Source organism: Dermacentor silvarum, chromosome 3, assembly GCF_013339745.2.
Source record: "Dermacentor silvarum isolate Dsil-2018 chromosome 3, BIME_Dsil_1.4, whole genome shotgun sequence".
NCBI lineage: Eukaryota > Metazoa > Arthropoda > Arachnida > Ixodida > Ixodidae > Dermacentor > Dermacentor silvarum.
This window is the reverse complement of record NC_051156.1, coordinates 92,558,641-92,630,729: the sequence shown is the minus strand read 5'-3', so window position 1 is coordinate 92,630,729 and position 72,089 is coordinate 92,558,641. Positions and strand designations below refer to the sequence as shown.

The 72,089-nt window shown below is 47.0% G+C and overlaps 1 pseudogene; it reads right to left on the bottom strand.

The window, feature by feature from the left end:
• Positions 1–18,151: 18,151 nt before the first annotated feature.
• On the bottom strand, positions 18,152–41,173 carry LOC119444561 (NEDD8 ultimate buster 1-like; annotated as a pseudogene).
• Positions 41,174–72,089: the final 30,916 nt, after the last annotated feature.

Below are 72,089 nucleotides of genomic sequence, written 5' to 3'. Positions count from 1 at the left end.
CTCAAGAGAACCGGCAAACTTGAAGTGGTGGCTGAAAGCCATACAATGGCCGTGTCGCTTAAAGCTGATAGTGTGTGTGTTCGCATCAATGGTTTTTGGTGCCACGAGACCGCCACATCAGGTTTTGGTGTCGTATCGCTAGACCCACATGTATGCTTCCAAAGTATGTGATCTTCACCAGTTCAATGGGCGCGATATTTTACGCGCACGCGTTTTGAACTGGTCGCATTAAGGGGTGATCTTATAATTATTTTTGATGTCGAGTAAGTGAGGCTCAATAGTACAAATACTGGGGTCGACAGCTATCGAATATATATATATATATATATATATATATATATATATATATATATATATATATATATATATATATATATAATTTCCTTCAACCTAATTTTCCTGTTTAGAGTCCCTTTAAGTTTAATGGCGCCAAACAAACAAGCGGCAAGAAGAAAGAGGAATAAAACATGCCATAGAATAATCCACCCATTTCTTGGCCAATCGCCGTCCGTGGGTAGGAGCCACAGGCGTGATAGGCTACAACAACAACAAACTGCGATTTGGGCTACTTGGTAACTCTTTATGGGAGTTTGTGCGCGAGGCCGGCTTCACCGGTCGGTTATGAATGTGTAGTTTGTGTGTGTGTGTGTGTGTGTGTGTGTGTGTGTGTGTGTGTGTGTGTGTGTGTGTGTGTGTGTGTGTGTGTGTGTTTCATTGTAAACCCCGTCATTGACCCTTACCCCTGCTTAGGTCACTGAGCCATCATTTTCATTAAAGTTCACTCTCTCTCTCTCACTTTGATATAAACCATTGCACAAAAACCAGGACGGATAGCAAGACCGAAACACACTACGAGCGTGAGTTATCACTGTGGGTGCGTCGTTCTTTTTATCCGTCTTGATCTTTGTATGCTGTACGCTGATTTATATCAAAGTGAAACACCGTACACGTTTTCCTCGCCCTCTGTCCTGTTTGTTTAAAGTGTAATGCTCAATATCCTTGACCAACTGGACTCAGATGTTTCTTCTTTTTCGGCGCTTTCATTCTGTAGAATATTTAATCTAGCTAGATATGTGTCACACTTCTCTGTTCTTTCACCTTCACTAGTCATCACCACTCTTCCCTCGTCAAGTTTTAGACATTCACCCTCGTGACATGACTACGTAGCCGTCTCACACTATGTATTCGCCTAATTTGGTGTTTGTGTTCCAGTACAGCTTGTCTCTGGTCCTTGCGCCAATACACACAACAATCATCATCATCAGTACAGCTTGTGAACGGTGTAGTGCATAAATATAGAATTGTCCCCTCTGCGGTGAGTAAACTAAACATTGCATGACCTTGCGCGCTGCAAAGGATGAAAGTAAACACATTGTAAGCATTGCACTTTAGCGCTTCACTAAAGCTACGGTTCACATTGATTACAACATGCAAGTTCGATCAGCATAACGATTCTTTTAAAACCAAAGTTTTACTAACCTAGTCGATCCGAGTTTCGCCGTCGCCAGCAATTTGACCTTCATTTGACCGCAGCTGCGCCATTGCCTTGGCGACACAACACGTGACTCGCCGCGTAGAGCTCCGCCGCCGGCTTGGCGCATGCGCTCTCCGCAGCTGGGTTGCCGCCTGATCACGTGACTCACCGCGCACCTGGCTGAGAGGAGCGCCGCGCTCGCCTAATCATTGCGTGCTTGGCCATGGATGAGAGCTAGGACGGGCTGTCTTCCCTCAGAGTTGCGCGGGAGGCTTTTAGCCGTCGTCGGCAAGCGGCGTCTGACCACCCCGCGGAGATCGCCCGGCGGAGATCGCCCGGCGAGCTGCTTCACTACAGAGCGTTCAGAATTTCAAACGCGCAACGCTAGCGTCGGAGACTAAGGAAGAGCAAGCCGTTCAGCTCGCAAAACACTTGGACTTGTCGGCTTATAATTTATACCTAGCTTAACGATCGGTATATACCTAATTATAATAACTGCAGCTAAATCAACGGTTAACCAAGTGAAGCCAAGACTTCACCAGGCTAAACCGAGCTTTCGCTTTGCATATCCAGGGTTAGCAGAGCTAAGCCGCAGCCATTTTTTTTTCTATCGCGTCTTAGCTGCCGCTTCCACGCGATGTTCCTCCGTGAGCACGGCGCAGCTTTCTGGCGTAAACAAAAACAGCACAGAAAACATAGACAAATAGGAAGACTGCACATGCGCACATTTTTTTTATTTTTCCCTTGCCACTAAGCTCTTGCGTCGCCGTCTCGTTCACGCATGTGCACTGTGCGCAGACGATCGTTGCGGCATGGGGCAGTGATGGACGGTTTCGAACTTCGGCGGCCGCGGCGATTATCAGCATTGCAAGCAGAAAGTAGGGCCTCATCACCGTGTAAGTGTCTCTCTTTGCCTCACGTGATTCACCACACTCACCCGCGTGTTTGTGAGTGCGCTTTCCTTTTTCTTCTTCCTTCCACTTTCTGGCACCGCCGTAGCGCTGCAGGCGTTGCACTGCTAAAGTCCCTATATAAGAAAAGTACCGCCATCTACTCTTTCCTCCGCCGCCTCCTCTCCAAAAGCGCTTGCTTTTTTCTTTACTTTTTGCTTGCGAAAGCCAAGTCGACGGTGGCGCACCTAGAAAGTCCAAGTTGAAGCTTTTAGGCCGGGCGCGCGCCGCGCCGGCGACTGCGGCTGCGCAGAGGACTTTCAACATGGCTCTGAGGCGGAAAAAAAGAAACAATAAAGAAGTGAAAAGCGCGCGCTATCATCGTCCAATCGCAGATACGGGAGAGAGAGAAGCGGCGTTTATCAAATGATGGCGGTACTTTTCTTATATAGGGACTTTATGCACTGCAGCCGCTGGAAAGGAGCAGTGGGAACGACACGAGCAGGAGAGTTGGTGCTGCCGCGCTTGCAGCCTGCATCTCGGTCGCGTCGGATCGTGTCTGTGTGAATGCAGTCTGTGATCGCCGAAGGGGACGCAGTGCGCGTTTTTGTGATGAATGCTCCGCTGCCAGAACCAACGCCGTAGTTGTCGAGGCCCGTACCGGAGCTCCGTTGTCAGAGCGCAGCAACTTGGCCAAGCGTCACCGTTCAGCGAAGTCGCCGCTGCCCTCCAAATCTCGTGAGTAGACGCCAACGCGCATTGTTGCGAATTCTAGGGGCGTTCTTCGGAATCGTTTACCTGCGGAAAAAAGTAGTACTGAACCGAAATCTGAGCTCCGGTGCGTTTCTGCTTTAGTGCTTTGCTTACTGTTCAAATGCATAGCTAATTTTGCAGCGTTATGGTTTTCTACGTGTTTTCTGTGAGACACGGTCGACTTTTCGCGTTAAGTGAAACAACGTGGCGTGTGAGGTAGTTGAATGACACGGAGGTGCTGTAAGCCAACGCAGGGTGATTGCATTTGTACAAACCCAGCGAGAATGGCCGCAACGCGTTACTCCTTTGCGATGCTAATTCGTTGGTCGGCCCCGGTTGTCGCACAGAGTTTACAGAAGCGGAAACGCCCCTTTTCCCTCCGGTCGGCGACAACGTGCTCACCATATGCAACGAAATCTATAAACGCACGCGTAATCTTGGCCGGTATTTTGTAGCGATGCCTTTCCGGTAATAATGCCTTTTCGCGCTTATCGCGCTTTTGCAGTGGTCAGAGCGACGGTCCGCTCGCGTTATCAACGGGATCAGCCGGCCGTGAGCGGTGAATATGATTAGTACAGAATAGTGATTTAGCTGGGCGCTTGCTGTCCGGCATATGCTAGCAAATGCCACACAACCGCTTAGCGGGAACGCTATTGCGCTTGCGCACAACCCTCATACTGGCAGCGGAATGAAGACCGCATCCCTCGCTCCACTACAAAGCCGACTCAGCGGAGCGTGGCAGAGTGTCTACTTGGCCTCTTCGCCGTTTTGCAGCCGAGTTGATAGCGCGTCACTCGCGTCTCGGCAAGACGCGCTTATCAAATATGAAATGTACGCATTTCCCTGCAGTATCTCGGAGCGTGAAATCTGAGCGGAGCGTAAGCGGCGCTCTGCTAAAACCGTCTAATAAGTCATAACGCATCGCTACAAAATCGTGGCCCTTGTGGCGTATTATAGTTGGAATCCGCATTCATTCTAAGGGTCATGCTTTCTGGATAGCTTGCGTGGATGGAATCTGAGTATTCATAACTGAGTGGTGACCACTGAGTTCACAATGCTCTACTTTTAATTATACCTAAAGTCTTGCATATCTGAGTCAATTGTTTCGCCTAAAGAAACTATGAATTCATAGCTTCTTTCATGTGGGCGAGCGCCACGGCTCGTCTATAATAGCACTGTGGCGCACTTTTCAACCGGGTTATCGTGATGTGCTCTGCAGTATTGTAGTACTTGTGCGATTATATTCCAAGCCGCATTTACTACTTGGGAATAAGGTCAGAACTGACTGTAACACGACGGCTCATTTAACAAGGATGGCTGCGTGCAGTAAGTTTTCAAAATAACATCAGATGGCGTACTCCAACAAGCCAAATTCATGCACAGGAATTAATTTTATGCATGCGGTACTATACTGAAGCTCTCTTAAATGCTTCGCAGTCACAATGAACATAGCATAGTGCTCTATTTATTTACGAAATCTGGCCGCTTCGCTGCTGTTTTAGTAGTGAGTACGCTAACATTTGATCGCGTGTCTGCATGGTTGGCGCAAACATTCAATTTTTCGTTGTATGTGGTGATCCGTTGCTAATCAAGGGGATGTTCAGCTATGTGAGTTCAATGCGTATGAAAAAAAAAATACGTTCGGTGGGGTCCCATATCGATTGATAAGGCGACTTTGACAGCGAAAGCTTGAATGCGTTGACGTCATTTCATTTGCGATTGTTTGCTTATGTTGGTGAATTAATTAAATAACTTGATAAGAGAATTAACAGAAAGCGACTGGCGAAAAACCAACGCAGCTCCAAGGCAACAGCGGTCTCGGCGCCAACAGCTCGTGATCTGAGTTCGCGTTCTACATCGGTAATAACGCCCCTATACTGCTTGCTTTCTGTTCTTCATTACAATAACCCTGGTGGCGAAGGGGAGCCACCCTGCCGACTCAAGGCGATGAAACGATGAGGGTCGGAGAAGCTCTTGTGTGACGTTGGACATAAACACACGGCCTCTGTCGCTAAGCAGTTCCGTGGTGCTCCATGGCGGAGTATGAAATGGCGCAAAATGAAGGAAGCGATGTCACGACCACAAGCCGCAGGGAGTGGAGCTGTTTCTGCGTATCGCGTGAGATGGTCGACCGCAACAATTATCCAGCGATTACCAGCAACACAGCACGGAAGCGGTCCATAAAGGTCGATCTCAATGCGTTCAAAAGGGCGGGCAGGACATGGTAAAGGCTGCAGCTGACCAGGCGTATGGTGAAACGTCTTCCGTTGTTGGCATACGGGACAGGGCTGACCATATTTACGGACAAATGTGTACAGTCAACCACAAAAGTTTGCGGACCACGCGAGCACGTGGCCAAGCGCCTCTTCGCGACACTTCCGCTACGTCACCAGCGATCGACAGCAGCGCTACGTTGAAGACGCATCCCTCCTTAAATCTATGGCCTGTCTATTTTCGCACTGTGCGCAAATATTTTCTACCTATCTCTTTCAACGTGACGCGCTCTTTGTTAGCCAGGGCTACTTGCTTATATTTTGAGAGCAGAATATCAGTACAAGTAATCAGACAGCGTATTATTCGGCTGTTATCAGTTCTATTTTCGCGTAGCCACGCTGTTTTTTTTTGTTTTTTTTTTTCGTGAGTGAGCGGTGAGGCAGCCATGGGACACAGATGCTTAGTCAGTAGGCAGAATTTTTCCGTTCCTCCCCCATCGCTAAGTGACAGTAGCGGCCGGGATTTGATCGCCTGCGCCCAGGTTTTGCTGCGCAAAGCCCGAACCACCGCGCTGCTATAGTGGTTACATTTAGAAAAATAAGAAATAATCGGGTGCGATGACTCTTTTTATAACCCTTTGCGACACGGCGTCCTCGTTTGGGGACTCGAACTTCGGAGGTGCGTCCCACGCCACGTGTTTCTTCAAATGACCTAAAACTCAGTGTGCACATTCGTGTCCGCTTCCTGATGGGACAACTAGCGGTCAGTTAACTTCATTGTCCTGCGTATTGCTGCAGATGATCACTTTGCTGGAGACACTACCATGTTAGACAATCGTTCGACGTGCCGCGTTCCAAGACCAACGTCAAGAGTATTTTTTTTTCTCCGGTCGACACGAATACAACCGAAAAAGCAAGTGTGCATGCGTTTCGGGCCTAATAGTTGATTCTCTCTATGCAAGCATTGAAGCTGACAGGATTTCAGAATAATTAGATAATGAGTTATACGCTAATTTTTTTTTACTGAAACTCGCACAAAACAGCACATTGCTTCGTCTTCTTTCTTGGAATGTAATAGTGAGCGTCTTGAAATGATGCCATGCGCATTTGACGCATTTGCAGACAGTGCATCATAATTCGTGTCTGAAGGGGATGAATTTATTCACAAGACATTTACAGAAGTGTCATGAAACATAGGTCTCTCAATGATCTAGTAGGAAGTGAAATGTCCGCCGTTTTCTAGCACCTTATTGATGCGTGTGGGCATCGACTCGTACAAAGATTCAGTAATCTCCGGTCGACCGCGCAGGCTTTCCCATTCTTGTGCGATCGCTTGCCACAGCGTATCGGCCGTGCGGCCGCGGTTGGCTCGTGTGGACAGCCGTTTCTTCAACATGCCCCAGACATTTTCTATGGGATTCAAGTCGGCGCCACATGGAGGCCACTCAAGCTGGCAAACAGCATGTTCTTCTAGCAATGACTGGACGATACGTGCTGAACGTGACGATCGTGTTGAAAAAAATTGCAGCCGTCGCTTAAGGGACCGTCCAGCGCATACGGAACGAGGTGTCTAGTGATGACGTCGCAGTACCGTGACGCAGTGAAGGGTCCTTCCAGACGCACAAGGGGACCAAGGCCATCTTTGCTGATTGCTCCCCACACGCTCACGGAACACCGTCCACTGGATAGAACACTCTGTGTGTAATTAGGCAGATATCTGCAAGAAATAGCATACAATTGGGTTCCAGCGGCGCGTCTAAAAATGTTGTGATTACTCTTGCGTATGAACTTTATAATGCTGTTATAGAGTTGCAATAGAAAACGTGCAAACATCATTAGATAGTACTGAAAGACCCACTGGCAGCTTTTAATTAGCTTCAGAGTAAGTAGTACTATGAAACAATCGTTAATGTTTTCAACATAATACCACTACAGAAAAATCTCGTAATGTCCAAAAGCTCATTTTACGTGAAACATGTTGTGATGCAGAATTAGCTTCGTGAATTAACTGCCAATACACTGTAAACACACCTTCAGTTTAGTGGACGCCAAACCCGCTTCCGTTGGTCCCAGCGCGTGGAAAAAGTTAACTCGTCGCTAAAGATGACATCGCCCCATTTCTCTGTCCAATCTTTCATTGCTGTAGCGAACATGAGTCGTTCTTGTAGCTGGCTGTCTGAGAGGCAGGGCTTCTGTGCTGCTACGAAAGACTGCAGGCCAAGCTCACTCAGCCTTCTTCTTACAGTCTCAGACGATACCGTGAGCGAGAGCGCTTCTCGGATATCCTCTGCACTTTGAAAAGGATCAGCCACGATGGCGGCCGTAATCAGGCGGTCCTCTTCCTCAGTCGTGGCCCTTGGACGCCCACTGCGCTCCATATCTGTGAATCTGTCATCGTCGCGGAAAGCTTGAATAATCCTATTCACGGCAGTCCGGCTCCTGTTGGTTCGGCGGCAGATTTCGCGCTGAGGTATTCCCTCTATAAATAAACGCACAATGTGCCTTCTTTCGTCAAGTGGAACACGCAGCGGCATCTTTCCAAATAGGCAATCACCACGTGGCCTGAAGCAATTCTACTACGTTTTCAGCGACTGATGCGAAGATGCGCCTATGTGTGAAAGAAAATTTTCTATGCATCCGCTTTTTCTTTATTTTTGATGACAGTGAAACACCTCCCTACCCTTTCTCTCAAGACGCAAAAGCAGCAACACTCATTGGACCAAGATGCTGCCAACCAAAGTGCGCCAGTAAACGTCGCGTAAAAAAATCGTCGCAGCGCTTCGTGTAACTTATCTACCCACTGGCACACCAGTCGACAAAGGTTGCAGTGATTGCTCCGATACTGCTATCAAGCCAGATATGTGGCGGTCTTATCGCAGACAGCGCTCTGCGTCAACACAACGAACTAACAATGTCATGCACGGGAATAAAAAATTAACAGGCAGGCGAGTACCAAGAGGGCTCATATCCGGGAGAGCGCCCCTGTCGCCGCTAGGTGGCGTACCGCTAGGTGGCGCGGATAGGCAGTCTGGCACGCGCTCGCGTGGTCCGCAAACTTTTGTGGTTGACAGTACATCCCACGCCAATAGTAGCGTTGGTGAAGCCGCTGATAAGTTTTCAGCCCGCCAGCATGGGCATGTTGCGGATCAGCATGGAAGTATGCACAAACATCGGTTCGCAAGTGCTTGGGTATGACTAGCAGCCATTTACGTCCGTCCGCCTGGTAGTTGCGGCGGTATAAGAGTGCATCGTGTATGGCGAAATGCATGGGTTGGCGACGAAGGGCACGGTTGGCTAGCGGCTGAAGAGGCAAAGATAACTTTCTAGAGAGATGCGATCCACGTGTCCTTGCGCTGTTCCGAAGGTATGTCTGTGATGGTGAGAGCATCCAGGGAAAAGGCGGCCGCTGAAGTTGGGCCTTCGTCGGATTGCACAGGTGATCGAGAGAGCGCATCCGTGTCAGAATGCTTGCGCCCGGATCGGTAAACAACGCGAATGTCGAATTCTTGTATGCGAAGAGCCCAACGACCGAGGCGAGCAGAGGGATCTTTGAGGGAAGCCAACCAGCAGAGTGCATGATGGTGGGTTACAACGTCGAATGGCCTGCCGTACAAATAGGGGCGAAATTTTTCTAACGCCCATACAATCGCGAGACACTTTTTCGGTGACGGAATAATGTGATTGCGCCTTGGTGAGGGCGCGGCTTGCATATGCCACGACATACTCAGGGAAGCCGGGCTTGCGCTGCGCGAGGACTGCACCAAGACCGATACCACTGGCGTCTGTATGTATTTCGGTTGGCGCAGCAGGGTCGTAATGGTGTAGCACGGGTGGCGAAGTAAGTAGGGGGCGCAGTGTCGCAAAGGCGACGTCGCAGGCCAGTGTCCACTGAGAAAGGTCGCTGGGGCCGGCGAGGAGCTTCATAAGCGGTGCTATAATTCAGGTGAAATTGCGGACGAAGCGACGAAAATGGGAGACCAAGCCCACCAAGCTTCGAAGCTCTTTGAAGTAGACTGCTTCGGAAACTCAGCAACAGCACGTAGTTTTTCCGGCTGAAGGAGAATTCCATCTTTGGAAACGACGTGGCCGAGGATGGTTAGACGGCGAGCCCCAAAGTGACATTTCTTCAGGTTGAGTTGAGGTCGTGCGTTTGTAAGGCAGCGGAGAATTGTGCGTAACCGAGCGAGATGTGAGGCGAAATCTGGGAAGAACACAACGACGTCATCGAGATAGCAAAGGCATATCTTCCATTTCAGACCACGTAAAAGTTCGTCCATCATCCGCTCGAATGTTGCGAGCGCATTGCCAAGCCCGAAAGGCATCACTGTAAATCCATACAGGCCATCCGGTGTGACGAACGCAGTCTTTGGACGATCACACTCCGCCATAGGGACTTGCCAATATCCCGATCGCAAGTAGAGGGAAAAGAATTCGGCACCTTGAAGGCAATCGAGGGCGTCGTCTATTTGAGGGAGAGGATAAACGTCTTTGCGAGTAATCTTGTTGAGGCGCCGGTAGTCCACACAGAATCTGATAGAGCCATCTTTCTTCTTGACAAGTACAACAGGAGAGGACCAGGGGCTGCAAGAAGGCGTGATGACTCCGCGCTGAATCATGTCGTTTAACTTCTGTAATGACACGACGCTCCGCAGGTGACACACGGTAGGGGCGCTGTCGCAAAGGAGCGTGAGTCCGTGTCAATCGTGTGAACCACTGCATCAGTTCGGCCTAGTGACGCTTGCGATAAATCAAACGAAGTTCGGAACTCGTGCAGAAGGGCAAGAAGCTGCGTCCGTTCAGCCGGAGCGAGGTCGCTGTCGATGGAACGGCGAAAAGTATCTGAGTGCACGGCGTCGGACGCAAGGTTAGGTGTCAAGGCGTTCAGCTGATGGTTTGTCTCAGGCTCGGAGGGATCGAGGGGCACGGTAACATAAGCGTCAACAGGCTGGACGTGGCCAAGCGTTTCATTACAGTACAAAGTCAAAGGGCCTGAGTTGCGGTTGCAAACAAGTATTCCGGGATTATCCTGTGGAAGCGCGAGGATGGCAAATGGCAGTGACGTATTGTGGCGGCGACGAAATATGTGACATGGCGTGAACAGAACGGTGGCATCGGGAAGGGCGGCACAGGAAACGGGAACAATGACGGCACTGTGAGGTGGCAGGTCAGCATCGGCGGTGACAAGCTTGCTATCACCAGGAGCGGGCACATGGGCGGAGGGCGTCTCGCAAAATACAGAGCTCTACCTGAGCACGAGCGCAATCGATAACGGCGTGATTACGCGACAAAAAATCCCACCCAAGGATCAGATCATAAGAACACGAAGCCAGCACAAGAAACTCAGCGCTGTAGATTGCGTCCTGTATGAGCATCCTGGCCGCACATGCTGCAACGGGTTGAATATGTTGTGCGCTCGCCGTACGGAGAGAAAACCCTGAAGGTGGCGTCGTGACTTTACGGATGGAGCGGCAAAACTTATGGCTCATTACGGAAATAGCGGCACCAGTGTCCACAAGCGCGAAAGTTCGTGCACCATCAACAAACACGTCAGTAACGTTGGCCGGGGACAAGCGTGGACGACGGCGCAGCTCGTGCCTCAGCAGCTGCGGCAGTCAGTTTTCTGCCTCAAGAGCACTTGACCGGCGACGCATAGGCGAAAGAGAACGGCGTCGTGGGGAGGGTTTCCGACGAGAAACGAAAGGTTGGACATCGGAAGTCGGCTGACGATCGCGGGCGTACGCTTCAGGTTCTCGTTCTGGCTGCGTGCGATGAGGGTGTCGGGAGGAGTAAGCCGAATATCTCGGTGCACTCGGGGTCGCCGCGAAACGCCGGCGACAAAAGCGGGCAACCTGACCCGGAACTCCGCAAGCGTAGCAGATCGGTTTTACGCAAGGATTTGCGTACTGCGGCTGTACCCCGAAAAGCGGCGTCAGTGGCGGTTCAACTGGTGGTTGAGTGGTCGATACCGACAGAGGACGTGGCTTCATGACGGCATCCGCATACGTCAGTGGCGCGGCGACAGGAGTCCGTTGGCAGGCAGACGGCAACGCCTCGGTGACCTGCTCCTGTATCGCCTGTCGAATGGTAGGGGTCAGTTAGTGCGTAGGCGCTGGCGTGGCCGGGAAGAACGAAAGCTGTCCAGCAACTTCCTCGCGCACAAGCTCCTTGATCTGGGCCAGGAGCGCTGTGTGGTCGCCGCCGATGATCAACGTCGCGAGGGAATCGTCTGCTGAAGTCTGCCGCCGAGCTAAGACGCGTTGCTTGTATAGTTCGTCGAAGCTCTGGCACAGGCTAACTAGTTCAGACACGGTGCGCGGGTCCTTAGGCAGCAACATCTGAAAGGCGTCGTCTATCATGCAGTGTTGCCAGGTTTGGCTATATTATAACCAAATTGGGCTACAGAAAAAAATTTTCGGCGTCGACTTGGACGAGTTGGCTATGTGGCTATACTTGGGCAACTGAAAATCTGCGACTTGGCTTTGTTTGGGCTATAAGTGTCGCCCTAATCCACGCTCGAGAGAGAGAGAGAGAAATATGGACGTTTATTAAACAAAAAATTTACATGTATTAAAATGCAACCCTAATGGTTTTTCCGGTGAGGTGCCTAGGTTATGTTAATTGTTTCGCTCCTCATAAGGTAGATAATCCAGGCTCCACAAGTGGGTCTGATCATCATCCGCCTATATGTCCACTGCAGGACGTAGGCCTCTCCCTGCGATCTCCAATTACCTCAGTCTTGCGCTAGCGTATTCCAACTTGCGCTCCCTCATGGGTTAGACCTCCCTCATGGGTCTGATCATGTAGAAACAAATCTCGAAGGCTGAGCCGGCCGCGTGGCTGTGGGTGTGTGCGTGCGCGAAATGACTCCCATTCCCTCTCTGCGCCGTTGTCTGAGCCGGTGGCTTTGATCTTTGATGCACTTAAACTTACACCTCGCTTGACCATTATGTACCCGATCCCCGGGCATCGGCATGAACCTGGGAGTAGTGGGTTTTTCACAGTACATGGCTATGCTCAGGAAGGGCGAGCAATAACATAGGGTCGGGGCCGCCGGGCGATCGTGGCGCCGACATGAAAGAAGGAAAGTACGGGTGTATGACACGTTCCAGTGTGTTCATGGCCATGGCGTCTGGGTGAAGTATCGCGCCGGGCACAGCTTTCGACCTACTCCACGTTTTTCGCGCGAAGCTTTACTGGCATTTTGCTTCTCCTGCTAGATGAATTTTTGTTCGTGCTTACGTTCGAGATTCATTTCGATAGGTTGGACATACGATAGGATCCTCCTCAGAGAGGAGAATCCAAGGATGGAGAAGTCGGCCAAGTATGCGAGAATGTAGAAAAAAGAATGGGAGCAAGACTCCTAGCCAAATGTGGGGTCTAGTGCGTTTACTTCTATATGGTTTGCCCCTAACGTCACGGATGCAGATACTCATTCTGCTAATATCGAAACATGTTTGCCACGATGATATCGGTGCACCACGTCACATGAACTTCACCCACCCTGTTATAGCTTAGCTTGTGAGGTGTCGCGCTGCTGGCTCGAGGACGCGGGATTGATTCCCCGCCAGGGCGGCCGCATTTCGATGAAGGCGAAATGTGGGAACACCCGTGTACTTAGATTTAGGTCTACGTTAAAGAACCCGAGGTAGCCAAAATTAATCCGGAGTCCCCCACTGCGTCATGCCTCCCAATCATATCGTGGTTTTGGCACCCGAACAATTATTAGTTTGAGAACAGGGGCCTCAACCGTTTTGGGGCCCCAAACAAAGTGTGTCGAAGCCAGTGCGCATGCGCAAGACGCAAACTATGTTTGGGTTTTGCGTCGGGCACGCTATTTCATCGATTTAGTGGGGGCCCCAAACACTTTCGTCAACAAACATGGCGGCACTCATCAAAGCGACAGTTCTAACCTAGCACCAAACTGGGCTCGATTCGTGTTAACGTGTGAAGTTCGTAAGCTAGAAGTGACTGCGGTTATCGCTTTCTCTCAACTAACATGTGTAATGAATATTGATTCATTAGACGCCGCTGATTCCGAATTCAATGGTCGATTTCATGGCTCATAGGCCTAACACGGATTGACCTGGCTGGGTGAAGATACGTAAAGTTGGTTACTCAATACTAAGCACAAGTTGCTTGCTGCTAATAGAATAAGTTCTAGGTTGTAATTAAACGCGAAAACACGGAAATATAAAAACTCTTCTTATTATGAAATGGTACATTTTATTTTAATATTTATAGCACCTTTTCTTTGACGCAGTAGTGACGCTGCAAGCGCAACGCACTATCCACAAACGCAAGACGCCTATTCTAAAACTCTTCACACCTGCATGCCCCAACGCTAACACCCCCAGAGCTCTTTGGCGCCCCAAATTTTGGGGGCCCCTATCCTAAAACTTTATTAGCACATCAACATGGTTTGCTTTTTGACAGTAGCGGTTTTCACAGCGTAACCACTTGTTGTTTACCTTACATTTTTTACATTTTTATCTTACATTTGTTTACCTCTTTGTGCATCGTCGCGGCTTTTACCATTTCGAGCCAGTTACGTTCGGGACGTACTCGTCGCCGAAAACGACTGCGCGCTTTTTACACTGGTGCGCCGTTTTGCGCAGTAATCTTTTAAAGCTTCGCTTACACCGATTCAGACAGCGAGTGGCATCTGTTATCTGTCACTTTATTTTAACGTATGTTCTTGCCATGCTAGAGACCTAAGATGGTGGCCAGGTTGATGTAGATGGACAGTATATAGAGCATGTACCAGCTAACCTGGGTCAAGCTAATGGGAAAAAATCGAGAGAACAAGATAGGACGATGAGACAAATAATACGAGATATCATACGCCAGAGCTAGATATCATATGTCCAGGGCCGACCGTCACGGCAGCACGGAAATTTTTTTACGACAGGTTGTGCAAAAAAGGATTGCCGTAGTCGAATGTGAAAATGTATACACAAATAAAACTTAAAATAAAAATGGCTCTATTTGGCTACGAATATTTTTTTTTAGTTTTTGTGTTTGGCTACACTTGGGCTACAACTTCTCTAGCTTTTGGCTACGCCGCCTCGTCGGACCTGGCAACAGTGCTTAAACGTGTTGAGAGCATGCTAAATGCACTGATTGAACTCAGGAGCCGACATCGCAGTGGTGCGCAAGTCGGCCTGCCCGAGATACGAAAGCACTGGTTCAATGATAAAATCGAAAGGCACTTTTGGCGAGCAAGTTCATGCTAAATTAGCATGTGTCCCACTGGAGACCCCTGAGGGTGCACCATTTATCTTCTGTGATGGCGTACAACCGGCCTTACTGTGCGCCTTGACGGACAAGCAATTGGAGAGGTTGGACGCGCTCATTACACGTCACGATTACGAAGGTCTCTGTAGAGAAAGTGCTTCTTCTTTCTTCTTCTTTCTGGGGTTTTACGTGCCAAAACCAGTTCTGATTATGAGGCACGCCGTAGTCGAGGGCTCCGGATTAATTTTGACCACAGCTCTATCGGTGAGATTGTTGTAGGGAAAGGCAAGCAAGGATTTCCATGCAAAAATGATCCATGTGGAGGAAAAGCAGATCTTGCGGCAACATGCTGTGTAGTCGCAGGAAGGGAAACTGATGTGGAACCCCGCAGGTATTCAGGGAGGCGCAACGAGCAGACGCCTCACTGGAAGAGGCTTGGCAGCGGGCTAGAGCTGGAGCACATGGCATGAATATTTAAGACGAACTGATCTATCATCAGGAGGTGGCGATATTGGGCCCCTTAGTTCTAGGTTGTTTGGACGCATAGAGCGAGCGCAGCTGTCGTGAATTAGAGGTGCACTGCCCTAGTCACCGTGCTCGTAAAACGCATAATGTACGATTTCACTTGAACATCTTTCATGCTGCTCGATGGACCATTTCTTTTGCCTGCGTCCTCTACATTGGGCCGTTCTACCACAGCTGACTTGACTTCACATGGTTTCCTGTCTCCCCCGAGTCATGAGGTCAGCCGGATTCATTTTTCCAGGGCAGTGCCGCCATGCCATGGTGGCGGTGTTTTGTTGAATTTCTGTAAAGCGGTTCCGCGCAAATTCCTTCCATCTCGATGCATCCCCTCGGATCCAGCTTAGTGTAATGATAGAATTGGTACACAGGTAGACATTCTGTTTCCAAACTCAGATTCGACTGCACAAATTAGTAGTCGGGAATCTATCAACGCTGCCATCCACTCCAGTCTAGCAAGTGTGATCGTTTTCAACTGCGCCATACGACATTTGGCCAGGAATAGCGTCGAGCGGTGTACGTCTGTTTCGGTCTCTGTGCAGAGATACACCACAACGCCGTAAGCTGTGGCGTTGGCATCAGAAAAAAAGTATGTAGCGTTCGACGCGCCAATTTCGCTTCAGCGCCAGCGTCGATTTTCCTAGTGACCATGATTTCACGAAGACAAGTTAGCTTTTCACATCATTTGAGCAGAAGCTGGTACCATGACAGATTTTCTTTCCATATTTCTTGGAAAAGAGCCCTTGCTCTCACCGTATATGGGGAAAGGAGTTCCGGAGGGTAATACAGACACCCAGTTGTCTGTAGAACAAAACATTTCGTGTTCGTTTGCGCCTTGGCGAAGTCGATCAGTGTAAGAAAAATAAGTCGCAGCTTCGCCCGCAAGGCGAAGCATCGATTGTCATAGCCAACTAGTAGAGCTATACGAAGCAAGGATAGTAGTTTAATTGGCCGTATACAGTTGTAAACATTCGCTTACTAACTAAATAGACAAGCACGGTGTCACGCGCGCACAGGTAAACATGAACACATATGCAGCTGCTGCTGGAGAAAAATGCCGGCCCCCCTCCCTCCCATCCTCCTACGGCCTCCCGCGAGACAGAAGACAGCGTCCTTCCTCTCAGCTCTCCTTGCCTAGGGCGCGCTTGATTGAGCGGCGACCGTCGGCTCCCTACACGCGCTTTCACTCGCACATACAGCATGCGGTGACTTCATACAGAACATAACGGCGATACCGACGGCAAAATGCCCCTGAAGTGTCCATATAATTGCTATCGCAATAAAATGATGCGACGATTGGTCGTTGTACTGCTCTTATACAGTACTGGCTGACGAGGAATGTAATAAATGTGCTGGCAGTGATTATGGGTACTGCCAAGTACAGCTACGCACTCAATCGCCTCATTTCGTTGTCGTACTCATGCAGTAGGCTCGGGGCTCTCAACAGCCGCTTGGTCAGTTGGCGGAACCATTTCCTCAACAATGCTGTTGTCTGCAAGTTGGACTTGTTTTTTCCACGGTAGTCGGACCTGATAGCACCCGTTTGCACTTTTGATGCTGTCAGAAACTTCCTCGACTGAGCGCACATCTGAACTGATTTCCAACGAGTGGGACACAATATTTTCAAGCTCCCAGAGCGACTTCAATATCGGCGCCGTTTCTCGATCTGCAACATCCGTCCTCAAAACAACTGCATGGCTGCAGTTCTTAGACCTCTGGTTGAGCCTCTTCCTTCAACTCAGTCCTTCAAGCAGTCTAATGATGTCAAAGCACTGCTGAGCCTCTTTACTTACCCTGTATATGAAAATACCAAAAATGGTCCTATCCAACTAGCACGTCCATACTGGGATTCTCACCCTGCGGGGAATCATTGCCGAGAGGTAGCGTAAGATCGAGAAGGGTTGTCTTAATTTCTTCAGTAATAAGGGTATGACCTGCTTACATATTGAAGGTGTTTCTGGCGCCTCGATCTTGTATAATTTGTCACTGTCCGCACAGAGAAGGCACACTTCAACCTTGCGGAACGTCCGTTGGCTGTACGTTCTGCGAAGAGCTCCGACTGACAGTGTTTCTGTGCCGAGTAAGTTGCATCCGAGTGTTCCGCAGCATGATTCAATTATCAACGTGCGTTGGCTACCGCTGTGGAACAGTATTATTCAAACTGTCCATTTATTGGTTCCGTTGGTCACTGCTGACGGTTGGCATCAGAACTGTTCGAGTCGGGGGATTTTCTCCTGTTGCCAATTTCTGAGGCATTCAAGCAGACCTTGTCTGCGTTTCAAAATAACTTCTTGGGCGAGTTCCTGTTTACTGAACATGATACTAGTGCGAAAACTCTAACATAACAGTGAGAGGCAAGAGGAAAGCGATCGTCTTTCCTTTCCTCTCGCCTCTCACATATCTTTTATTTCGAGTTTTTGCGTTACTAAGAATCATGCTCTGCGTTCTTTTCGATAGCTACAAGTGCCAGGGCGACACTGTTGAAAGCAGTATTGCACATCGTAGTTGCTTGTCTCCATTGACATCTCTTGCAAATAACTTTGATTCTACAAGTCTTTGAAAGATGTCCATGCTTAATGCGGCGAAAACAACTTCCCATAGCCGTAAGGATGGTTCTTTTCTGTTTTAAGTCTAATTTAGCGTCGCACTTTTGACATTTAGCGTCGCACTTTTTGGCATGCAATGCTGCTGCGGACGAGGCGCGGGCATTCATTCCCTCTTTGCGGCGTCATTGTGTTATAATTGGGATGTGCCTTATGGGGACCGAGGTTAGGTCCACTATAACATTGCGTGAGTCGGCGAGCGAAAGAACACCCGTTCAGGCCGATGGCAGGAGCAGAAGCTATAGAACCTCGCAGCACGAGGAACGACACATGCACCTGAGCGCGGTATAAATAACAGGCCGCCGATGAAGCGATGGCCGCTAGAGGGCTCCCATCCCCCCCTTTTAGGATAAGCGCAGCGATGCACGGGCGCCCAAGAAACGACCTTTTGTGTCGGGCGGTCGGGTAAATCCGTTTCCGCGGTGGTAAAGTGGTCGAAAGCTCATACTGCTGGCGAGATCATCAGGTAGGTGGGTTTGACTCTGTTGTTAGCCACGACTTCAGCACGGCCGTAGAGCTCGATGGTGGCAGTTTTTCTGTCCGGCTGAGCACCTTGAAAGGGCCGTCGTAGGGAGGCGGAAGGGATGGAGGAATGCCTTCACGCTGGACAAACGCGGCTCGCTGTAGTCATGTCCTTGCTGACAAAAACGCCAGTCGACGAAGCATCCCGGCTAGGGAAAGGACGCAGGCGTTGAAAAAGGAAGCGGAGCTGTCGAACGTAACTGTCCGGATCGGGCGTGGCTACAGTTGCTGGCGCGAAAAATTCATCAGGCATATGCAACGTTGTGCAGCCGAGGTCCTCCTTGAAAAACGAGCGCATGCCAAGCAGGACGACAGCAAGATCTTCAGCCCAAGAAGCGCGAACCTGGCGAGCCATCAACGCGGTTTTAAGTTGACGATGAAAGCGGCAATAACCACATGCTGCGGCAGGTGCTAAAGGAACGGTTCTCGCAGCAGCGGGATGTTTGCGTCCAACCTACTGTCACTGAGAAGCCGCCGCTTGCGACGTGGTAGATTCGCCGGTTGCCGAGCTCCTCTTCGTTGAGAAGCTGTTGAAGACGCCTGCGCACATCTACAAACGTGCGGTGCAGCACCGTCGTTTTAGTCATAGGGATTGGTTTCGTGGGGCGCGTCCACAACGTCGAACTCCGCAGCCACCTCCGTTGAGAGTGCGAAGACAGCGTGGTAGATCGTCGCTTGTTGCGAAGTAATGCGCCGAAAGGTCAAGATCCACGAAAGGTACACGTGTGTAAACCAGGCTGCAGGATTCTGTGACCAAAGCGATGGCAGGTGAATCTGCACCGTGGCGATGCCCTCTGCGCCGGTGGCCAGTCTGTCGTTCGTGGTCCCTTCCATGATGTGGCGCTCGCCTTGCGATCAGGTCCGGGTCACCACGTTATAGGAACCGACGTTAGGGCCACTGTAACAATGCGTGAGTCGGCTACCGAAAGAACAACGGACCGGTGAGGCCGATGGCAGGAGCAGAAGACTTTTTTTTTCTTCTATTTTTCTAACCTCGCAGTACAAGGAACGAGACGCAAGCACATGCACCTCAGCGCGCCACAAACAAAAGACGGCCGATGAAGAGGTCGATGGCTGCTAGAGTGCTAGAGGTTTACCGCTGGTGTCGTTCTGCCGGTTCTCCAGAATTCGTTCTCGACTCTCCTGTTCCAACTCGAAGAACCAGGTAGATGACGAAGCGGCACTCACCGGGATGATATTGAGGAAGCGTCATCCTCGGTCGAGGTATCGCGCTGTTCGTTTTTTCTCTGCCCATGATCGATGGTGGTTTAACACTAATTCCCCGTGGGAGTGCGCGGAGTAGCACAGGCTACACCATCGCTTCGTAGGATTCCTCTCCAATGCCCAGAGCTTGCAGACCTGTCATGTGCACTTTATTGCAATCGAACATGTGCCGCAGATCACGCACATTTTTTGCAGAAGTGACTGGTTTTAGGCGTTGCATGTGGCCCTGATCCAACCGTAAGGGTCCCCGCAGGAGTTCGATGACATCAGCATAGCGCTCTGAAGTCGCCTGCATTCCGGCAATCACCGCGGCAGCTGCTCCAGTGAGCAGCGATTTTAAGTAGTTGAATCGGTCGATATTACTCGGCTCCGGATTCTTATGAATAGTGACCACAACCTGCTCCCTGATATATTGCCAGTTTTCTTCCGTCGAACTTTAGTACCTCCAGCTACGGTAGTATCGTTCTTCTGAATTCGCGTGGCTAGAGGCTCTTGAATCGTGGGTTCGTTTTGGCTGGCACTTTTCGTTTCCGTCTGTTGGGACCCAAAACTTCATTGTATATTCCAGTCTGCCCATGTAAGTTCTGATGTTCACTGTATTCTAAAATGGTTTCGAATTCACTTTCTGCGTCGTCTTCTCGGAGACGAAGCTCTATCGCTGCGTCTACATCTTTTAATTGCTGCTCGTCAAGCTGTAGAGGTTTTATAAGAGCACTCACCTCTTTCAGGCTGATGGCAGAAGTGGCGCCCAGAGGTTCGCCCGCTTTCGCTCAACTCGTGACTTGAGCTCGGATGGCCCTATGTTTGTTCTTCTAAGTATACATCCTCCTTGTTCAGTGAATCGTTGTCGGGTCCGGTTGGTGGTTCCCTGTGGCCTTGTTTAATCCTTTCTCGGGTTTCGCCACCAAGTTGCGTTAATTATTCGTCGTTGTAGTTGATGGTCGTTCAGGAGGACATTGTTGTTTCATTTATGTACTGTCATTTATTCGTCCAGCTACAGTTATACAAATAAGAGCACTTCCTTTAACATGTGCAGATCTCGCCAGAGAGGCCGTTATATTGTGTTTGCACACCAGCTCCTCTGAGTACTTCCACTTTGATATGCTCTCCCAGCTTCCCCGCATCCCTCTCCCCCCCCCCCCCCAAGACGTTCCCCCGGCGAGCCCAACCAGTGTCGTAAACTTGAGGAGTGTGTCAGGGTACGCCGAAGCCGTCGGCAGAGGGAAGCGCCGTTCTGTTTGTACAGCAGAGCATCTGGAGTATCTCAATTCACGATACAAGGAAAAGAGCCAGGCAAACACAGCAAAATAACACCAGTGCGCACAAATGTCTCAACAGTAACTGTGATGCAATCCACAAACACACCTGCCCAGTGAGGCGATCTGGGTACCGGAGCACGCGGGAATGGAGGGCAATGAAGGGGCTAACCTGCTCGCCCGAGATGCACTGCTCCGGGCCCCCTCCATCCCCCTGCTCAGGTCCGTCCTCTCACAGTACCTCTGCAATACGCACACTAGCACCACACTGAGAAGACAATGTCCAAGGTCCAGTCATTACCACACCAGATGAAAGCGCACTCATTCGCCAAGCAGTTCCCCCCAGTTTCGCCCAAGCACTTTCCAATCCTGTTTAAGTCATTTTGTAATTTAACAGAGTCAGCCTTATATTTTAACGGCCGATACAAAACGCAGTCGTCGCCATATAACCGAATTTCCGAGTCTATACCCTGATGAATATCATTTATCTAAATTAAATAGAGTGGGCCCGAAAACGGAACCTTGAGGCAGACCGGACTGAACAGGTTGAAAATGGACATTAATAACTACGGCTTGTCGACTGTTACTTAAATATTTTTAACCCTGTTTATTACTTTTTCGTCCACTTTAACCAGCTTCATTTTATATATCAGGCGGTTATGAGCCACACGATCAAAGGATTTAGCAAAATCGATAAATATGGCATCAATTTGTATAAGTTCGTGAATGTTGAGGTGAATGTCTGTAGTTCAAGAAGCTGGGATTCACATGACCGGCCTCGCTGAAAACCATGCTGGTTTGCAAATACCGATTATTCAGCTTAGTCACTCATCTATAGCCTACGGATAGCCAATCAATAGGTAATCGATCAAGAATCAAATTCCGGAAAATGCTGGGGATGACTTGGTAGTGCTTAGCCTAGCCCAAATACATGGCCAATACCTTGTGATAGCCACTCGATAGCAAATCAATACCTAATCAATAATCGACAAACAATCAATAAATTCCGGGAAATTCTGGGGTTGACTTGGTAGTGCTTAGCCTAGCCCAAAAACCAGGACTATCTAGGTGCCCATTAGACCCGCTCTCACTTTAGCATTGCGGCTCCGATGGAAGCTACGCAATTTTTTTTTACTTAAGTAGAAGTAAATGCATCTGCAATCAATGCAAGTGATGTAGTACTGCTGCACTAAATATTAACTGTTACATGTGGGAATCAGGCAGTTTGGCGAGCTGACATAGAAAGAGAAAGGTAGCCATAAATCAGTCGCAGTGAGGACATTCATAACTTAGGACGACCAGAGCTAACTGTGACTGCCAATAAATGCGATGGCATCACTTAAGCAGTGCACACTCTTTTAAAGGCGAACTTGAAGTCTTTCAATCATTTTTTTTTATTAGAATGATCTTGCATTTAACAAAAGTGAAGTGATCCGCACTAGACCTAGCTACGCGGGCTGCTCGGCTATAGAATATCCATCTTAATAGTGTCCTACAAAGAGTCTATTGCATTGTTTTATTGATTACTTATGATCAAGAGCTGGGGGATATTTTAAACCTGCTAACATCAAACAGATACAGCAGATCAATTAGATTTTGCTGGGCACCAAGCCATGTTGGAATACTAGATAATGAAGCAACTTATCGATGTGCATCAATGTCAGCATACAAAGACATAACAGACACAACACTCCCATATAAAGCTAGTATGCGCGCGATTCGGAAGGCCTGGAGGGAAAAATGGCAACACGAATGGGACCATTGTACAAGTTACATCTCGCTAAACCCGTACTTGGCGAGTGGAAGTTGTGTAGTCATCAGGAACGGTTCATTGAAGTAGTTTCATGTCGAATACGGATTGGGCACACACACCTCGCACGCAATTTTTTACATAAAAAAAAGACACACCAATATGCGACAATTACCAAGAACCGCTCACAGTGATTCATATTTTACTGACATGTAAACATATCGAAACAGAGACGAAAACATTTACAGAACTTGTATAAGTTACACATACCGTTACACCCTGCCTTAGTTTTAGTAGAGGATGCACTAGTGCCATTACTGGACCTTTTTAAATTTCTAGACTATACCGGTTATCTGAACAAGCTATACAGCAACACAGCTTTTGCTGTTTTCTAAATTTTTATTCATAACACCTTGCGTTTGGCGCAGCATAGCCTTAGTTGCTTTAGCGCTACTAAACCCCAATTAACTATGATCAAGAGCAAATGCTCCATATTGAATATCATAGACAAGCTTTATCTTCTGGCTAGTTCACTGAAGAGAAAGACAAATCATATGCGAAAGCCAGGCAGGTTTACCGGAAGAGAGATATACTTTGGTTACCTGAATCGGGGAAGGGGTAAGGAGAGACGGAAATTAAATCCACATGGTGCATTACAAATGAAGGCTATGAATAGTTTTAGAGGAACGTTCCACACTTGCACTAGACTTAAATGTACAACGTGCAAGTGTTTCTATTTTGCTCAGAGAGCTTGAACTATGGCAAGCAGGTAACTAGAAAGCGCTTTGCTTGAAGCAAATGGCAACTCCTCCAAACAACAAACCCTTAGAGATGGGACACATGCGTAAACTGTTACAAATTCAAAAGTTATCAGACATGCCGTAGCGGAGGGTTCCTGATTATTTTGACCAACTGGCATTCTTTAACGTACACAATATATGCACATGCGAGTTTCTGCACTTTGCCTCTACCAATGAAGCAAACGCCACAGCCAGGCGTTGTGGCAAGTGGAACACTTTTTTTTATCAAGCAGCCCAAAAGCTATATATTTGTTATTGTCCAATGCTGAATATAGTCGCGAGGTTAAAAGCATTCAAACGTTTAGCAAAAAGGTAAAATAAAGACTCAGTAGCTGCTCCATTAAGAAGGCTTTCTTAATAAAGGAAAAGCAAGGTTTTGTGCAATGTCTTCTACCAAATGAGAAGTTTTGATAATATAAAATAATCGACGAGAGCAGACAGCTAATATATGCTGTACCTGACTGTGGGGAAAAAAGAAATTGGTTGACATTTAAGATTTTGCCTATATCGTAACTTCAACAGGTCAATTTTTCAACAAGATTTTTCCTTTTCCTATAAATTTCGTTTTATTAAACATCGGAGCGCATGCACGTTTTTTACAATGTTCAGCTAATGGATATGGTAGGATCAGTGGCGTAGCCAGAAATTTTGTTCGGGGGGGGGGGGGGGGGCTCAGGTTGCAGCGCGGCCTCCTCCTTATAGAATTTGTCGAGGGATCAAATGCATGAATAATAACTGCATTGTCAATTCCGTTGTATATTAGATGCTGCAAACGAATTATTGAACGCTATGCACTGTCCATTAAAATATGTATGATGTCATAAAAGAATAAATTCATATGCCCCAAAAATTGTGGCAGAAATATCTGATATCAATGCTTCCGCGTTTTTTTTGTCTAATTAATAAGTAAAGAAAACATCACATGAACTTTAGAACTATTGACCCTTTTCGGGGAGCAGTGTGTTTTAGAGAAACGAGATGGCGCTCACGGCGGCGCGCCATACCTCTCCTCAGCGACCGCGCACGAATACGAAACCATTACCGCTTCTACCTTGCTTCTATGCGATCAGCTGTCGAAAATGCAACTGAGTTTTCGCTAACACACTGTGCTCCAATCATGCTAGATTGAATAATGTGGATTGAGGACGTGTGCAGTAGTTGGCTGCAAAAATAGTGACTGGCATGTTAAGGAATAGAATGAATCTGTGTGGCGAAGTTCGCGGACCGCTGCTGCAACTGTCCAAACGTGTTACCGGCACTTCGTGATGTACGGCTTTCCTCGAGGATACAGAAATTTGCTCATCCGCCAGCCTTGTATCGCTAACCTTCAAAGAAAGGGCTTCATCCCCATAACGTCGGCAAGAATGAGTACCACTCGTTAAACAATGACAAAGGGAGTAGCACCGCTTCCTGTCATATTAAGTTTCGCGCACGTTATCTATACACATCTGTCCAAATGGCAGGAAAACTTACGCCCACTTTATCGCCGACGTATCAAGAATAAGTGAATACTCACACTTGAATATATGTGCGCTGTATACACGCAATAAATGACGGACTACACCTATAGCGCACTAATGGTCGAAGGTGAATGTTTCGTGGTGGTCCACAAGAGTAAACAAGTTACTAGCTGTAATATATATTTGCTACAAGGTATTACAATGTACAAAACCGCTACGTTTGAAGCCTTGTGCGCAGAAAGAACAAATCTATCGGATCCGGAACTGAGCACACCCGCGAGTGATTAGGCAGAAAATAATCAGATAGGAACTTCACTGAGTCAGAAACTGACAAGCCACTGCTTCAAAATATTTGCCTAATAAAGAACAAAGAGCAAAACACACTAATCCTGACTGAATATATAATCGGACAGCTTGGAATTCATATTTAGCCCCGCTTTTAGAACAAGCACCATATACGCTGATTATGCCATTATGTTGTCATATAAGCATCATGTTGCCTAACCTAATCAGCTCCGAAAGCGCTCTTGCATGTTCTCTGAAGCTGTGATCAAAGCTTCGTGTCGTCCATCTAGTCACCGTCCATGATATCTCCGAAAACAGAGGTTTTCTAAGCCACGCCGGCGTCATACACTTCCATTGTAAACAAGGAGGCAATGGAGGCAGTTCAGGCAAGCAATGGACGCGTCACCACGTGATCAAATATGGCAGCACCCACGGGATTGCCGCGAAAAGGGTCAATATCAGTTCGAAACCAGCAAAGCAGTGCATGCAGCTTATATGAAAAACGTAAAGGTCATGAAATGAATAAGTTGAGGACAAACATTTTGATGAATCTTTGTCATTCAATAACCTTGTTTACATTTTTCTACATGTGCAACGGCCAGGAAGAAACCTCAATGACGCTATCCCTCGTTGCAATCGATAGCTCACTAGCAGCTGTAATTCGTCGTGTATTGTAATTACACCGAGATAATACTCGCAGCAGTGAGTACAAATAAGAAGTGGGAGTTCTGCAAAATATATATTAGAAATTGTGAAGATAGAATGGAATATTCAAATGCGAAGATACAACTCGCTAAAGGGCAAAAAAGAGTCGCTGGAAACAAAGTTCACTGCTTGTATACACAAAACCAATAAGATATTTAAAAATACGTATGAGTCTCCAATAAATCTACGTATTTAAGCAAACGTTAGTGTATATAATTCGTCAAATAAGACAAATAAATGTTGCGCAGTCATAGATAGTAAACTTTGCGCACAGAAAGACAGATGATCTAGGCAAGAAAATAACTATGATCGCAGAAATCGTGATATGTACTTGGGCCATGCAGCGGTCGCGACAGCGCCATGTGGGTAGAATAATAGAGGAATAATGCATAAATCAGTACGCAAATGTTTAATTTAACTGTCTGCACAACGCCAACAATTATTCTGCACCCAAAATTAAAGGAGGGTATTCCTTCGTTTCAAAAAAAAAATAAAAGCAGGTAGCTGAAAATGAAAGAAAAGGACAAGCGAAGGCCACAGATGATGCGGCAAGTTGAACTACCCAATATCCGAGTGTGTTTTTGGCGAACGCCGCGTGGGCCGGGCTTTCAATGAGCAAGGTCGGTCATAATTGGTTATTGGTATTCTCGCGAATTTTTGTATTCGCGTGATAATTGTGATCATGATGCTAACTGCTAGAATAAACGGCGAAAATTTCTGCGGTTTTAAAAGCTAATGAACGGTCACACGTTTTCATAATTAAGAACTTATGGACCTGAAGGAACAGTGCTTTTTACTTGCATTGATTTTTGCTGCTTCGCTATCTAAAGGACGAACTTCTCTCGGCGGGAAAGTTGAGCGAAGCGGTCAATGACTTCAGACACGTTGACGCCGACGTCTCTGTGGCTGTATAGAAGCGCCAACCTAACCATGCGTTCCACAGACATTGTAGAGCGCAAGTAGTTTTTTAGTAAACTCTTGTTAAAAAAATATTCTCTCTGCGCTGGCAGTGGTCACTGGAAGGGTGACTAGAAGCTGCAGCAGTATTCACACATTTACGTAGAACCTGCTGTCGCAATGAGAGATGGGCATCTATTCCGGTGCTAAAACCTAAAACAATCCCTTGATGTCGTTGGCATACTTGTTTAGGTACCTTGCAGAAACAGTAGGCTGTTCGATTCCAGCGATGTCCGTCGTTTCGTCAGGAAGTATGGAGAAGCAGCCTGCTTTTGAATCTAGGCTTTCTTTGATAATGTCACCATAAATTTCTATAACTTGGTTTTGTGCGTCCGGGCTTAAATACGAGGCATTACTGGCGCAACTTTCCAAATGGTTCTTCAGATATGTATCTCCACAATCAGCTCGCATGCGAAGAAGCACTCTGAAAATGCCTATTTTCAGCAGGGGCATTGCTTATATCCATAGGGCCCCCTGTCCCTGTGGCCACGGAGAGCCAGACCTTGTCGCCCGCAAAAAAAAAAAATCGCAATAGTAGGCCATTTACTTTCTTCTGTTTTCTCATAATTTACTTTGCCTACCCTGGTCCAGCTGATCAATCACATTGGGCACGCTTCCTGAAAATGTTTGGAGAAAATTATCAGCTGCTAGCTGACGGTCACGGGGATATTTAGTATTTTCGTGTGTGTGGGAGATTGCAAGCGCGCGCTTCCATTTATGGAACGGCTTGGACACGCGCGTTTTGGTGCGCGCATGTTGGCCCAAGTTTATAAGAACATTAACCCCATAAAGTTCTAGAATTGAAAATCTTTTAAAGCATGCCTTTGGAAATGTCAGCGCACCTTTCGCGTCAAAAGTTTATGAGAACTTTATACCCATAAAGTTCCGTAATTGAAATCCATGCGCTCCGTATATTCCGCGGCCGCTGCGAGGTGCCGCAACGCGCCCGCTCGCTATCGAAAAGCCGATGAAAGTTTGTGCTCGGATGGGGCTCCTTGCGTTACGTGACTCCAGGTGCAAGGACGTTGTCACGAAATCCAGCCCGAGTTCGCAATGTTCGTGCCGAAATGTCTTTTCGAGCCTGAAAAAGACATTGTAGACAAAATCCAGAATGATTGCAGGCGTCGGTGGTAGTTTTGGTCGGTGGTGCATGCCCGCACGAAAAAATTTCGGGGGGGGGGGGGGGGGGGGGGGCTGAAGCCCCATCAGCCCCCCCCCCCCCCTGGCTACGCGCCTGATTGGATGGCAGTCAGTGTAGCTCAATGGGTGAAAGAGTGCACCTAACATGAAAAGGTTGTCAGTTAGGTTCCCAGCAGCGGTATGCAATCTTTCCTCCGTTTCCTTTATCTGAAATATGGTAAAAAAAAAACAAATGAAAACAAACACTTCATTTTCACTATGCTTGTCTTGGCATCAGAGTCCTGTCACTTTTCTTGCTCCTAAATTTATTGAGCCCATCTGTCCTAAGTTCTTCTCTGGTTTTCTATTAGTAAGTTATGTGCTTGGACATGGCCATTAACTAGTTTACATGAAACCGTAGACACCACAATGTAATAGTGAAGCCAGCCAAAGCTCGTAGCATATACATTTGCTAGTAATCAGATGTAAATACGCTCGAATGGTTGCGAAGTGCTACTATATCCTGTGAAATTTCTCGGCGCAAAAATATCCAGAGCAGACAATAAGTAAACCTAATGGACAAAAGTACTGCACACACTCACTAATTGAAATGCAGCAAAACCTAATATGCAACGTCGACTCGGGCAGTACCCTCTTTCCTTCAGTCAACACTCCGTCAACAATCCTGTGCAAGAATCATTGCGCAGTAGAAGGAAATGTTGAAACGCTTGACTCGCTGACATAGAACTGGTCTAATTTAACAATGCATCTCGTAGCCTCCAATGCACAGTACAGAGTTAGTGGGATGAAGCATGGACCTCAATGTGTTTTGCCGCACATTTCCTGGAGATATTTCTTAAAACTGGTGCTTCTCTGAATTTCCACCAGTTGCATATATGGCTTGGGTTCTGGCCTAGTTTATTTTGTCAAGACCATGCCATTTTGTGCCCGTATCCCTTAAAGGGATACGGGCACAAAAGTTGGCGGGTGTTTTTTTTTTTTTTCGGAACATAAGTTGAACTGTTGAAAACGACGAATGCAAGCTGTTCTGAAAAAAAGAAAGAGAAACACCTTTCTTTTTTGCGATGTTCTGTTGCACCTTGCCTCCAAGCGACCGCCGGAAGAAGCTGAAGAAGCCGGAAGAAGCCAGTGGATGTGGTGTTTCTTCGTCGGTAGCGGCGGCAGCCGCGTCTGCTTCGTCGAGACCTGGCGTGCTAATCAGCGGTATATTTCATGGTTATTGCTGGGCACATGTGACCGTAACGTCGATTGAATCTGATCACCATTACGTTTCGCGATTGAGGGGTGCCTCATTTAGCGAAATCAGGCGCGTACGTAGCTGTCGGGCAATGCTTGTAGAACCAGGCGCCGGCAGCCCGACGACGCGTGTCAGTGGTTGGTAGATATGCGGTGGTTACTCCATACGCTTCCGACGCAATTGAACAGCTCAATCACCCAAAATTTATTGGATCTGGTGCGGCACAGGGTGCTATAACCAAATGTCAAAGCATAAAGCGGGGCGATCGAGCAGCGCGGTACCTGCAGCGAACCGACGCGCGGCAGTGATCACAGATGCCAGCGCGACTGATACAGCCCAGGTGCTAGATTTTTATTTTTAGTATTTATTTATTTATACATACTGTCAATCCCAATAGGGATTATAACAGGACTTGTTATAAAGATATATTTGTTTACATATATTTTACGTTTGTTTACCTGGAATGGCTTTTCTTTCGAATGTCTGAATTTGGAACAAGATTCGCTCACGGTGAACCTTGTGTTGGTTGTGGACACACTTAGTCCCTAAAATCATAATTTTCCGCTGGTTGTTTGTGCACCCATAAACTCCACAGTGCTGGCCTGTAGCCTTTTGATGAGTATATATGCCATTATTTACGAGCGTAAGTCATTCGTGACAAAAATAAACGGAAACATCGAAGGAAAGCTATGCAAGCGCAAGGCAAGCTCACAGTGTAGACCGAACAGGCAACACTGACACATACTCTCCACGCCAGACCGTCGGGAGCGCCCTCGTGAAAACGTCTATACCACGAGAGTTTCGTGACGTCACGCATTCCAATCCGCGCGGGTCGAGCGGTGTGGCGCGCGCTCACAAAAACGCCAAAAATAAAGCCATCGGCTCAAAAATGAGCTAAGTGACTACATCTTTTCGGTGTAACCGCACACTGAGGATTCATTTGCACCATGTTTGTAAAATGTTCAGATTTTGTCTGTATCCCTTTAACGTTTGCAAGCAAAACAGGCTTTAGTAGCCCGCAGTCATTCACTTACCAATTCATCTGCAATAGAAATTCCAGACATCTAATACTGCGTCCCATTTAAAGGGGCCTTGAACCAACCCTCGGGCTTGGTGAAAAAAAAATTGAGGACGCTTTGCCTTTAAGAGTAGAACGCCTTAGCGTTATCGAGCCCTGTTCGCATCGCATCGTTCGCATACGGCAAGTACGCTGCGTTCACTGTAACACTGAACGTGGGAAATCCAGCTTACAAAGACCAAGCCAACACCGATCCCCTTAAAGTCGGCTTCAATTTTAAACTAAAATGCATGGCTGGAAAGACGTTTTTGCCGGGGCAATATAAGTGCTCTTATCTAGAATGTGAAAGCCCTAGCACCTTTTTTTATTATTTTAATAATTGTTGCGACGCGCGCAGGCCTGGTAGAAATGCTGAAAAAGGGTTTTGTGTTGAGTTTCCTCGTAGCAGAATTAGGTTTTCTCGTACATTCAAATTACAATCCGACGGCGATTCAGACGCCGATTGGTAAAGTTGTACTTTACTATTTTTCTGGCGGATTGCACTAAGAAATTCTATTTTTGTTCACCAAAACCTTGCACCACGTGGAGGGCCTGCGCGGTCGATGTGATTGGATAATTTTCTCCGCCACCCACGATCACACGCCGGTTGCCGACGCCGGATTTTCTGCGACACGGAACCCTAAACGCTATGGCGTTAAAACAGTCCGCTGGTAGCATACGCTGCTGTGAACATCTCAGCCAAGTTTTGCTGTGGTACGCGGTGCGTAGAGCTCGTAAGCGGAGCGTGAAGTTACCTTTCTCTCAAACGCTCTCGTTTCAACAGAAGCCACGATCCTTACTATCTTCTGTGCGCTTTATTACTGAATAAAGCACATTCCAATACGCGGCTGCCATTGGTCGCTGTGGTCGGTTACACCACGGCCGCCGCGGGGTGCCGCCACGAGGACAACCGCGTTGGGCTTACGTTTAGCGCGTCGTGGGCACAAAATCGGAAGTCGTCTACGTCCACATTCAAAATGAAATTTGAACTGAGTGCCGCAGTGACTTTTGGAATACGGAGCGTTGTGGCCCCGGCCCACTCCGCCGTAGCCTTCGCAGTGCAAGGCATTGAACAAGATAGGGGGAGTACAGCGGATGCCATGTTTGATTGCCAACAACTCCACTTGTGCTGAACGCATTGAAGTACTTTTTGCGGCAAAGTATTTCTGAAATAGCCTATTTTTACCTCAAATGTATTTCTCCATTTCGATAAAGTGGTTGAGGCCCCTTTAAGGCCAACAAAGCTCATCGGTCTGTTATTGGATCCAGTATTTCTCAGTAATAAAAAAAGTGCTGTTACTTAACACACTATGTGCATACAGGACCACTGCAGGGCCTAAGCAAAAGGCCTTCCTAGCCAAGTTCCGCAGGTATCAAACCGATGCAGTAAGAGCCACTTGCAAAGAAAATTCTGTAATAAAACATTTCTTCTGTTCTGACAGTACTTGTGGCTCTTGAGCTCCAGCTTAGAGGGCCACTAAAGAGTAAGACTAAATCAGTTTGCACAGCTAAAGCATTCTTTAAAACTCAAATTTAGCCAATCTTGAAGTCATAGATTGGCTATTAGAAGCTGACATACCGGTGAACGTTTCAAATATTGAATTTGATGCTTAACCCTACACCAGTACATTAGCGTGACGTCACAAATTTCTAAGCATCTTTTTGTATTTGGACTGTGCTGGCTTAGCACAAATTTCAAAAGCATGCGATGTTTAATATTTATCTCCTTTAAAACAGGGTCTGTTTTTACCGACAAACGGTAACTAGGCCCTCAAAATTGATGACGTAACGAGAAGCTGGTGCAGGAACTTCAAGGTGGCGTGGCCACCCGTGTTTCCTTTCAACTCACTTTCTGGCTTACCACTCTTCTCGCAGTAGGAGTGACATTTCTTGGCATTGTCGAAAGGTTTACTAATGCAAGTGATATTTTTTTTCTTTAGTCTCCTTAAAAGACAGAACACGGCAACATTTAGACGACACAAAGGGCCAAGCGAGGCAAGTGCGTGGTGAGAAACTTGAAAGCTTGACATAGAAAAGAAAGGTTACATATAGCGACGCCTCTTAAAGATCGTATTTTCCACAAGAATAATTATAATGCAGTAGACCACTCACTGGCACTGGTATGATCCTAACTCGCAACGATCACGCGCCCAGTGCTCTAGTATTGATCTGTTTAAAAATTAAGTTAAATTATGGGGTTTTACGTGTCAGAACCATGATCTGACTATGAGGCACGGCGTAGTGGGGGACTCCGGAAATTTGGACCGCCTGGGGTTCTTTTATTTGGTTTCATGTCGGTCTCACGTTCGTTTCGACGGTAATTCAGGGCGCAGGCTCCATTCCCAAGCTTATCACCCCTGAAGAAAGCCGAACGCCAGGCCGGGGTACACTTGTACCCATTTGAACCCGTGGGTACCCGGCGGCGGTGGGAATCGAACCTACAACCTCCCGCAGCCGAGGCGGGCACTCTACCACTAGGCCACTGGCTTCTGGAGACCTGTTTTCTCTGGGATTGCTCCCAGAATAGTTGTGCCAGACGATGTCTTGGCATCAACAGTGAAACCCACCTGAGTTTATGCAACACCTCAGGTGGGCAGATAGGGTGACTGATCGTGTTCCAGTAAGCCAACGTCATCACCGGTGCAGGGTTCACCATTTCAGTCTGCTTCCAGGTGATGCGTTGGCCGCATATAGTGCAGGGACGCCCCCCGGGTCAGACATGGGTCGGACGCTCACAGAAAACGCTGATTCCCCATGGGTGAAGCTGACCCAATCATTCGGGCGCAGCGACGACACCATGTAACCTTCCCAATCTCCTGATGCAGCGGCATCGCCAGTGCCGCCACTCGCAGTTTCGGGCAGCCCAGCCGCCCACCACTCCTCTCGGCAGACCAGGTCCAGTTCTGCTCACCTATGGCACATCCCACTGCACCTGAATTGCAGGAGGGGGTGGACAGCCCGCGCTGAGTTTGCCGGGTGCCTTATAGGTATTGGGTACAACCGTTTTCCCCCTCACTGCCGCCACGCTCCTCCGTGTCCAGACACGCAGCGTGAGCTCCCCCTCTTAGCCGAGTGGGCCGCCTTTGCACCCGCACGTTGCCCGTGACCCACCCCGTGGAGGTGGCGAGAGCTCCTATCCAGAGGCCGCGACTCCACCCAGGCTAGATTACACGGACACGCCACCATCCGCACCGTTCAGGCACCTCTGTATCATGAATGAATACCGGACTCAACCAGACAACCGACTTCCGAGATCCGACCTCCACGCTGTGGCCTCCAGTGAGCTGGATTACCGGGGTGCGCAACCAACCCCCAGCCCTAACAGCGCAGTAATCGACTCTCTGAAGGAAAGCAATTCCATACCAAGGCTTCCAGGAAGTAGGTTCCAGGAAGTACACGGTTGTTTTCGCATTTCGCCCCCATCGAATTGCGGCGGCCGCATTTAGATGTGGGCGAAATGCGAGAACACCCGTGTACTTAGATTTAGGTGCACGTTGATCTGTGCCAGCTGCTGTTTGATCTGTGGTTCTTTGTTGTTCACAATTTTCCAACCGTGGCTGTGATGCTGCAACTGCCCCTCCTTGATAGCAAGAGATGACAGCTGGGGTCTATAGCACATGTTACAGTTCGCAGGATTTTGAGTTTTTTTTTTTTTTAACCAAGTTTACCTTGTCCTCGCTCTCGCTGAATGGGACATTGCCACGTGCTGCCATACGGTGGTTTAGATTTTTTTCAATCAAGACAAAGCTTCCTGCGAGCAAATTAAACAGTGAATAAATCAACTTGCCATACAAAACGACCCAGCAAGTGCAAGAAGCATCTTTCAGAAGCACATAGTTCAGTTTCAATTAAATACTAGCAATGATTGTGGTGGAAGCAAGCAATTGCCTGACATGGGTATGAAATACTGCAAATCGAACGGACAGCCCCCTTTATGTTGTTAGCTGCATGTTTGCTAGCTCGGTATTCGTTTACTTTCACTTAGTCGTGCCTCACACAATAACACACACAATAATTACGGGTTTATCCATTAACTAAACAGCTGCAAGTGTGTTGTTGTTGTTCAATATTTTTTTTTTCATCAACAAGCCCACATTAACCCATTAGGGACCAGCGTACTTTTAAAAGTACAGTACCACTTTCATTTGTAAATAATTAAAGAAATATATTGTTTCTTAGTACGCCGTTTTGCTAGAGTCTTGCCAAAACGACCATATTGTAGTTTTTTTTTGTCAGCTGCATTATGCATGTGATCTATTCGTCGCCAAACTTGGAGAAGTGCTGAACATAGCAGGTGCTGCTGTAGATGCACCTTGCTTAATTTTTATCAAGCATATCATATGCTTCACGTAGCAGAGGTTTGTGTGGAAGCTTTAGAAAGCAATGGCGTAAACGATGCATGCACGACGTTTCATATACATTTCATATTTACAGCGTCGCGACAAAATGAATGTAGGTGTACTTTGTGAAGTACACTGGGTCTATGTGTATGCTAAATGGGTGTGCTTGTTCTGGAAGCACAAACGGTGGCTTTTTTACCATTATTTTTCGCTGACTATTTTTTGAATATTCTTTGCTGACTACAAACACCTCAGAGACAATTGCAGGTAAAAATATATTAAGTATTACAGCAAGGTTGCTATTATTCCTCCTGGTTCCTTTCTTGCTGCCGAGAAAGTTGACGCTCTTATCTTTAGAGTCAATAAAGTAGCGAGCAGAGTTGCATTAAATTTAGATAAATAAAATGCATTTAGATATAATATGAACATTATTTAAAACGACATAATATTTATGCAGGATTTTATTACAAATCCGAAAATAGGTGGGAGAAAACAGAAAACAACAGACTATCTATATTCCTCTGCCAAATGAGATGAGTTATGCAATCTAAGTAGAGCAACGCGCATTGGGGAACCAGACGTTGATCTCATCTCTTGAAAGGTCAGAAAATTCAAACGAAAATGTTGCCGACCAAATCATACAACATGACTGAAATGCAAAAACACATTTAATGGATGAGATGTAACCAGTCTGGTGAGTGTTTCAACTACCACTGATGAATGCTTTAGTTTTGAAAACCTGCATTCATCGTAAGATATCCCGTGTTGATCTGCATCGATAATATATTTTCATCGCGTGCGCCTCTCAAAGCAACGCCAAAGTCCTTCCCTGTTAAATCACGCTGAACACTCCAACAGTAAGAACACTTCCCAGCAAACAATATTTTCCACTAAAATGCTCATTTCGTTACCACAAGGTTACGAGAGCTTACGCAAAGTTTCACTCTTCGCTGCAAGCCTTTCGGTTTTTTGAAGCTCCAAAATATACCATACGCATTTAGTGACCTATATCAAATATTGATCCCAGAAAGGCGCAGCGTACTTTATAACGTACTCTATCGTAGCGTGTCATCGAATAAAGCGGCACTCATGAAACTTTCACAATGAACTTGCAGTGTGAAAGTATCATCGCGAACAAAAAATCACCAGAATGTAACTGGTGGATTTTTCGGGGTCCTTAATGGGTTAACATAAGCAGTACTTCTGGTCAGCACAAGTTTTCTGTACGTCAGAATGTATCATCCATTTTAATGTGGTAGCATTACAGAGGTAAATCATGGCCTTCAGCAATGTATGTAGTGGAAGTACACCCACAACTGCATTGGGAGTGGTATCCATTGGAGTTGCCTAATGAGCCAATTTGCATGCTCTCCAGTTTCTGCCCTACAAACATGCCTGTGAGCGTTTCTGTTCTCTGTGGAGTAACACGAAGGAACAAAAGATTTCCAAGTACCATATGATGGTGATTCACAAATCTCACTGCCACAACTGATATCCTTGAAGCACATAAGCCTGTCTGTGTATCATGTGGTTTCTATAATACGTTCAGGAAAGCAAGAAATTATATGGTGACATGTGGAAAAAAGAATAGGTGGTGTCAAGTGAGTGAAACTAAGTGGTCTCGCATATTCATGGCGCGTGGCACATGTGCTCACTGTGCTGTGAAGAAAACTGCGTGGTTATGTGCAATTGTGGTGCGTGTCACCTGTTGCCGTTGAGTGCTACTGGGTATGACAAACCAGCTGGTACTCACTGGTTTACAAAGTGCAGATACACGTTGCATGTTTATTAGCAGTTAATGTGGTACCACTGTCAACATTACACATAATAGTCCAATAATGGGATCTCACAATTCTAATGCATTGCAGTTGCCTGGGAAAGTTTTTTTTTTTCAAAGTTGCAAAATACCTGCCTAATAACCCCTAAAAAGAATGCAACACGTGGCAATTTATGTACGAGATTCCTGGAAGCACTAAGAAATTTATGTTCAGACCTCAACAGTAAATAACAGGAGCTACAGATTCAAAATCCGACAATGTGCATGGTCTAGCAATTTGCTCTGGGCGCAACGACACCCCGCAAAAATTTTGGGCTCCATAGGGCAGTCTATATCAGGTAGCTCACAAACGACGGATAGGTGGACATCAAGGCATGCATAACTGCTCCAACACGCAATATTGTCCTTGCAATTTAACAAATGCGATAACTGCATATCAAGGTAAATCGTACATAGACGGCATATAATTTGCACCGCAAACTGCAAATAATGGTCCTTTCACAATAGTGCAAAGACAGCTTTGTTGAAGAATAACTAGATCGTTGTGGCAGCGAGGATAGTCTAGAGGACAAATATTTCGTATTGCCTGTGAGAACTGGTAGCATGTAGGCCACCCTATGCTGACATGTCTCATGCTTGGAGGAGGCGTGGTCTCGAATATATATTTCGGAGCAAGTCTAAGGCACAACTATAGCGCAGTCGCGAACAGATAACATGTGAACCTTCATGGTGGTTATTAGCTGCACCCATCTTTTTACTAAACTCTTTCGCCACCGTGGCTGCAAGAAGGTGAGCTCTAAAGTTTGCAGGAAAAGCGGCGTGCTGCCGGGCTTCATTCATCATCATCATCAGCCAATATTTATGTCCACTGCAGGACAAAGGCCTCTCCCTGCGATCTCCAATTACCCCTAGCTTGCGCTAGGTGATTCCAACATGCGCCTGCGAATTGCCTAACTCCATCACTCCACCTAGTTTTCTGCCATCCTCGACTGCGCTTCCCTTCTCTTGGTATCCATTCTGTAACTCTAATGGTCCACCGGTTGTCCATCCTACGCATTGCATGGCGTGCCCAGCTCCACTTCTTCCGCTTAATGTGAACTAGAATATCGGCTATCCCTGTTTGTTCTCGTATCCACACCGCTCTCCTCTTTCTCTTAACGTTAAGCCTAACATTTTTCGTTCCATCGCTCTTTGTGCGGTCCTGAACTTGTTCTCGAGCTTCTTTGTTAATCCAAGTTTCTGCCCCATGTGTTAGCACCGGTAGAATGCAATGATTGTACACTTTACTTTTCAACGACAATGGTAAGCTTCCAGTCAGGATTCGGTAATGCCCGCCGTATGCCCTCCAACCAAATTTTATTCTGTAAATCTCCTCAGGGTCGGGGTCCCCTGTGGGTAACTAACCTAGATAAACATACTCATTTACAGACTAGACGCTGACTGGCGATCCTGAATTGTTCCCTTGCCAGGCTATTGTACATTATCTTTGTCGTCTGAATATTAATATTCAACCCCACTCTTACACTTTCTCGGTTAAGGTCATCAATCATTTGCTGTAATTCGTCCCCATTGTTGCTGAATAGGGCAATGTCATCTGCAAACCGGAGGTTGCTGAGATATTCGCCGTTGATTCTCACTCCTAAGCCTTCCCAGTTTAAGAGCTTCAATACTTCTAAGTATGCAATGAATAGCATTGGGGAGATATTTTCTCGTTGCCTGACCCCTTTCTTGATAGGTAACTTTCTATTTTTCTTGTGGAGGACCAAGGTTGCTGTGCAATCCTTGTAGATATTTCTTAATATATTCACGTATGCATCCTGTACTCCTTGGTTACGTAATGGCTTTATGACTGCTGATATCTCTACTGAATCAAATGCTTTTTCATAATCTATGAAATCCATATACAGAGGTTGATTGTACTCAGCAGGTTTCTCTATTACCTGGTTGATAACATGGATATAATCCATCGTAGAATATCCCTTCCTGAAGCCAGCCTGTTCTCTCGGTTGGCTGAAGTCAAGTGTTCTCCTGATTCTATTTCAAATTACCTTGGCGAATATTTCATATAATACTGAGAGCAAGCTAATGGGTCTATAATTATTCAATTCTTTAACGTCTCCCTTCTTATGGATGAGTATAATGTTGGCGTTCTTCCAGCTCTCTGGTATAGTTGAAGTTGTGAGGCATTGTGTATAAATGGCCGCAAGCTTTTCAAGCATGATATCTCAATCATTTATTAAATGTACTGTTATTCCATCTTCTCCAGCAGCTTTCCCCTGGTCATGTCTTTGAAGGCCCTTCTAGCTTCATTTATAGTTATAGAAGGAGCCTCTGTATCTGGTTCATCACTATTTCGAATGAGAGTATCTTGGCTCTTTTAGGCACTGTACAGGTCAGTATAGAATTCTTCCGCTGCTTTTACTTGAAATTGGTGATATTAGCATGCTTATCTTTCAGTGGATACATCTTGCCTTGTCCTACGCCTAGTTTTCTTCTCACTGATTTCACGCTGTCTATATTTTACTCCTTCCACAATGTTTTCCACGTTATAATTTCGGATATCCCTTACTTTCTTCTTATTGATCAGTTTCGACAGCTAAGAGAATTTTATCTGATCTCTCGAGTGGGACATTTTCATGCATTGCCGCTTCTTTATTAGGTCCTTTGTTCCTTGGGAGAGCTTACCTACTGGTTGCCTTGGTGCCTTACCTCCCACTTCGATTGCTGCTTTTGAGATCAACCTAGTTACGGTTTCATTCATTACCTGTTGTCTTTATCTTCCTGTTCTAAAGCTGCATTTCTTTGCGAGCACCAGCATGAATTGGTCTGCTTTTACTCTTACTGCGTCTAGGTAGGCCTGTTTGTTCATGACTAACTTTATTCTTTCTCTTCAAATTGAGAGAAATCCGAGCACTTCACTTGACCCTCCCTAACACTGCTATATCCTGCACTATGCTGGGATCGGCAGAGAGTATGAAATCTATTTCATTTCTTTTTTTTTTTCCATTTGGGCTTTTCCAGGTCCACTTCCTGTTGCTGCACTTCCTGAAGAAGGTATTCATTATTCAATCATTTCCGCGAATTCTACTAACATCTCTCCTTTAGTGTTGCTAGAATCGATGCCGTAGTTGCCAATTGCTTGCTCGCCAGCCTACTTTTTCCCCACTTTTGCATTGAAGTCGCCCATGACTACAGTATACTGAGTTTGCTCCTTTCTCATTGCTAATTCAACATCTTCATAAAACTGTTTTCGTTCATCATCGTGACTGGAGGTTGGGGCGTAGGCTTGTGAAACCTTCATTCTATACCTCCCATTAAGCTTTATTACGACTGCTACCCTCTCATTAATGCTGTAGAATTCATCAATGTTGCACTCTATGTCCTTATGGACTAGAAATCCTACCCCGAATTCTCTTATTTGGAAGACCTCTGTATCAGAGGACGTGGCCATTAGTTAGTACTGTATAAGCCTCACCAGTTCTAACCTCACTAAGGCAAATAATATCCCAGGCAATACCTGATAATTCTTCAAATAGCCCTGCTAAACTAGCCCTACTTGATAGGGTGCGATTGTTGAACGTTGCAGGTTCAGTTTCCAGTGGCGGCCTGTCTGGACGCAGAGATCTTAGCACCCTCTAAGCGTCGCAGGTCTGACCGCCGCCTTCGTCAGGCGCTCCGCAGCCGCTGGTTACTGAGGGTAAATGGGAGTCATGAGTGAGGTAGTGGCCGAATACTGCACCAGGGAGGCATATTCCTGTTCTGGTGAGGCAGTGACTTTGTTAAAGCTTCTAGTGGGCTTTCTTAATTTGGTTGCACCTGGACTAGTATAGCCCCACTAGCTCTCCGCGATATTTTTTGCCGGTTCAGGCGCCACTCAATGCCTGAAAATGTAGTGTACTGTGCTAGTTTCAAGTCAAGCTTCAGCCGTGAAATAAGAGCAGCTGCCTTTTCTAGATACTGCCGTGCCTGAGGGTAATGCTCCAGGTGAAAGGCCACGATGCGTTGTAGCATATGTAAACGGCAGAACAGAGCCGCTTCCTTGTTGGTGCCACCACTGATTGCAGTGAGGCGTTCCAGAATCTCACCATAAGAGTAACGGAAGCAATTTTCGCACTCCTTGAGTCGTTCGTGCCTCTGCGTCGAACAATTGGTCAACATTTCTCAGTCAGACGTAGCACCAGGCTATGTCAAGGCACAGCAGTGCATAGTTGCCCACTTTTGTCGGCATCTCTGAATTGCAGGTCCTGAACTCTGTCAGCTTCAAGCAGCTGCAACAAATCTCACTGGACTTCATTCGCTTCAGAGCTGCACGGCTGTTCTAATGGAGGACCATAGCAACACAAAGTGCCTTCCTTTCTGCCATGGGGAGAGCAATGGGCTTTCCAGTTTGGTCAGCTATCTGCATATATCTGCTGCTACCAGGCTCATCTGAATCAACAGAGGACAGAAGGCCAGCATCATCACAGATATTCTTCAGTTCAACTTGCATTTCTCGTTCTCTTGACTCATCAGCAGTTCCCACAAGAACCAGTGCCATTTATTGCCCGTTATGCCTCACACGTTGGTCTTGCAAGGAATGGCCATCCTGGATGACCCTGCTACCAGAGATTCCACCAGATTCGACACATGGAAGCAACTGTTTCTCGCAACTTCTGACCACTTTCTTGCAGCGTAATTTCAATCAGTTCAAAATCCTCGCGTAGTTCACGAGGGTTGACCCAACTGTTACTCTCAAGGTGGCAATACTAATACTTTGGCAATTTCTGTTTGGCGCCAATTTTGCAACGGCATGACATCTCAAGTCCTGAGGACAGTAAGCACACCTGGATCCAGCTGCAATTCAGTGGCATACCGCGCCACTAATTTATTGGGAATGGTGCCTTCATCATATTTCACAGTAAAAGGAAGTAGCCAGGGTTTGATGCTCTCATCATTGAGCTTCTTACGAACCCGAGACACAAGCTGGTCGTCCATTTTCGTAGCCTATATGCAACTGTTCGCCGCCAGTTTTGCAACGGCATGACATCTGAAGGATCCAGGATCCATCTGCAATTCAGTCGCATACCGCGCCACTTATTTATAGGGCGCGGTATGCGCCCCATCATTAACAGTAAAAGGAGGTAGCCGTAGTTTGATGCTTTTGTCATTGAGCTTGCCATGACATTGCCATGTCAGGTTATCATTCAAGCTTCGTACCACACTTCTCGATGGGACATTTGATGCACAGCAGGATACACTAAGTTTCGATAGTACTCGATTGAGCTTTGAAAACTGAATTACGAAACTGTTTCATATAAGGGAGATTTTGGAGCTTTAATAATAAAAGGACGTGTGTTCACATGTGACTGCCTCCAAATGGGCCATTTAGACAGCTGCCCCCAAGGCACTAATAAAATAGTTGAAAATTTTTCAAAATTAGGTTTCTGAGACTCGCATTATGAGCAGCAATGCGTGTCCACCTCACCTATAAATTCATTTGCAAGAACGCCAGGCTCTCTGCGCTCAAAACTTTTTATAAATTATCTGCATAGTTTAAAAAACTGTATATGCATAATTTTTACTCTACCATAAATATCGCACACTACCACTTCTCCAACTTGTGATCCTTTTATGCACTCACCAGAAAAATCTAATAAAACCTTCAGGTGACTTCATCTGACATGCAAGTGGCATGGCCATCGTACTAATCTTCTAATTTCTCACCATTACCTTTTACTTTGATATCACTATTGCAGTGGCTGAGTGGCTATGGTAATGAACGTCTGTAATGTACATGGCAGGTGCATGGCAGAATTTTCGAACCAACTTATGGGGCTTTGCAACAATCCCCTCTGGAACTCCCTGGCCGTTGACACAATGCCCCCTGGAAGGCTGTAATTATGCGTAAGGCGCACAACACTACCTCGAGCGTACGTCTCCCTCGTGTACTACATATACACACGCAGGTGGTGCACGCATCAGTTTGTTCATTGATGGTATATGGAAGTGATTTTGACGGCATATGACAAACAGCACAGACAGCTTCGCTTACACAATTTCCACAGTGCGTGGGATCTGCATATTTTTTACATCCTGTCTGCATGCCGCATTGCTCATTCGTTTAAGCAGGAGCGATAGTTTCCACGTCACTGCGCAAAAGTGCATAGTTGCATGTTACATTGTCAATTTGGTGCGTTTTCTTTAGCCCTGAAAAAAAAACCAAACAGCTATCTTCATAAAAATAAAGCAGTTACATATTGCTCAATAAGCCGTAAGTTGGTCAAGAGGGTAGTCTACTCGACTACATTTGACTACTGCAGACCTAGTTTCTTTCGTTTTTTCTTTTTAGAAGCCTCAGTACAAGTTAGCTAAAGCATATATTGTACTGCATATTGTATAAACACCCTCACTATAACATTACCACACCCACATTATCTCGAGTCTTGGACTGAAATGTAACCATTATAGTACAATTCTTATCCCTTTTGCACTCTATGGTCTGAGCAGTGCTCTGCCTATGGCAGAAACTGGCCGGCCGTGATCATAAGTATATAATTGGAAGTAAAGGAATCCTAGCACTATGCCAGATGTGCATCCTTGCCTTCCCGACATATCTCGCTAAGCAAAGCGATTTCTAGCTGAACCAGAAAATAGAGGGCAACGGCCAGGAGCCGAAAAACATATGAGTGATGGCTGGCCCTGAAAAAGGCCGTTTCACGGCAGGCGACATTTAGTGTTGTGTTGACATTCGGCGAGAAGGTGGCTTGCGGAGCGTCATGCATTCATTCGATTTGTGTTCCTTGATGTTGCAGTAGCAGCACTTGACTGTTTTGTTCACAGCGCCTGGTTCAGCACCTGTAGGTGACACCATGGCCAAACTGCTGAGCAACAGCGTTCACAACTGTCTTTCCCGACTGGTCAATTCCTCGGCCTCTGTGCACATAGTACTTAATGTCTGCGAACATGGTGCGCCTTGGCTTCTTGGACGCATCCAGAAACCGATGCTTGTGGGCAAAAAAGCAGCGCAATTGGGACAAATGTTTGTAATGCAGTCAAATCACTGCGATATGTACTGTCTGGAGCACAAACCTGGACATTGCAGGTTGTGCAAGAGGGTAGCAAGCATTCACATGCGCGAATGTTTGCCACCATATGCTGCATGTACATTTGTGCCTTGTCAATATGGATATTTCAGTTTCTTGCCATAGCTGTCAAATCATTGCTCATAATGTAAGGTAATTATTCTCATTTGATACTGATTCTGCTCACTGTGTTTGCTTTAGAGTCAGTTAACAGCTTACATTTCTTCCTTCGTAGCTGCATTTAATGTGCTTGCTCGTCGTCTTCAGGTGACTATTCTCCTCGCATATTAACGTGGCAGAACAAATGGTGCACAATTCAGAAACACGAGATTCTGTGGCCTAGTCCACTCATTGTTGCCAGTGTTACCTGATCCATGTCTCAAACTCTCGGCACTTACAAGGATACCATCCAAAATTGACTTTGCTTATTGTGAGGATGCTAACACCGAAGGATCCTATTGTGCTCAAGCATTTTGGAGACAATCGGAATACAGTATGCTGAGCTCAACTGACTTGGTATCTGTCAGCAACAATGAACGCAGTAGTTGGAATTCTCACTAAATAGTCTACCATAACAGCAGATGGACACCTGTGCTTTGAATCCCAGTAAGTTCAACTGGTTGTCCCTTCAAACTGCTGTCCGTTCAAGCTGCGAGAGCAACGAATATCAAAGGTCAGGCAGATTACTTGGCTGCAGCAACTATTTCGCTTCATGCAGCGTATCTTTCTTTTCCCAGAAATTTAGCTTGCGCATGCCTTGTGTGAAAGCCACATCTATTGACAACAAAAACAGTGCTTTACACGGACGAGCAAAAGTTTGGAGACCAAAGCGAGTCACTCGCAGTGTATAGAAGCCGAAGTGCCTGTATTGAGGTGTCGTCCGCAGTACCCTCCAACACGCACCTCACTATTAAATGCGGTTCGATTCCTGTTGAGGGCACTCAGAACTGGAAAGATATCTATCGGCATATCGTTGAAGTGGAATTCAAGCTTCGTAAACACAAATATTCTTTAAGGAGCGCGCTAGCATGAGCGGAGCTACTTTTGGCAGGCGGTTGCTGTAGAATTTGAGTCAGTGCAAGGTACGGTGGGCTTTGAGAAAGGCTTCAACAACCTTGATGTAAATGTGCGCTGCGGCTGCCCGTACTCTGCTTCGCAAAGGCTTTGGTTGCGGGCAATACTGGCAAGTACTTCGTTTGGATAGGAATGAGTGTCTCGAAGCGGACGTGCAATGAGCTTCTTAAGAAAGTGCGCCTTTCAGGAAGGACACGAGCGCCTTGATGGTCTTCACGTCCACTATCCTGTAAGTAACGTGGACAAGTTCAGTGAGCGATGTGCTGGTCATGACTGCCGCAGAAAGGAATCACGTGATGGGTTGGGTGCAGTCATGATCGTACCAGAGAACACATCGTGAAGGAAAGCAGTGATCTTCTTGTAGAAGGCACGAAGTCCATTCCTCGAGTATGCGGGTGTTCCACGTCACTTATAATCGAGCGAACAGGTCTGCCGTGAGGGGTAACGGCGGTTTCTAGTCTGTCGATGGGAATGTGGCCGAGACGCACGCTGTCAACCATGCTGTTTCTAGAAAGGGCTCACACAAAGTGAGAAACGGCGCTTCTGCGCTTGAACGTTGCGGCGAGGAGAGCAGAACTTGCCCGCGAGAACGGTTCGCTATCCGACAGTTGCAGTGAGCTCAAGCTTTGAGAGGCACCCAGAGTACCACACACGTTCCATGCGGCCACGTCCGGCACGTAGCTGAGTACGAGGCGGCGCAGGTTGCTACGACCACCCGTTTTCAGTGAGGCTGTCGGCAGCAGCATGCTCAAGTACGAATGACGTGATATCCGATGATTTCAGTCGAGCAGACAGCCGCCGAAGGACATGGGTCAGGACTCTTCAATTAGTCGCGTCACAATGCTGATACACGCTGATTGGATGCGCCTCAACTTCTACGAGACTCCTGCTGGCCTGCAGCGCTTTGCTCAGCACTGCAAGGAAGTACAGCAACAGAACAGCCTCGTGGCCAAGGACGCGTCTCTCGATGCAGACGTGGTCCCTGAGAAGCCAACAGCTGCCCCATGATCCAGCAATTCGTGGTACAGCAAAACCCCGTTAATTTGTACTTCGCAATCTTCGCAAGTACAGTCGCAATCTTTTTGAGGGTGAACACGGGAGCGCGTGGCTTTCTACATCACCAGCGCCGTCAGACGGCAGTCACAATATCTGCGCGCATGCTCGGGGAGGGTAGGCTCCTTTCGTGCGCATTACGTCATCGTAGCGCGCGTGCGTCGTCTGCTAGCAGTTTTTTCCCCTCAATAGAAACCAAATTATAACAGAAACCACGATTTTGATGCTTTTATTTCACAACGTTGTGCTTCTTATGCTTGGCGTTATTGTAATTACTTCAACCAACAGGCAAGGGAACAGAAACATCCGCACTTTTATTTGGTGCAAGTTCCACAAAAGATTGATCCGTTTAGAAGTAGTATTGGTAAGAAGGAATAATTTTCTTTGATGGTGTTAGTATTTTGTCATACAACCTTTTGCGGAAACGACTGCTGCCATCCTAGAGGGCAGTGACGCGTACAGCGCTGGCACACTCATGATGCGCTCGAAGGTCCTCCCATTCTTGTCGAACGGCTGCCCACAGCTCATCCCCAGTCGTCGGGCGGACAGGTTTTCGCACCATGGCTGCTTTGATGTACCCCCATATATTTTCGCAGATGTTCATGTCAGCGCCTTTGGCCGGTCAGGAAACCATGCTGATTCTGCAATTTTTCATATGTTCCTTGACAACTTTTGTCGTGTGAACCGGCGCCAGGTCATGTTGAAACATAAAGTCGGCATCGGGAAAGACGCTGTGGGCGTAGGGCAGCAACACATTCTCCAAAATTTCTGTGCAGTATCGCTTCGATGTATGGGCACCTTCTATGCGATACAGAGGCCCGAGACCATGCCTTGACTCCGCGCCCCACACATTCACGCCGTTTCGGCCACTCGCAGGCGACTCCCTGCGCATTGGCTGGCTCGTAACTGCATGGAAATCGCATTTTTGACCATCCTTCAAAAAAATCACTTTCTTACCGTGTGCCTCTGGTTCGCCAAACTCACTTCCGTTGGTCTTGGCGAGTTGTAAAGGTCGACTCATCCGAGAAGACACTCAGCTTCAGTCATCTGCCATCCATGAGGCGTGTGCTTCGGCAAACTGGAGACGTGACTTCTTATTCGAAGCAGTGACGACTGGCTTTCGTGCAGCTACATAATTTCGCAGTCCAGCATGACTCCGCTGACTCCATGCTGGTTAAATTACTTTGAAGTTTATACGGGCGAGAAAACTACTATCCTTACTTTGTATAGCTCTCTGCGCATTAGCTATCGCAATCGATGGTTCGACTTTCGGATGAAACTGCGGCTTTCTTTAGTGGTGGCCGCGGAAAAACCTATCGTTAGAAATTTTACCCTGCATAATAAACGCACCCTCCAACTTTGAACATATTTTTAGGGAAAAATTGCATTCTTTATGCGAGTAAATGCGGTATTGTAATGGGGGTACCCCATTTTCCATGCCTAAATGACAAGGGTTGGGAAAGTCAGTCAAATTACCAACAGCTCGAACCACTGCATTGAAAATTAATGGCAAAAATAGATGCTGCCAGAAAGTGGGTAGCGTCTGCGCAGCAGTTACAAAATGTGTGGAGTAAGGTGGAAATGCAATGACGCTGGGGTTTTCGGACCTCCATCGCCTTCTCCGAGGCGCTGGACGATCGCGAGCCAGGCGCCGAAACGCGCGTCTCGGGCCTTTGAGTTCTGTTCAGCTTTGGGGCCTGCGACACTGTGGTCTGCCGCAGCACTGGCTGCTACCACCAAGGGGGCGGATGGAATTTAAACAGGAGTACCGCGTGCGCACCCTGTAGACTCCTTAAACGGGTGTGGCGCTGCCCCCTGCCGCGCCGCACTGGCATAGCTAAGTTGAGGTAAGTGCCCCAACCTTTTCCTTGCGTCATAGAATGAGATGTTTTCTTTTCCGGTGATTGCGATCATTTTTTTCTTTTTTGCAGTAAATGTGGATACACACGCGAGGGCAAAATCCCGCCTGCTCCGCGGACAAACAGTGACGTCATGACTTGAATCCGGCGCAGCCGAGTTAGGTCGCATTCTTACAGCCGGAGCGCCGCTTGCGGAATCCGCGTGCTTACTCTCGACTCCAGCGCTTATTAGCAGCTGCACGTTTGCATCCTCGGCGTGCTCTATATTCCATAGCGCTGTGACTCCCTCAACAAGAGCCAAAAAAGTGGCGGTTGCCTCGTCACTTAGCGTTTTCTTGTGCACCTCACTCATGTTGAGGTCACGCAGGCTGCGCGGTCTGAGTAAATAGAAATGCGCTCGCAACCATGACTCTCCTTTCTCGCTGCACCACAACAAAAGCACATGCGGTCAGTGCTGCCCAACAAAAGCACATGCGGTCAGTGCTGCCCAACAAAAGCACATGCGGTCAGTGCTGCCCAATTTCTCCCTTGTCGTTGCGCTTTAAGGATAGCATTTGGTTTAGTCATTTAAGTTGTCCCTGTTGTGAGAAAAAAAACGTATCCAGCAAGACCGGCAACGTTCTTACATGCTACTCTAGATACTAGCACTAAGGTGGTCACGTGCGGCTAAAAAAAAAAGGGAAGTCCTTTTATATAAGGGTATACTCTAATCCGAGAGTTACCGCATTGCAAGTGCGTAGTATGGGCCTTGCCGCAAAGCTTTTACCGCGTTAGCGTTAAGGGTCCCGTGTCGCCGAAAATCCGGCTTTAAGCATCGGCGTCTGGTGGAATTAATAATGCCTAACATCATCCGGAACCACCCCGACCAGACAGGCCCTCCACGTGGCGCAGGGCGTTAGTGAAGAAAAATCGAATTTCTCAAAGTAAAATCAGTCAGAAAAATTGTAAAGTACGATTTAACCACAACCTACAGGCGTGATAGCGTCGCATTGTAATTTTAATATACGAGAAAAAAGCCTGATAAGCAGCCAGGGAAAATTGAATGCTAACGAGTTCCACTCCTAAAGGCGAACCTTAAGCGTCCTCCAATTCTGATGGTGTTTCGCTGTACTTTGGTTCTAGGCAACATTGAGGGGAATGTTGAAAACCGAGCCTTTCTAAATTTTGGACACGCGCCCGCCTCTGGGCCAACAGCCAAACAATAAAATAATAAAAAGGCCCTAGGGCCTTCACATTTTGATAGAAGACGGCTTAAATTGCTCCTGTAAAAATGTCTTCCCAGCAATGCACTTCTGTTTAAAAGTGAAGCCGACTTTAAGGAGATCTGTGTAAGCTTGGTCTTTGTAAGCTGGCTTTCCCGTGTTGTGTGTTGCAGTGAAGCCTACTCGTAAAGAAAAATGTGAGAACGGATCCCGATAACGCTATCGCATTCTGCTCTTAAAAGTGAAGCTTCAGCGTCCTCTATTTTTTGCCCACGCGATGGTCCCAACAGGATTGATTATTTAATTCATTGACTGATTGCCTTATTTGTATCGTGACAGTACAGTGTAACAGGAGACGGAGGGATAAGTTGAAATGAAAGTTTGAGGGGTCCTTCGTTTCCTCTGTCAACAAATACAGCAGCTGAAAAACAGCCCAATATCACCGAAAGTTTCACATTGTTTTTGAGTTTAATTTTTATTTTTAGTTTTATTTTTTCACACTAATCGTGGTTCACATTATTGGAATAAAGCCTACGTACAAAGCAGCCATCTATCCAATACACGAACTGAGCTGCAGATACGCTGCCTTGCCGGCCAGCGTGGCCGGTGTCACGTGATATCTGTATTGGAATAGTTGGTTGCACATGTTTTCTTACCGCATCCTGTTTTGCAACAACACAGAACAGGACATAATGCTCTCTCTTCTTTAAAAGAAAGAGATTACTGAACACTATCGTGCCCAACACCGGCGTTACCTGGTTCCTCTGAAGGGACTGGGCAAAGCTGGTGAACGAATTTTTCTTAGGCCCTTTACAAACACCCTCCTGTGCCCGGCGGTACTCAAGGAATTTGATGCTTCTTTTGACGGCTGCTGCTCATTCTGTGGGGAGGTGGCCGACACCTTCCACATGGTTTGGGCATGCAGGTAAAATCCTTCTCTCCCCCTATCACCCCTTCCCCTACCCGAGAGGACTGGGAGGTGGCCCTGCTCGGCTGCCAGGAACTATCAGCCCAACAAGCCCTAGTTCGGTAAGGACGTATTTTTGGGCTAGTTGGTTCTTCATCAAGTAAAAAACAGCGCCAGAAAATGCACAGGACCAAACGACGAGTAACAGTACAGACACAGGGCGCCGGACCAGCTCCTAGTTCGGCGGACCAGCGCAGCGGTCAAGACCAACGGGGTACCAGAAGGAGGGACTCCGCCCAGAATTGCAAGGGGCGCGACCCACTAGAGGCCTCTCCTCGAGCACCTCTCTCTGTAAATATAGCCCATGCAATAAATGCGTTTCACCACCACCACCAACGGCGCAAAAAAACTTACGTTACTTACTCACTCCGTGAAGTATTTCTCAATTAGGAGGTTACACACACGTTCGGCTGCGAAGGAGAAAATGACCTCACTTACGGTATCCTCGCAGTCCGCCGTTGTCGCTTGCGCTCGATGTCTCGAGTTTGTTCGGCAGCGTCGTTAGCAGCATTCGCCCGCCATTGCCATAGGCGACGCAGGCTCAGCAGCGCCATCTGGCGCATAAAAAATGGTTGTTTTTTGCTCTAACCCCATAGAGTGCGGGTTGCTGTTTACGCAACCACCCTTGAACGATCGAGATCAACTGTGGGAGTTGTTGAGACGCATGTGTGCTTATTGGTGCGAGCAACACTATCGTCACCACCTCATGTCCGAACACGCACCCACGCCAGAGACAGTAGGTGACGTTCGCAATGCAGTGTTCAACGCCATGAAGCGGTTCGTCGACCGATGGTGGTTCGACGACATCCGCAAGACAGACTGTTTGCGCGAAATCACGCGTGTCATGCATAAACTATCCGAATACACTATCGAAACGGAACGCGACGTGACGCGGGTGCATTTTGACCGCGAGTACGCGCAATTCGTGCCCAACGAGCACATGATGCGCACCGACGTCCTGTATGCATACAAGAATCTCATCACCGACTCGGCCGTGCGTCTTACCAACACGAACGCTACCATAGCGCTCGGTCCCGTGTTGTGGGAGATTATACGAATCTTGTACTTTTTGCATAAAGACCGCGGTTGGGTGCCTGTCGCCGATGAAGTTCGTTGCTGTTTCACGCCGGAGCCCTGTTTTCGGTGTGCGTATGCGGTGCGAATGCACGCAACTTTACGTACGTATACGCCAAGCTGAGCAACGTACCTAATCCGGCCAACCCCAACACGCCGGTAATCGAATGGTTCGATCAGGCGCTACGAGATCACTTCGCCGCTTCTTCTTCATCGTCGTCACCGCATCCGGCAATGCGCGTGGTGTATACGCTACACGAATGCGTACGCATCAAGGCAATCGCATTCGAGACGGTTACGCGTCACGATCTGTTTGGGTTGACCAACTCAACGCCACAGCGTTCCGACTCCGTGTATGTAAACATGTGCGCCGACGTAATCCCAGTGTTGCGACCTGCCGAATTGCAACGCATACTGCAGACGTACTGTTTTCTCGACGGCCGCATGCGTCGCACCATCAAACCGCCGTACGAGATAAACAATCACGACGAAAAATGCCTACCCGTTTTCGAGGCTTGCTACGACGCGTGCGACGCACCCGCGTTGCGCTTGAGCGAACACACGCGCTTGCTATGCAACGCCCGCCATTGCTGGCGTAAAGACGAGATGAAAGAAGACCCCATGTCGCTGGCTATCGACGTCGGGGTTCCACTCGATTGGTACGCGTGTTTTCTGCTCTTTTGGTCGTTATATACAGCCAGACTGGACGACCGCTTCTGTCGGACGTACATCGACAAGCAACTTGCGCGTGTCATTCCCGAACGCCGCCGAGCAACGCCCAACATATTCGGTCACTACGCATTGGTCGATCCGGCCATGGGTAAACGCGGTCCCATCTCGTCGATTGTGCTGCAAGACGTGTACACGTGCATGATAAACTCTCCAACGTTCGATCATCACGTAGAAAACCTCATTAGCCTCATTCACGTAATGCTGCACACAAAGTCGTACTCCCTGGATCCAATGTACGACTGCATCGCCCTGTTATTGAAAGTGTGGTTGTACTGTGAAACGGGACGCACGCTACCCGACTTTGTGCACGACGCCTGCAATTACGATGGAAGGAGAGAATGACATGCAGCAGGGCGGTGAAATAGTGGCGCATGAAGAAGTGAACCAACAGCAACAACGAGACACGCAGGGAGCAACGCAAGGACAAGCAGCTGATGGTGATGATAACACTAATAGTAAGAATAATAATAAACACCTGCAATATGTGTATCTGGCACCCGTATGGGGAGCGTTTCGAATGGCAAACATGATCAACGCATTCGGAATTCACGACGTCGTTATAGACGACTGGTTTCCCGGTCGCTGGTTCCGCGACGAGACGCGACGTTTCTTTCGCGATCACTTCACTGTCACCAAAGAAGGTCACCAAAGAAGACTATGCTAACCATTCCCATGGCAGGTGCGGCAACAAACACGTTCGTGTTACCGGCTCTGTGTGATTATCTCGTGACGCAGGCCAACACCATCGTAACAAAGGACGAAGGTGAAGTGAACGTGTACGAACTGGCGTTTCCCGAACCAGACTCTTGCGTCGAGGAATACGCCCTATCGTACGCTAGAAGCGTGTATCTGGATTCTGACGACGGCCGTCTTGTGACATTCGGTGGTGACGACGACGACGATCCCTACGAAGAGACGGTGATACCGAACGAGCCTTTCGTCCTGCGTAACGTGTTCGAGTGCAGTCTGTTCACGATGGGATTCGAGGACATGTACAACACTGTATGCCGTACGTGGCCCGTTAGCGCGCTCGCTCGATCCGCCGCCGAAACGTCCCTGTGTAACGCCCTTAGTGCCCACGTCATCCACGTCATCATCAGATATCAAAAAAAGGCACGTCATCCTTTAGTGCCCACGTCGGAACCCATTCCAGTGGTCTTGACCACGACCACTGGAGCGTCAGGCAGGCAGGCAGGCAGGCAGGCAGGCAGGCAGGCAGGCAGGCAGGCAGGCTCATATTTATTTTATCCCCCATTTGAAATATCTGAAAGCGAAGTGTCTGAAGACAATGAATCTACTGAAGCTATTGTCCCGGACATCTTGGGGAAGTGACAGGAGATGCCTTTTGAACCTCTACAAAAGTATTAGGTCGCGCCTCGACTATGGAGCTATAGTATACAACTCCGCTGCACCTAGTGCTTTGAAGATGCTAGATTCGGTTCACCACTTAGGTATCCGTCTTGCTACAGGTGCCTTCAGGACTAGTCCTGTAGAAAGTCTGTACGTTGAATCAAACGAATGGTCACTACATCTCCAAAGGACATACTTAAGCTTTGCCTACACCCTGAAGGTAAAATCAGATAGCCAGCATCCATGCCATTCTACCATTCGCGACATGTCCGCGGCCAGGCTGTTCTGTAACCGCCCGGCCACTAGGCCTCCTCTGTCACTTCGGTTGGAAGCACTGTCAGAAGAAACAGGCGTCCCTCTTCTGAAGAATGTTCTAATGGGTCCTACTCATCTCCCACCGCCTTGGGAGTGGCAGAATATAGTGTGACATTTCTTTTGTTGAAATATCGAAACGAGCACCTGATACACATATACATTCACATTTTCTTGAACTTCAGGATAAGTATTTTTGTGCTGAATTTTATACAGACGCTTCGAAGTCTCCTGCTGGTGTTGCCTATGCAGCTCTAGGACCATCGTTTTCAATATCCGGTACATTGAATCCACATACAAGTATTTTTACGGCAGAAGCGTACGCGATACTCTCTGCAGTTCAACACATAAAACAAATGAATCTCCTAAAAGCTATTGTGTTCACGGACTCATTGAGTGTAGTCCGAGCTCTAATGAGTGTACGAAAAAACAAGAACACTGTTTTTAACCAACTATATGCAGTGTTGTGCTCAGCTTATACGGCTAAACAAGTCATCGTCCTATGCTGGGTGCCTGGCCATAGTGGCATAAAAGGCAATGAAGATGCTGACGGGAACGCTACCTCAGTAGTTTTTAGCGACGCCGACAAAAACATACCAATTCCTGCCACAGACCGTAAACCATACTTACGTCAAAAGCTGAAGAAAAGCTGAAGAAAAGCTGAAGAAAAGCTGAAGAAAAGCTGAAGAAAAGCTGAAGAAAAGCTGAAGAAACAATAGCCACGCATGGTGAATCATTACCAACTTGCTTCACTCCTGCCGCAATACCTTCGATTCCTCCGTGGTGCCTTACCCAGCCAAATATCAACCTGACAATACCTGGCATCCAGAAAAAAGCAGAGCTGTCATCACCAGCCCTTAAACAGCTCGCCTTACTCCTGTTGTACGAGAAGTACCAAGACTCTGCCCAGTGGGCACGGCGGTAGCACCGAGACCATGCGCCTCACGAATCCCGTCTTGTTTATTGTGCAGGCCGTCCTTTTCATTTCTTCACCTGTACCAGCCGAGGCACTGAACACCGACAATCTACCTAATCCTACTACGACTGCGCATCAAGTTGTCGGGTTTGACACATCGTTTCACGGTGCCGACGTCTATCTATGGAGCCTGCGCGGTTGGAGAGCTACGCCTGACGTTCACGTGATACCAACGTCATCTACGTCTTCTACATGGGTGTACTTAAGAGACTGCACTGCACGGATCACGACCAGTGGGCACGGCGGAAGCACCGAGACCATGCGTCTCACGAATCCCTTGTTTATTGTGCAGGTGAGGCAAGACCATTTGGTTCATTCCTACCGTAGCAATAACGTATGCCTCTTGCTTCTGCCGTGCCCACGGTCCATTCTTGATCTTACATTGATGATGTATCACTGTTTTGTTAATTTGTTACCGTGTTGTGGAGACATTGAGTCTAATCCGGGTCCGTCTACCCAACCACAGCCAATAGTTTCTCACAACCGAATAGCTTTATCCTTAATGAATGTCAACGCTAGAAGCATTGTAAATAAAAGCGACGATCTGGAAGGTTTACTCATTGCCTATGATCCCGACATCACCGTGGTAACAGAGACTTGCCTTCACGATAGCATAAATGATGCAGATGTTGTGCCTGTAACGCATGAAATTATCCGGCATGATCGCTGTTCAAGAGGGGGAGGAGTGGCACTTCTGATGAAGAAAGGCATTCAGTATACGCTGGTCCCACACAATAAGCAGATTGAAATGGTGTGGATAGCTACCAAACTTTCCTGCCAAAACGTACTTATCGGAGCTGTCTATCGACCACCCAATGCTGACATCTCTATGTTGGAGGCACTACACGACTTTCTGTACAACAAAAGGCGCTACAGTTGCGTTATAATGTGTGGCGACTCCAACATGCCTAATATAGATTGGGACTTGATGTGTGCTACTTTAACATGCCAACACGCGGATATGTTGCTGGATATCGCATATGCATTCGATCTACACCAGGTAGTGCATACCCCAACACGCCAAACTGCGGTATCGAGTTCGATTCTTGACCTCGTCTTCACATCCGAAAACGTCAGTCAGCTAGGTTATACTGTCGATGTCGTGCCCGGCATATCGGACCATTTCTCTGTCCTTCTTAAAAGCCAACTGTGGTGTAAAGCTGAGCGCAGCAGGCCAAGGCCCTACTATGATTTCAATAATGCGGACGATGTTAGCATATTAGACTTCCTGGAACAAGACTGTTTTCTTTTTGCAGTGTCACAGGAACTTTACAACTGTTAATAGTTTGTGGTTGCACTTCAAATGTGCGGTGCGTCATTGCATGAATAAATACATCCCGAAAAAACACAAGAGCAAACGACGAAGCCCCTGGATAACGCGCGAAATCCTTCATCTAAAGCGGCGCGTAAAACGACTATCGTCGAAAAAGCACAGAGATAGCGGCACCTTGGCTATGCTGCGATCGGATTTGCGTTCGAAAATAAAATCGTCCAGATTCACTTTTTTCAACGTCAAAATGCACAACTTCCTTTCCAGCGACCCGAGAAAGTTTTGGCTTCATTTGACACAAAAGAAGGAACCAGTTAATAAATTGAAAATACACGATAAGGACGTCACTGACCCAACCTGTATAGCAACGGCATACAACGACTACTTTTCGTCCGTTTTTCTGCGCAGTGCCGATAACAATGTAGATTTCAGCAACGCATCTATGTATAAACTTCCAGAGCTACTAATCACAGAAGAAGGTATTTTTTCAGCATTGCTTAGCTTAGACATTAGGAAATCTTCGGGACCCGACGAAATCCCAAATGCATTTTTGTTTAGAAACGCGGAGTGGTGTGCCAAGTATCTTTATATTATTTTTACCGAAATTTTGCAGAAAGAAGTTCCTTCTGACTGGAAAATAGGTACAATACTACCGATACACAAAACTGGCGATAAGCTCACGGTGACTAAATATCGCCCGGTGTCGTTGTTGTGCACAGCTAGCAAGGTATTAGAACATTTTCTTTTAAAACATTTAAGCAGCTTCCTAAAGGCAACAATTTTTTCTTGAACAGTCAGCACGGATTTAGGCGCGGCCTTTCAACAGTGACAGTTACTTCACATTACTCATGATTTGTTTGCAGTTCTTGATAATAGTGGCCAGGTCGACATAATCTTTCTAGACTTTGAAAAAGCCTTTGACCGCGTGTCGCATTCCAAAATGATATTAAAACTAAAGCGTCTCTTTAGAAATGAGCGTATTCTGCGATGGCTTGACTCTTACCTAACGCAACGCCAACAATATGTTCAAATAGGTGACTCTAAATCATCGATGGCTCCAGTCCTTTCAGGCTTTCCTCAAGGGTCCGTCCTCGGACCATTACTTTTTCTTGTATATCTGAATGATCTCTCGCTTGACACTGCCGTACAAAGTCGATTTTTCGCGGATGACTGCGTCGTTTATCATGCCATTCAAACTAAAGATGACCAATTACTATTAAGCAATTCCCTAACATCAATTTCTAACTGGTGCCAGACCTGGAAAATGAGCCTAAATATCACTAAGTGCTCCCAAATGACCGTAACAAAAAAGAAGAGTCCACTATCGCATGCATACAAAATTAACGACCTTGGGATTACGCTTGTCGATACGTTTAAATATCTGGGGATTGAAATATCTCTTCATTTGTCTCTTCAGGTATTTGATGAAGAAATAGTGATAATTAGACGATCAAACTATCGTAAATTTCTATTTCTCGAATTTTGCGCCCAAGGAGCAGAGATGGTTTGACGTCAGTGTCGGATTAGATTGTATATTCCCCTATTCCAACCCTCTTAAATTTCTGAGGTAAGAGATCCGAAAGGTTGATGTAGTGACTTTCTTTACTCTATATTCTTGAGCAACTCTTGCTTATCGTCAAAACTAGCATCCAGCAGAAGCTGCTGAAACTCTTTGACGTCACGAAAACTTGGAGGTGTCGTCGCTGGTTCTTGCTTTCTTTGTCTTTCCAAGAATGCTCATTGTAAGTTATCTTTTTGATGCCCCATCACTACACTTGTGACTGCGCAATCTGACAAGAAGCCTCAATTCCACGAGAGCGTCACAAATTAATTACAACATCCATTCAAGCCTTTCAAAACGCGCGCCAAGTGCAGCTAGGCTTCAAACGTCAGAAGAAAACTATACTCACGTCACTGAAAACGCAGGTGGCGGTCTAGTGGTATCGCAACCAACTCGAGATTGAACTGGCAAACTTGGGGCGGTGGCTGAAAGCCATACAATGGCCGTGTCGCTTAAAGCTGATGGTGTGTGTGTTCGCATCAATGGTTTTTGGTGCCACGAGACCGCCACATCAGGTTTTGGTGTATCTCTAGACTCGCATGTATACTTCCAAAGTACGTCGTCTTCACCAGTTCAATGTGCGCTATATTTTACACGAATGCGTTTTGAACTAGTCGCATTTAAACGGCGCAAAACAAACAAGCGGCAAGAAGAAATAGGAATAAAACATACCGTAGAACAAACTGCGATTTGGGCTACTTGGCAACTTTTTATGGGAGTTCGTGCGCGATGCCGGCTTGACCGGTAGGTTATGAATGTGTAGTTTGTGTGTGTGTGTGTGTGTGTGTGTGTTTCATTGTGAACCCCGCCATTGATCCTTACCCCTGCTAGGCAACTGAGCTATCCTTTTCATTAAAGCTCACTCTCTCTATCTCTCACTTCGATATAAACTAGTGCACAAAAACCAGGACGGATAGCAAGACCGAAACACACTACGAGCGTGAGTTATCACTGTGGGTGCGTCGTTCTTTTTATCCGTCTTGATCTTTGTACACTGGTTTATATCAAAATGAAACAGCGTACACGTTTTCCTTCGCCCTCTGTCCTGTTTGTTTAGGGTATGCCTTATCTCCTTGACAAACTGGACTCAGATGTTTCTTTTTTTTTCGGGGCTTTCATTGTATAGAATACTTAAATCTAGCTAGATAGGTGTCGCACTTCTGTTCCTTCACCTTCACTAGTCATCACCACTCTTCCCTCGTCAAGCTTTACACGTTGCCTTCACCCTCGTGTCATGACTACGTAGCCGTCTCACACTATGTCTTCGCCTGATTTGGTGTTTCTGTTCCAGTACAGCTTGTCTCTGGTCCTTGCACCAATAAACTCCAACAATCATCATCATCATCACTACAGCTTGCGAACGGTGCAGTGCATAAATATAGAATTGTCCCCTCTGCTTTGGGTAAACTAAACATTGCATGTCATTAAGCGCTGCAAAGGATGAACGCAAAACATTGTAAGCATCGCACTTTAGCGCTTCACTAAAGCTACGGTTCACATTGATGACAACATGCAACTTGGATCAGCATAACGGTTCTTTAAAAACCAAAGTTTTACTAACCTAGTCGAGCCGAGTTTCGCCGTCGCCAGCAATTTGACCTTCATTTGACCGCAGCTGCGCCGTTGCCTTGGCAACGCATCACGTGACTAGACGCGTCGAGCTCCGCCGCCGGCTTGCCGCATGCGCTCTCCGCAGCTGGGGCGCCGCCTGACCACGTGACTCGCCGCGTGCCTGGCTGAGGGGAGCGCCGCGCTCGCCTAATCATAGCGTGCTTGGCCATGGATGAGAGCTAGGACGGGCTGTCTTCTCTGAGCGTTGCGCGGGAGGCTTTTAGCCGTCGTCGGCAAGCGGCGTTTGACCATCCCGCGGATATCGCCCGGCGAGCTGCTTCACTGCAGAGGGTCCGGAATGCCAAGCGCGCAAAGCTAGCGTCGGAGACTAAGGAAGAGCAAGCCGTTCGGCTCGCAAAACGCTTGGCCTTGTCGGCTTATAATTTATACCTAGCTTAACGATCACTGTATACCTAAGTATAATAATTGCAGCTAAATCATCGGTTAACCAAGTGAAACCAAGACTTAACCAGGCTAAACAAAGCTTTCGCTTTGCATACGCAGGCTTAAGTGAGCTAAGCCGCAGCCATTTTTTTTCCTATCGCGTCTTAGCTGCCGCTTCCGCGCGATGTTCTTCCGTGAGCACGGCGCAGCTTTCTGGCGTAAAAAATAGCACGCAAAACAGACAAATAGGAAGACTGCACATGCGAAAAAAAATTTTTTCCCTTGCCACATAGCTGTTGCGTCGCCGTCTCGTTCGTCTGTGTCTTTCACGTGGTAAGCACAAACCGGCCTTGGAACAACTCGAAATACGCGCACGTCGGCAGGCGGTGAGGGGAGAGAGAATGTCTGTAACTCTTTGTCGCAGTTTTATCACTCTTTCCATGGCGGCGTCGGTTTCGCAGCGTCACACCTTGCTCTAAGAAATGCAGAGAGAGAGAGAGAGAGTTGCGGTACGCATGTGCACTGTGCGCACAGGATTGTTGCGGCATGGGGCAGTGATGGACGGCTTCGAACTTGGGCGGCCGCAGCGATTATCAGCATTGCAAGCAGAAAGTAGTGCCTCATCACCGTGTGAGTGTCTCTATCTGCCTCACGTGATTCACCCTTTCTCTTCTCCCTTCCACTTTCTTGCGCCGCCGTAGCGCTGCAGGTGCTGCACTGCAGCCGCTGGAAAACAGCAGTGGGAACCACAGGAGCGAAGGAATTGGTGGTCTCGTCGGATCGCGTCTGTGTGAATTCAGTCTGTGATCGCCCAAGGGGACGCAGTGCGCATTGTCGTGATGACTGCTCCACTGCCAGAACTTCCGCCGTAGTTGTCGAGGCCCGTGCCGGAGCTCCTTTGTCGCTGCGCAGCAACTTGGCCAAGCGTCACCGTTCAGCGAAGTCGCCGCTGCCCGCCGAATCTCGTGAGTAGATGCCAAACGCGCATTGTTGCGAATTCTAGAGGCGTTCTTCGGAATGGTTTACCTGCGAAAAAAAATAGTACCGCATCGGAACCTGAGCTCCGGTGCGTTTATGCTTTAGTGCTTTGCTCACTGTTGAAATGCATCGCTAATTCTGCAGCGTTATGGCTATGTTCATGTTTTCTGTGAGACATTCTCGACTTTTCGCGTTGAGTGAAACGTCGTGGCATGTGAGATAGTTGAATGACACGGGTGCGGAGGTGCTGTAAACAAACGCAGGGTGATTGCATTTGTACAGCGGTGAGCACTGTTAGGGTGAACACGCGAGCGCGTGGCCGACGGCACTATCAGCGCCGCGTAACAGCCATCGTTAGAAACATTGCACATGCGCAGCATGTGCTTTGCGAAACACTCTTTCCACCGCGCGCATCACGTCATCGATACGCTTGTTCGTCGTCTGCTAGCCGCATTTTTTGTTCGCTGAGCTGATACCTTCTGCATTTCAAGGTCCATCTGGATTGAAGATTGGCGCGTGAAGGAAAAAAGTGAGTGTAAGAGGGATAATTATTAAACTTTTTATTCAAGAAAATTGCACTTTTGCAATTCAAGTTAAACAAGACCATGAGAACAAATATAAAAACATGAGCAAATCTAATAGCGAGTCATGTGACCACTTACAGCAACGACTGCAGCTATTCTGGACGGTAACGAGTCGTAAAGTGATCGAACATATTCCCGATCGGCTTTCAGCCTTTCCCACTCGTTGCTGACTTGCGCCCACAACTGGTCCGAAGTCGCGGAATAAAGGGGCTTCCTTGCCAAAGAAGCTTTCAGACGGCCCCACACGTTTTCTATCACATTCAGGTCCGCTCCTTTCGGAGGCCATTCCAGTAGCTGCATGTGCTGCTCCGCCTGGAACTCCTTGACAGCCCGCGCCGTGTGTATCGGTGACCGGTCCTGTTGGAACAGGTAATCACCGTCTGGGAATAAACTGCTCGCATATGGCAACAGCACATTGTTCAAAATGTTGCAGTATTGTTCCGACGATAAGTGTCCACGTATACGTTGCAGGGGCCCTAAACCATATCTTGAAACAGCACCCCACACGTTCACACTCGATCTCCCACTGGCAGAAATACCTTGCACGTTGTCCGGGTCGTTCCTGCGTGGCATTGTGACGTTAACTAAAACAATTGCTTTTCAAAGCAGGAAGTTTGCCTCACCGTGTGCCTGGTAGTCTCCAAACACGCAATCTTTGGTCTTGTCGCGTCGAAAACGTCGACTCATCCGAAAAGATGACGCAACCCCACTCTTCTGATGTCCATGCTTCGTGCAGCTCAGCGAACTGCCGTCGTGCGTCCTTGTTTGCCGCCGTTAGTAGTGGCTTCTGCGCTGCGACGCGACTGCGAAGGCCCGCAGTACGCAGGCGACGTCGAACAGTGGTGTCCGAAACGTCCAAATCCAAGTCCTCGCGTATTGCTGGGGCTGGCAAGAAAGGGTTACGAACAGCAGCTGCAACTATGAGGGCGTCTTCATCGTCTGTGGTAGCTTTAGGGCGGGGCGCGCGGGGTGCATCCTGAATGCGACCTTCATACTTGTAGGCTTGAATTATCCTGTTCACAGTCTTCAGGGGCCTATTAACTAAAGCGCCAATATACCGCTGGGAATAACCTTTCAGGGAAAGATCGACAATTGAGCGCCGTTCATCATCGGGAACCCTAGCCATAATACGATCTGGCGACAGAATGAACGGCTGTGAAAGATGTTTGGTTGTTTTATATACGGCGTTGCATGCACAACTTTGAAGGGAACGAATAGACACGCCCCCATAGATATACAAGTTTTTTTGTCTTGTTCTGTTCAAGCACAGATGTTTAAAGAAATCTTAAAATGCAGGATGCATGGGCTTAGAAAACAAAAATGCGGCTAGCAGACGACGAACAAGTGCATTCATGACGTCATGCGCGCGGTGGAACAATTATTTCGCGGAAGGCGTGATGCGCATGCGCAATGTTTCCAGTGATGACCGTAACGGGGCGCTGACAGTGCCGTCGGCCACGCGCTCGCGTGTTCACCCTAACAGTGCTCACCGCTGTACGAACCCAGGAAGAATGGCAGCGACCGGCTCGCGTAACTCATTTACGGTGCTAATTCGTTAGTCGTCCCCGGTTGTCGCACAACGTTTACACAAGAGGAAACGCCCCTTTTCCCTCCGGCGGGAGGGAAACACATTTACTTTTAACACATGTCACCTACAACTTTTGAATCCATATACGTCAGTTAATATTTTCAATAACATCAGTATGGCTTTTATCATACATTGGAATTGTAAAGGCCTGATCAACAATTTAGGTGACATTAAAGACTTAATAAACAACCTCTCACCTGTAGCATTCTGCTTACAGGAAACAAATCTAGGCCCTAAATATACACATTTCCTTAAAGGTTTTACTGTCATACGAAAGGACCGCGAACACTCCAGCCGTCTATCTGGGGGAGTCGCTATTGTTGTGCAAAGCGGCGTCCCTACACGAAACGTTTTATTAAATACCCCGTACGAGGCTGTAGCCCTCACCGTTTTATCCTATAAAACTGTCACCATTTGTTCACTGTACAGTCAACCACAAAAGTTTGCGGACCACGCGAGCGCGTGGCCAAGAGCCTCTTCGCGACACTTCCGCTACGTCACCAGCGATCGACAGCAGCGCTACGTTGAAGACGCATCCCTCCTTAAATCTATGGCCTGTCTATCTTCGCACTGTGCACAAATATTTTCTACCTATCTCTTTCAACGTGACGCGCTCTTTGTTAGCCAGGGCTACTTGCTTATATTTTGAGAGCAGAATATCAGTACAAGTAATCAGACAGCGTATTCTTCGGCTGTTATCAGTTCTATTTTCGCGTAGCCACGCTGTTTTTTTTTTTTTGTGAGTGCGTGAGTGAGCGGTGAGGCAGCCATGGGGCACAGATGCTTAGTCAGTAGGCAGAATTTTTCCGTTCCTCCCCCATCGCTAATTGACAGTAGCGGCCGGGATTTCATCGCCTGCGCCCAGGTTTTGCTGCGCAAAGCCCGAACCACCGCGCTGCTATAGTGGTTACATTTAGAAAAATAAGAAATAATCGGGTGCGATGACTCTTTTTATAACCCTTTGCGACACGGCGTCCTCGTTTGGGGACTCGAACTTCGGAGGCGCGTCCCACGCCACGTGTTTCTTCGAATGACCTAAAACTCAGTGTGCACATTCGTGTCCGCTTCCTGATGGGACAACTAGCGGTCAGTTAACTTCATTGTCCTGCGTATTGCTGCAGATGATCACTTTGCTGGAGACACTACCATGTTAGACAATCGTTCGACGTGCCGCGTTCCAAGACCAACGTCAAGAGTATTTTTTTTTCTCCGGTCGACACGAATACAACCGAAAAAGCAAGTGTGCATGCGTTTCGGGCCTAATAGTTGATTCTTTTTATGCAAGCATTGAAGCTGACGGATTTCAGAATAATTAGATAATGAGTTATACGCTAATAAATTTTTTTACTGAAACTCGCACAAAACAGCACATTGCTTCTTCTTTCTTGGAATGTAATAGTGAGCGTCTTGAAATGATGCCATGCGCATTTGACGCATTTGCAGACAGTGCATCATAATTCGTGTCTGAAGGGGATGAATTTATTCACAAGACATTTACAGAAGTGTCATGAAACATAGGTCTCTCAATGATCTAGTAGGAAGTGAAATGTCCGCCGTTTTCTAGCACCTTATTGATGCGTGTGGGCATCGACTCGTACAAAGATTCAGTAATCTCCGGTCGACCGCGCAGGCTTTCCCATTCTTGTGCGATCGCTTGCCACAGCGTATCGGCCGTGCGGCCGCGGTTGGCTCGTGTGGACAGCCGTTTCTTCAACATGCCCCAGACATTTTCTATGGGATTCAAGTCGGCGCCACATGGAGGCCACTCAAGCTGGCAAACAGCATGTTCTTCTAGCAATGACTGGACGATACGTGCTTTATGGATCGGGCTGCGGTCGTGTTGAAAAAAATAGCAGCCGTCGCTGAAGGGACCGTCCAGCGCATACGGAACGAGGTGTCTAGTGATGACGTCGCAGTACCGTGACGCAGTGAAGGGCCCTTCCAGACGCACAAGGGGACCAAGGCCATCTTTGCTGATTGCTCCCCACACGCTCACGGAACACCGTCCACTGGATAGAACACTCGGTGTGTAATTAGGCAGATATCTGCAAGAAATAGCATACAATTGGGTTCCAGCGGCGCGTCTAAAAATGTTGCGATTCCTCTTGCGTATGAACTTTATAATGCTGTTATAGAGTTGCAATAGAAAACGTGCAAACTTCATTAGATAGTACTGAAAGACCCACTGGCAGCTTTTAATTAGCTTCAGAGTAAGTAGTACTATGAAACAATCGTTAATGTTTTCAACATAATACCACTACAGAAAAATCTCGTAATGTCCAAAAGCTCATTTTACGTGAAACATGTTGTGATGCAGAATTAGCTTCGTGAATTAACTGCCAATACACTGTAAACACACCTGCAGTTTAGTGGACGCCAAACCCGCTTCCGTTGGTCCCAGCGCGTGGAAAAAGTTGACTCGTCGCTAAAGATGACATCGCCCCATTTCTCTGTTGTCCAATCTTTCATTGCTGTAGCGAACATGAGTCGTTCTTGTAGCTGGCTGTCTGAGAGGCAGGGCTTCTGTGCTGCTACGAAATACTGCAGGCCAAGCTCACTCAGCCTTCTTCTTAGTCTCAGACGATACCGTGAGCGAGAGCGCTTCTCGGATATCCTCTGCACTTTGAAAAGGATCAGCCACGATGGCGGCCGTAATCAGGCGGTCCTCTTCCTCAGTCGTGGCCCTTGGACGCCCACTGCGCTCCATATCTGTGAATCTGTCATCGTCGCGGAAAGCTTGAGTAATCCTATTCACGGCAGTCCGGCTCCTGTTGGTTCGGCGGCAGATTTCGCGCTGAGGTATTCCCTCTATAAATAAACGCACAATGTGCCTTCTTTCGTCAAGTGGAACACGCAGCGGCATCTTTCCAAATAGGCAATCACCACGTGGCCTGAAGCAAGTCTACTACGTTTTCAGCGACTGATGCGAAGATGCGCCTATGTGTGAAAGAAAATTTTCTATGCATCCGCTTTTTCTTTATTTTTGATAACAGTGAAACCCCTCCCTACCCTTTCTCTCAAGACGCAGAAGCAGCAACACTCATTGGACCAAGATGCTGCTAACCAAAGTGCGCCAGTAAACGTCGCGTAAAAAAATCGTCGCAGCGCTTCGTGAAACTTATCTACCCACTGGCACACCAGTCGACAAAGATTGCAGTGATTGCTCCGATACTGCTATCAAGCCAGATATGTGGCGGTCTTATCGCAGACAGCGCTCTGCGTCAACACAACGAACTAACAATGTCATGCACGGGAATAAAAAATTAACAGGCAGGCGAGTACCAAGAGGGCTCATATCCGGGAGAGCGCCCCTGTCGCCGCTAGGTGGCGTACCGCTAGGTGGCGCGGATAGGCAGTCTGGCACGCGCTCGCGAGGTCCGCAAACTTTTGTGGTTGACTGTACATTCCACCACATACCCATTTCACAACTCGAGACCTGGAAAATTTAACTCACCAGTTGCCGGAGCCTTTTGTTTTAGTAAGTGATTTTAATGCGCACTGTACCCTTTGGGGCAGCGATAAAAATGATCAAAGAGGGCTACTCATCGAAGATTTCGTTTTAACTAATAACATTTGTCTTTTGAACACAGGTGCGCCAACATCTTTCACCAAGCTCCCGCAATTTTAGCTCGACACGTCATATGGTAGTGATCACCTGCCCGCAATCATAACTCTTACCATCACCACCAACCTTAGGCACTAAGCCACGCCGGTGGAAACTGCAACTCGCTGACTAGCCAGTTTTTATGGAGCATGCGAAACTGGAAATAGCCTTCTCACCAGAACTGAGCGTTCACGAACTCATTAAAAAGTTCGTTGAGGTCAATCTCCGCCGCAGAAACAGCGATACCTCAGTCGTCCGGTATTCTGCGTAAAAAACTAAATCCATGGTGGACAGACGAGTTAACCGAAGCTAAAAAAACAACAAAATAAAGCCTGGGGAATCTTACGAAGGTATCCAACCTACATTTGTTCGGCGCCAGGCGGAGAAATCGTCATGGAAAAAATACGTATCCTCAATTAATAGTTCGGTCACATCTAAACAAATGTGGGACCGGGTCAGAAAGTTTAAAGGAGAGTACGCATCATACACAATACCACTACTTACAAGTCCAGGCACACAAACAACACTAGAACACCAGGCCAACTTATTAGGCGAACCCTTTTACAACATCTCAAGCTCAGCAAATTACTCAAACACATTTTTAAAATACAAAGAGTCGGCAGAGAAACAGACTTCCCACTACCGGTGCTTCAATGGAACTATATAATGCCACTCTTACAATGCAGGAATTAAACAGTCCTTTCGGCCGGTAAAAAAACAGCAACAGATTTTGACCGGGTCCACTACACAATGCTGGCGCACCTTTCTCTATCATCGGTAGAGGCACTCCTTCAATTTTTCAACAAGATATGGCAATCTGGGGTAATGCCTACAGACTGGAAAAATGCAGTTGTAGTGCCTTTTCTAAAATCTGGTAAACCTGCATCATCCCCAAGCAGCTACAGACCCATTGCACTAACAAGTTGTCTTGCCAAATCATATGAGAGCATTATAAACGCGACTCACATTCATCCTTGAATCAAGAGACCTAATAGACACACACCAGTGCGGATACAAAAAGGGCTGCTCCACCACTGATTACCTCGTCCGACTAGAACACGAAATACGTGATGCGTTTCTACACTAACACTCAGTTTTTTAAGAGACCTGGCTGAATTGGGAATTCGTGGGAGAATGCTAAACTGCCTATACGATTTCATGTCAAATAGAACATTTCAGGTACGTCTCGGCACAGTACTTTCATGCACATTTACACAAGAAAATGGCGTCCCACAAGGTTGCATTCTCAGCACGACACTCTTCATAGTAAAAATCTCACACAATGGGCTGACAAAAATGGTTTCCGCTTCTCAACCCACAAAACCGTTACAGTGCTGTTTTCCCAGAAGCGTGGCTTACGTTGGGATCCGGTTCTGACACTGGATGGTGCAACACTGCCGGTCAAACAAGACCACAAATTCTTAGGTGTAATATTTGACACAAAACTAAACTTCCTCGCCCGCATTAACACAACAAAATTAAGGCAAATTAAGGCAAATTAAGGCAAATTAAGGCAAGCACTGGGTATCTGATCGAATATGCCTACTACGTATTTACCGGTCCCTTGTGCGTATAGCATTCTCGACTACGGTAGTCTAGTTTATGGTGCAGCCAGGCAATCCTACATTAAACGACTATGTGACCACTAACCCACCTAAATAAAAATGACACCCCACAAGAACACTTAATGCAAGAGTTCCGCACTATTCAAGACAAATATAAAGATCACACAGAATTCTACACAGATGTTTCTAAAACACAAGAATACGTGGGTGTGGGAACCGTAACGGAAAATTGGGAAAATAGCATTCGAATGCATAATTCCGCTTCAGTCCTTACCGCCGAAGTTATGGCTATATGGATGGCAGTAAACAAAGTTATCACCGACAAACAGAAGAGTCCTGTCATTTACACCGATTCGTTGAGTGCACTCAGAGCTTTAAATTTAAAATCCGTCTGTGAACCGCTGCTTGGCGATATCTTGAACATGGTTGTCAATAACAAATACGGACGAACCATACGATTCTGCTGGGTCCCTAGCCATGCTGGGATACCAGGGAATGAATCGGCAGATATATGCGCGGCCATGGCAGCGCACAAAGACCTAACACACTCAAAAATTTCATACAAAGACAGTATCCGAGCAATTCGCAAAGCCCTGACATTAAAATGGCAACAAGAATGGGACTCCTGCATTAACAAGTTACACATAACCAAACCCCTGCTTGGCGAGTGGAAATCGTGCAGTCACCAGCAACGGTTCTATGAGGTGATCCTATGTCAACTTCGAATAGGGCACACACATCTGACACACAATTTCTTACTTCGAAAAGAAGATCCGCCAACCTGCGATAAATGTCATGAACCTCTCACAGTAATACACATTGTTATGACATGTCCACATATAGAAACACACAGACGAAAACTTTAGCAGAATCTGTATGACTCACACATACCTTCACACCCCGCCTCATTATTGGGAGATGATCCGCCAGTGCCATTACCTTAATACCTTGTGGCTGGCGCAGCATGGCCTTTGTCGCTTTTGCGCCATTAAACCTGAATTAACTAACTAGCTTCTTACATCATAGAATTGTCTCACCTGCAAGCTCTCTTCTACGAGGCTGAATGCATGTACGAGGCTTCTACGAGGCTGAAGGCAAGGTTTCAAGAAACCTTGCCTTTCACCTTTCACCGGTGCTTACCCAGTGGCCGTCTCGCCCTTTTGTCTGAAAAAAGAAAACGAAACAAAAAAGCAGATGTGAAATGACACACCACCTCTGAATTCAAAAGTTTTCGCACAGCTTTTTTATTACCCTGCATAACAATTCGCTGCATGCGAATTTTTCTTTAACATTTGATGACTGTTATTACTGTCCTTCCCTGCACGTAACATCTAAAAGTGAAGCATTCAAAAGAATGTATACGAATGGACCCTTTACGTGTTTTACGTAACTGGGGTCAGCAAATGATAAGGTTGCGTGTCCACAGCGTTACTCAACAACTTAGCTTCCCGAAATGTCCGCCGCAAAGTTTGATTCATACAATGTTTGTGTGCGTGGCGATGCAAAATTAGTAGGGTAGGAAATTGGGCCGGTTTCGATAGCATAGTTCAAATTCTGGATGACCAGCGCTTAGACGAGATACAGATATCAACGGCGCAATGTGTGTGTCCTTACTTTTGTGTATGTCCTCTTAGCGTTAGTCTTCCAGAACTTGTATTGCAAAATTTAAATGCTCGTTGTGTAACCTGGGGACGTATTCTGAAACATTCCACTTCGGCAATAGTTCGCCTAGGCGACAATTTCGCATTCAGGCGCAAGCTGATTGGCTGGTTGAGCAAAATTGTCTCGCACTTACCATTTTTTGTCGTTTCTTTAATGAAGTCGAGAATATGAGGCAACACTCCCGGCTTTATCAAATTGTCTGATAACCATGTTCTCAAGGACTTCGCAGTACAAAGGCATAATACCGTTGATAGGTACCTACATGCCTTGGTGCTTGTAAAAAAATGTCAGTTTCACCCGAAAGGCGAAGCGTCAATTGCGATAGCAAATTAGTAGAGCTATGCGGAGTAAGGATAGTAGTTTTATCAGCTGTATAAACTTGGGCATGCAGCAGTACCAGCAATGCGCAGAACTGTTGTCTACGCCGTTGGCGTTTCATCGGCGGCGGCATCATCGCGACCGGAAACGGCTATTGGAATGAGCCCATAACAGCTTACGCTGTAAAAAATAGTGATACGTCATCAAGGCGAGGCCCCGCCCCTGCACGGATTTGCTGTGAAAACAGTAGCACCCCGTGCGAGGCCTTCTCTCGGTCAGTGTTGTTCGGGTGTGCATTGGAGCTTTTCACCTCCAGAAATGCCGCGCAGAAAGATACAATACATGTCTTTATGACTACTATTGTCAGGTCCCAGTCCGAACCAAATAAAAAAAAAAGCTTTGGACTGTGAAAATGTGTGTTAGCAGTAGGTCCGTCTCAGAAAGCGATGAGGACTCGCGAAGTGCCCCCCGAACGGCGTTGAGAAAATACGTGCTGCGATCGAGATTCGTCGCCACCGAGCAGCCCACTTACTGATTCAAACTGTGACGCTGAACGCTTCAGTAACATCAACGAAAGTTTACTTTCATTTCACCATTTCAGTTTCCAGGTTCGTAGCGTGTACATAAAAGCCAATTTTTGCAGGTATATTGATAATAGAGTTGCCCTTATCAACTTTTTAATTACTGATCCTAGATAGCCAATGCTTTCGAGCATGTTGAAGCCCTTTGTCGGCATAGTTAGCTGCACAATGAAATTTTTAGAAAAGCTTGTGCATTCCGCACAGGTAAACATCCTGTGTTCGATTTCCTGCGTTGATTTTTATCTTCTGCAAAGCTTTCATTTCATGAAGATGAAATGAAAGCTTTTCATGTCCTCCTTCACCTATTTAATCACTCCCTTGATTCCGAAATATATCCTTCAGAATATATATCCTTCAGGATACCATCCAAAATTGACCTTGTCTATTGTGAGGATGCTAACACCGAAGGATCCTATTGTTCTCAAGCATTTTGGAGACAATCCGACTACAGTATGCTGAGCTGCACTGGCTTGGTATCTGTCGGCAACAATGCTGACACGTGCAACAAAGTAATTTAGCTTGCGCATGCCTTGTGTGAAAGCCACATCTATTTACAACAGCAACAGTGCTTTACACTGGTGAGCAAAAGTTTGGAGGCCGAAGATGCAAAATGTTTTTCCAGACTACGTATGCACGATGAAATCGAACTGGTACAGCCAAGGTGTGCCTGTTCAAGCAATGCAATTCATTCAGACACTTCTAACAGCGCACGGCTGTACCAGAAAATGTTTGATTTTTTTTTTTTGCTTATGCCATGGTCTTATGAACTTTTGCTCGTCAATGTACATTAAGATTTCGCAGGCTTTCTGCAGCTCGCTCGTAAAGTGGCCTATGTGTTATTGCTGTCCAGTCTCAGTGTAATATTAGCCGGTCAGATTGGTAACACAATTGAAGTCACTGTGCACTAGACTATATGTACCCTTACATGACTTCGTGGTACAGGTAGCTAACAGATTCCAATTCAGAGTACTTGTAATGCGCTTGTGGTAGCCATCTACAGTGATCTAGCTGAATTATAGGGAATGTTTGTTGGTTGGATTGGGCCTCAGTAGACAAAATATACGGTAGGAAATATATCAACACTGATGGATGTGTTTTGCACAAAATTTGTCAATTCAGGAATGGTGTGCCGACACAGCCGAGTTTTGCAGAAAAAGAAGTTGGCACATTTCATGCAAATGTGAAAATCTGATATGTGAAGCCATCTTTAATGTTTAGTCAAATGTACTAATCGCTCGTTCACTTCGATGTAGCTCTATGCTCAATGCATGTCCCGGTCTCGTTTTTTTCATTTTTGTCTACACTCAGCAGCTTTTGACGCTGACTTCCTCACTTCGATGTAGCTCTATGCTTAATTTCCTGTTGAAGACTTTACTTCTTCCCTCATGTTCTGATTGTCTACCCAGGCACCTACCCAGCGGCACATGCTGCACTTAACCGGTAAGCCAAGTTGCTAATTCGACAAATGCCGAGTTGCACATATCCCGTGCCAGACACACTGACCAATATGTATAATCGGCAGAACTGCAGCAGCCAGAGCGCACTCAGCAAGGATCAGAGCAAGGTTTCGCTTTAAAAACTATGTGCATGTTTGTACCTTTAAATAATGCATGCGTCTTAACCCTTTCATGGACACAAGCAGAACACAGATCGCTTTGTGTCCAAAACATTACAAGTGCATTTTTGATGCGGTATTGATCACATAACATGAAATCTCGAAGGTGACACTGATTCTGTAATAGCAAAAAGTGGTTACATATTCCCACTGTACAGGCACGAGGCCCGTTTCAACCTCCTCAAGGTCGATAAAAAGCAGCCCGAGTACCCCGTACAGTATTACATGCAGCTTGTGCATGTTTTCATTTTACTTATTGAGCATGCTTTGGACGAGCACCCTCATTCATGGCATTCCAATATTGTAAGGTTATTATAAAAAAATGCTGCTTGAAAATCATCGAACACTATGCAATTCTCATATGTAGCAATGCGATTTGTTGGTGATCCTAATAATTTGATCACCTATTTTGGTAGCTGTGCTCAGAAAATTGAGACGCCTAACCTCACCAGTCTTAAAAGCAGTGCTATTGTGAAAACACGTATCAGGTATTCGATGGACGAATGTGGGGAGAATGGGTTTAGGCTTTTGCTGTGTCTTTATTGTAATGTAAGAAAGTGATTTCGATCAAAGACTCTATTTGCCAATGTTGTGGCTTGAAGAAAAGCGATAGAATAAACTAAACATTGCAGAAAGGAAACAATCGGCGCAATCGTACTATCGCGTTGTTTGACAAAGAAATGAACGAAAAAAGTATAGTTAACGTGATTCAGAAACATATATCCACACAGGAAAGTTGAATTGCAGAAAATATATTTCTCCACTACAGAGCAGCGAAGTTGCCTTGAAAAGTGGGACCAATATTTCAGACTCACCAATGGGTGAAGTGCTTAGTGCAGCTATGCGCACAGTACGTGCTTTGTTCACCGCAGTAATGCGATTCTGATAATGGATACTGGACTCACAACT